Consider the following 70,976-nt stretch of genomic DNA (forward strand, 5'->3'; position numbering starts at 1 on the left):
ACCTCAGCCGGCCATGCTGTTACAGATGTGTTTCATGGAGACGGGGAAGGGGGGAAAGTAAATGTGTGTGTGTGTGTGTGGAAGTATGTGAGTGTGTGTGTACGTGGGTGTGTGTATGTGTGTTTCCCAAGGCCTCCTGGTGCTGAGCCCAGAGGGACTGAGCTGAGGGATATGGTGGGGATGGGCAAGGGCTCCTGCCACTACTTACTGCTTCTGGAAGGCTCCAGGATCACCTGAGAGACCCCCAAACCTGAAAGCCTCTGCTTTCCTACCCGAGCAAGCAGAGGAGGGGGGTGGACCATTGTATTCATTTGGCAAACGGAGAAACTGTCGGAAGGTGTATGGGCCGACATCCTGGTCTCTTTTCCACACCCAGCACTCCTGATGCTCCTCCAGCCCCATCCTCCACTGCCTGGGCACCGCGGGTTGGCTGCCTGTCCCAGCCATGTGGCTGCCTTGCTCTGTGCCCCGGAGCAAGGCACTCAGGCTCTCTGTCCTTAGTGACGGCCAACAGCTGACTAGGCACCGAGCACGTTATCCTCCTGACAGCTCTCTGCGGAGGGGATCTGAGAGCTGAGCATCCCCATTGTACAGATGAAGCAACTGAGGCCCCAAGAGTTTAAGTAACTAAACTTTTACACACGTCTCTTGTTGTCTCCTTAAGATAAAATCATGGATGTGGAAAGGCTGAGCTGAAGGGCACTCAAAATGAAGGCTTCTAATTCATCTTACCAGTGACCCTCCATAAGTGTGGTACCAATCTGTGCTCCTACCAACCAATCTGCCTCTTTGTTTGAAAATCTCATTTCCACCATTCTGGGGGGCTGACCTGCACTTCCAAAGTCAACCCCTTCACCAATTCTGCCAGAGGTCTCAGGGGTCCCAAGAGACATCCAGGTGCTCAGCTAAGGTGTCCCAAGCTCCCCAGGTGGCAGACAGGTTACCCCCCCCCTTGCATGCACACACAAACACACACACGGAAGGTGTACCTCAGCTTCTGGACACAAGCACGTATGGGATAAACGACTTCTATTGAGTCTGTTCAACAGGCTATGGGCTGGGGCTCCTCACAGAGCCCTTCCAACCCAGTGAAGAAAGTCAGACTCAAATAACAATAAGCAGGTCCTGACATAGACAACAAACATCCTTGAGATGGGAATGGGGGGGCGCCCTCTGAGGGATGGGATGGGCAGGGTTTGGATCAAGCCAGAGGAGGTTCTCCAGGCAGGAGGGGGCCTGGAGTTCCATCAGTTCTACTTTACAAAATAACTCCTCAAGTCGGAAAACTAAGCAGGATGCTGCCTAGTTCCCAGAGAGCCTTTTGAGCTGGAGCAGCTCTGCAAAAACATTTTCCAAATTCATTAGCCCTGCAGAAGTCCAGTTTTGCTTGCAAAATTTCCCCTGGCCCTACCAACACTCTGTACAATTGTTCCCCTTTTCATTCCATCCATCCCCCAGGATCTCTCCAACCTCTTCCCACATCACCTGGCAAAAGGAAAGTTCAAACATTTGCTGTCCACAGCAAAGAACTTGAACTTGGGTTTGGACGTGGTGTGAGAGGTAACAAGCAGGGAACCACCCTGGGTTAACAGATGTCCTTGCCCCTCACCCTCCACTGCCCGCCACCTGACCTTCATTAGCCAGCTTCTGTTTTCTCTTAGACCCCATACCTGGGACCGTTTTTCACATCTACAGCCAGGACGTGCTCTGCCTGGCTCTGTACCCCACCTACATCCCAGCCCCCAGACCAAACACAGAGCCAACAGCTGCCCAAAGCAGCTGTCTTGATTTACAGTTGAGCATAAGCGCTGCAAATTCTATTTCCCCAGAAACACATGAAAAACTTGGCTCTTTCACTTGCTGACACAAATCTTCTTTCTTCTATTATTCTTCCCTCCCCAGTGTCCTCCCTCACCTCCCACCTCTGCCCCAGTCACCAGCACATAAATGAAAAGCTGCAGTTGCAGAGGCAGGGAGACTAGACAAACGGACTCATCTTGAAAATCAGCTTCCTTCTGAGTCTGCATGTCTCCGGGAACACACATCTGTTATCACACGTCAAGGGCAGGAGGGGGCCTTCGCTGGCCTGGCTTGTTTGTTAGGCACCCGGAGGGACCGCACGCTTCAGGGTTCAGCAGAGTTGGAGAATCCGTAGTCCCTGCACCCATCCCGAGGGGCTGGAGCCATGCAGTGGAGTTCCTTCAACCAGCCTGCCCACGGAACCCTCACCCGTCTCCCCACTCCCTCCCGACCCCTTCTCCCGAAACCCCACCATGTCCCATGTCCCAATCAGATGTATTTGGTCACTCCAAACAGGAAAGTCCTCTTGACTGCCCATCCCCTGCCATACACACACACACACACACACACACACACACACGTCTCACCATCAAGCACAGCACAGAAAGGTCAGCACTACAAGGCCTCAGAGCACAGCCACAGGCCTGCAGCCCCCTTCCAAGTCCTCTGCAAAAGTGCTTCCCCTCTAACCAAGTTGTCTGGATGTTGGAGTTTGTTAGGCTGGGTGGGGGGCGTGTTTCATAATTTAATGTGGCTGTTGAGTCTGAGGACAAGGGTCACAGGCTGACTTGGGGGGTATAGAAACCTGATTAGGACTTTTCACACATCACAGGAGGAACCCATCACCTTGACCAGGGCCTTCTCAGTTGGCAGCTCACAGGTCTGTGATCTATGACAGCATCAACACTGCCCAGAGGCTGGGGGAAGAGTTGGGCAGCGTTGAATTTGATAAGAATCTAAAGTGCCCCCCACCCCAACCCAGCATCCCCTTCAGGTCCACAGGGGAGATGAGCGATCCAATTAAAGAGTCCTGAGAGTTTGAGGATGGTGGAAATAAGACCCTGGCTTTCTCAGGCTCACTTTTCTTCCTGAGAGCCCTAAGCATTTTCACAAAGACAGTCGTGTCTGTCCTAAAGAGTTCTGTGAAGGTAGAAACGGACAGGAATTGCATCATGGAGTTGTACAACAAAGTTGAGGCCCAGAGAGGTTAAGTCACTTGTCCAAGGTCACACAGCATGATATAAAGAAAAAAAACTGAAGTTGGCAGTTTCTTAAAAGTTAAACAGACATTTAACATACAACCCTGCCATCCTACCCCTGGATACTTACCCAAGAAAAATGAAAGCATATGTCCACGTAAAGACTTGTACCCAAATATTTATAGTAGCTTTATTCATAACAGCTCCAAACTGGAAACAACTCACACGTCCATCCACAGGTAAATGGATAAACAAAGTGTGGTAAATCCCTACAATGGAATATTACTCAGCAATAAGAAGCAAGAAACTACTAGAACATGAACAACGTAGATAAATCTCAAAAAGACATTATACTAAGTGAAAAAAATCAGACTCGAAAAGAAAAAAAGTACATACTACAGATTTCATTTATACAAAATTCTAAGAATGCAAACTAATCATAGTAATAGAAAGAAAGTCAGTGGTAACCTGGCGAATGGGAGGGATGGATTACCAAGGGAACCTTCAGAGGTGATGGATATGATCAGTATCTTGATTGTGGCGATGGTTTAACAGATGCGTTCATATGTTAGAAGTCAAACTGTACGCTTTAAATACGTGCGGCTCACTCCATGTCAATTATACCGCAAAAAAGCTGTAAAACAATTTACTGGCAAAAGGAGAAGGGGAGACAAAGCAAAGAGGAAGTACAAGTAGAAAAATAAAAAATGCTAGAAATGAAATCAGGGTGCAGAATGTAAGGCATGCTGCCTGCTAGAGGCCCAACTCAAATTTATTTCTAAGTGAAGGCAAGGAGGGGGGAAAATGATTTTAACACAATAAAATAGTGTCCAGGAAGCTGGGAATAAAAATGTTTGGGTGAAGCCCAGTAGGTTCCCAATCCTGAGCGCTTCTCTGGGGCCTCGTCACCTACCCTCCCTGTCGATAAGATTCCTAAACCCTAAATTCCTGTTGGTACAGGTAGAAACAGAGGTGAGCTGGTGAGTGTTTAACAACCGGCTCCTGGGGTGGGGCCATCCTGGTTGCAGTGTTCGCCGATTTCTGGAGTATAAATACTCTCACCACAGCCAACGTCAAACTACTAATGTGAAGTCTTTGGGCACAGGCTTGGGAAGAGATGCACAGTAGCATCGTATAGTGTTTCCACCACAGATGCAACAGCTGTCAGTAACCTCAAGACCATAGATAATAACAAAATATAGGGAAATAATTAGGAAGTGGTGAGTTTTGAATACTTCTTGTCCTTGTTTTTAATATAATTGTAAGCTTATATAATGTAATTTATAACGATGGCTGGCTCATAAAATCCCTGCTGATTTAAGGAGTGGATCTCGGTCTGGTACCAGCACACCACTGGGCAGAAGATGGAGGATGCCACTGAAGACAAAGTGTCCACGTGACCCAAGGCCCCATGATTGGATGTGGGACCAGAGCTGGGTAGCAGGAGAGGGTGACGGAATCCACCTATCAGACACGGATGTAGGTGGCAATACAGGTTGTGCTAAGGCAGGGGTCCCTAACGAGGAGCTAGTCAGCTACTCCCTGGAGGCCTCGGAGGGATTGAGCGCCTCTGAATATTAAGTGAGGGGGCTTCTGGCTGTGCACACACTTCAGAAAGGCCCTCATGCCCTGAGTGTCTGACCACAGACTCACAGAATCCAGGGCCAGATGCCCAGTGGGTCCCTAATGCACGTATGGCATCTTTGGTAGCTCTTTGCTTGAAGACTTCTGCCATTGGGGAACTCATGACCTCCCATCATTCATTCACAGAAGATTGCCTGAGTGCCCTCTCTGTGCCAGGTGCTATAGAAGGTGCTGACCACACAGCCCTGAACAGGACATTGGTGATTCCCGATAAGGTGAAACTTAAAGTCTGCTCCAACGACTCATTACAAAATGACACTGGCGGCTTTGGAGTCTGACCACCCTGGCCCCTCTCTCAGCCCTGCATCATCCTAGCTATGTGACCTTGGGAAATTGTTCGCCCCCTGAGACTCGGATTCCTCACCCAAAAAATAAGAGCCCCCTGTAATATCATGTGTAAAGTTGTCTGATGCATAGCCTGGCTCACAGCATGTATTCATGTGGGCTTTGTCCTCCAGAGCCACACAGAGAAGGTCTGAATCCTTCTGCACATGAGATTTGTCCAAAAAGGTGGAATGAGCCCCAATAATAATAATAATAATAATAATAATAATAATAATAATAACTGACACAGATTGAATTCTGTGCCTCAGGGACTATTCTGAGGCTCTCGGTGTATTAATTCATTTAATCCTTCCAACAACCATGGAAGATGGGCACTTCCATCATGCAAATGAAAAAATGGAGGCCCAGAGAGGTTTAGTTACTTCTCAAAGTCACACAGCTAGTAAGTCATGGCATAGGACCTGAACAGGGGAAACATCCTCAAGCTGGACATCCCCACCCCCTGAGGTGGTTTCAGGTATCACACCACCCTGTTTTCCCCCGCTAGTTCCCGTAGACTCAGACCCAGACTCACTGCTACACACAATGTCCCAGCACCCAGGGCAGAAGGAGCAGGGCTGGTGGACCCTCCTCATTGTTGCGCTCACCCTATCAGTGGTTTCCAACCCCTGGGTCCCAGAACCTGCCTCCCCCCCACTCTCTGCCCACTTGGACTCTCACTGGTCCAAGGTAAAACATGTTCTAGGACAGTCACTAACTGTTCTTTCTTGGAAAATACTGTTCTTTAACATGAGACTATGTCACTTCCCTTTTTTAAAATGTCCTTCCTTTTATGATATGATAATGGTGGTCTATTTTTGGCCACAGTTTTAACATCCTCAACTGGCAAAATAAGAAGTTTGTCACCCCAAGTGGTCCCAAGATTGAGAGAGATGGCCCTTACCAATCCACAAGGCCCGAAGTCTGGGGGGCCTGGCTGCTTCCCTTCAGCCAGATCCCCACCCCCGCACATCCCCCGTGTCCTGACGCTCCGCCGCTCTCCCGGACCCCCCGCCCAGGCACCACGCTTGCCTCTCCCTTGTCTACCTGGGGGTGGCCCCCCGACGAATTCCAGAGGGAAGCACCCATACCACCACTGCCTGACCCACTTGCAAAATGATCTGGTGGCTTCGCCCACTCAGCAGTGGGCACTGGGGGCAGAGGTGACAGGTTGGCCGTGAGGGGCCCCTGTAGGTGGGAGCAGATGTAACACGTCACCCTTAGAGGGGACAGGAGAGATGGTCCTGAGAGCTTAGCCTGAGAACAGCCATCCCCAGCCTACAGGGCAGGGGGCAGGAGGAGGGGACAAAGGGAGCACTGCTGCCGGACCTCAGGTGCCGGCGGGCGTGGGGGAGCAACTCTGGGATCTGCAGGAACTGTGGGTAAAATCCACAGAGGGCCCCTCTGTCCCCCATCCCCAGCGGAGGGCTCTGACCAAGCTCCCTCCTCCCTCTCACACCCTCAGCACACACGCACACATACTCACACACCTTATCACACAGCTCGCGTGCACAAACATAGAGTCACTCTCTTTCATACACTCACACTCACTAAAGCACACTCACACTCTCACCTCCACACCTTCTCACACACCCTCATACACACACCCTCATACACTCACACCCTCTCACACAGCCCCACACAGCCTCGTACCCTCACACACACTCACACCCTCTCACACACTCACACTCTCTCACACACTCACACCCTCTCACACACTCACACCCTCTCACACGCGCTCACACGCCCCCTCCCGCGGGTGGTCCCTGGGACCCGTCTTTGAGCCATAGCGCCGAGGACCCCCAGGCGCGGGGCCTGCACCCAGCCCCGCACGGCCCCCCTCCCCACCCCGATCTAATTTGGATTAGGGAACCAGCCTTCCTGTTCCTCAGACACAGACCCTGCTTGTGATACAGAACCTAAGGAGGATTTGCTCTCTGTAATCATTGTGGCATCTGGTCTGGTGGGGGAACAAAGGGAAGTGCGCAGGGAACAGAGCAGCGCCTGCCAGGCCTCCACTGCCGTCCAGCGCAGCTCTCGAGCTGCTGGGCCCATGAGCAGCACAGGCCAAAGTGGCTCCTCTGGCGTGTGACAGATGCGAGGCCACCGGGGGAAGTGCCAAGGCCTCAGTTTCTTTTGGTCTTCAGGTCACAGCAACTCAAAAGGAGTGCCGGCATCCATGAGGTGTTTTAAACTCATGACTAGTTAGGACTCCTGAGAAACACCACCATCCCAGCCTCTGTTCTGTCTGCTGTCCCGGGGGGCCGGGGGTTTGCCTCTCATGGTTGCAGCCCGGTACCTTGCCCAGGAACCAAGTGAAGAACTAAGTCACCACAGAATTAGCTACCTCATCCCACTGGATCCTGGCTGCAGCCCCAAGGGTACCCATTTTGCAGATGAACAAACTGAGTCTCAGTGAAGTCAGATTACTTGTCCAGTGATCAGCCTCTGAGTGGTAGGAGCCCAAAGTGGAACCCAGGCCAGTCACCCCCCGCAAGCCTGAGCTTCTAAACATCATGTCCATGAATGAAATAGTAGACACTCTGGTGGGATGAAGTTTTTTTTTTTTTCGGTACGTGGGCCTCTCACTGTTGTGGCCTCTCCCGTTGCGGAGCACAGGCTCCGGACGTGCAGGCTCAGCGGCCATGGCTCACGGGCCCAGCCGCTCCGCGGCATGTGGGATCTTCCCGGACCGGGGCACAAACCTGTGTCCCCTGCATTGGCAGGCGGACTCTCAACCACTGCGCCACCAGGGAAGCCCGGGATGAAGTTTTTAAAGTTCCCTGGGTGATCCTGATGAACAGCTGGGTTTGGAAACATCCATCCCGGGTGCAAATGCTCCCATCCAAACTCCCAGTGGATGCTGGACTTTCCCACAAACATCGTGGCCCCTTTCTGCTTCCTGATAAAATAGCATGCTGTATGGAGAGCTTACTCTCCGCCAGGAACTGCTCCGGGGACTTTACATGAAGGGACTCGTTGAATTCTCCCTTCCAGTCTTTCCAGTCCTGTGATATAGGAATTATTATCCCCATTAGACCTATGAGGAAACAGGCACAGAGCCATTAGGAGGCACAGCCAGGAAGAGGCAGGGATTGCAAGCCAGGCAGGGCAGCTCCACCTCCACCTGGGGCGGTGACACTTAGCGCTGCCCCCTGGCACTTGGCTGGGCTGCCCGGCCCGAGGCAGCAGCACTGTCGAGCACTGTGATTCTTATCTTGACAAGTGGCCTTTTCACAATTGCTATTTCCCCTCCACAGCCCAAAGCGGAAATGAGAAGGGGAGAAAAAGAAAGAGGGCGACAGCAGGGCCTGATGGATGTGCCGGGTTGGATCACACCTTGAAACCAAAACTCCATTCCCTTTGTCTACACCAACAATGTGTGCGAGGGCCGGCAGGAAGCACAAGCGGTCCACCCCACCCCGCAGGGGAGCTTGGCATACCTCCGGGCCATGTGGGCACCCCCTGCCCGGCAGGAGCGGGAGACACAGGAGGGGCAGGGGTACGCAGGGTCCGGATGGTGAAATCACGGAGTTGGGGAGCAGGCAGCATGACAACCCTGGGGAACCAGCACTGGGGAGGCCCCAGAGCACCCAGGACAGGCTGGAGAGAAGCCTTTCAGATCATCACGCCCTCCCCCCCTAAACAGCTCTGGAGTCACTATCAGGACAAAGGTTTCCTAGGTGGCCTCAAGTCTCCTGAGAAGCCGGATCAACACACCTCCAAGGATACAAGACTCGGGGACCTGGCCCTGCCCTGGTCAGTCTGCAATTGAAGTTCGTCTGTGGTTCCTCTGACACAGGGGGGCCTGTCTAGGGCTACAGAGGTGGGATCCAGTCTTCGAGGGGCTTCCAGGAATGAGACACACACACTCAACGTGACACCAGGCAGGTGGTCTCACCACTATGCCGGGCAGGTGTGTGTTGGGTGAGTTGGTGATGAGAACATCAATAAAAAGCTGACATTTATCAACCACGGACTATGGGCCAGACACGTGGGGGTTATCTCTTGTAATCCTCCCAACAACCCTACAACGAAGGCATTCTGTAAAAACCCCTATTTTACAGATGAAAAACTGAGGCCCAGAGAGGTTAAGTAATATATCCAAGTTCAACACCCGCCCTGAAGGTCTCGATCTGGTAAGGACAGTAAGAGCTGGTAAGGACAGAGAGAGGATTTGAACCTCGAAGGGGGGCTCCAGAAAAGGAATACAAGCAACGATGGGAATTCAGAGGACTGGAGATGGGGACCACTCAGGGGACACTGGGGGCGTTCGCACAGAGCAGGAGCAATCTGGGTGGGTGAGAGGAGGTAATGCCCTGCCCCTGCCTGTGAGCTGCCCATCGGGAACCCTAGGCGTCCACCTCTGTGTTGATACATTCAGCCCCAGGTTGTCCTAAATGGGCAAAGCCAGCCCCAGGCGGAGCAGAGGCAGCCCAGGGAGTAAAGCAGCAGGGAAAGGGCCCACGGTGAGCAGTGAGGAGCCACCTGCCCCTGTGGGGAGAGGCAGGCCAGGGAGTCAGGCTGAGATTGAATCCTGGCTCAACCCCCTGACGGGAGGTGCCGAGTGCCTCCGTAAATGTCAGCTGGGCCCAGTAACGAATCACGCCGACAAAGCATCACTCCTTTGGAGCCACCAACGTGGGCACCTTTTGCTGCCTTGGGCAGGTGAGTCAGCATCCTCCCTCCAATGCTTCCACTGGTCACCTCTGGCTCCCGGTAACTCAGCCGTAAATCCTCACCCCGTACCACGGAGATGTCCGTCTGCCCCTGGGAAACCCTGCTGAATTTACGAGCTCACAAGTCCAGATTCACTGGCGAGGGAAAAAGGGATCGTGTTGCCCATGGGGGACCTGGTGCTCAGAAGCCATAAACCACGCTGGTGACAGCGGCCTGACGGGTTGAGGGCCCTCCCGGGTCATTTGCGCTCGGCTTAATGGCCATGATGATGAGGCAGACGCTGTTCGAGAACTCCACGCGGGCCACTACTGAAGCTTTAAATCAGTCACAGGAGGTTAAGGGAGCAGCTGTCTCTTTTCATCTTATTTTTGGGGTGCCTGATTGCAGCCCTTTTTCCTTTTTCTCTTGTTCCTTCTCGCTTGTCCTACCTTGACCCACGAGATGGCCAGAGAATTTCGAACACACACGTCGAATTCTAACTTGGGGGCACAGGGGAGCCACTGCATTTCCCAATCTTTTTTATTGTCTTTGGAACAATAGTCTGCTGTGTTCCAAAGCATACAGACTCATCTTGCATGGGGCAGCAGAAGGAATGAGGGCAATGGGGGGTGCGGCGGAGGCAGGAGGGCGTCCAAGGCAGCAGCAGAGAGCAGCCTGTGGGGCAATGCAGATCTGGGGGCAACCTCCGGGAAGTCGGGTCCTCTGTGTCTCCACCGGCCCTGCCAGCCACAGTGTGGTCGGGGCTGCCTCCCCTCGACACCTTTCTCCCTGGACCCAAATGCCAGCCCATTAAATGGCCATTGAAGGGAGGAGCTAGCGCTAGTCTTCTTGCCTTGTGCTGGGGCAAAGAATATCCAGGTCTTATCCAGGGAGTAATCTCAAATTACCAAAAGCCAGTGCTTTTATTTGATCTAAGACTCCGTGTGTGTGTGTGTGTGTGTGTGTGTGTGTGTGTGTGTGAGAGAGAGAGAGAGAGAGAGAGAGAGAGGGAATTAAAGGCAAAAGGGGGTATTATATGAACTATCCATTGGCACAAGGAAAGAAAGAGCTAGCATCTCTGGCTGGCTGCGAACGCCCTTTAATTAAGCAATAAATTTGGAACCAGGGAAATGAGCATCAGTAAAGAAACACTCTGTTTAATTACCCATTCATCTGTTTGGCTCCACCAGGGCACCTGTGCCAAGACATGCCAGCCGATGGTCACTCAGAACAGAGGCTGCCCAAGTACACATTCCAATTTGGTTGCAGCTCATGCCATGTTGAGAGAGAGAGAGAAACAGAGGCCCAGAAGCCAAGAGAGACAGAGGCGGGAGACAATGACGGCACAGAGCAACAGCTACAATTCTATCAAAGGGCTCTGGTGACACTGTAAACCACCAGACACAACCAGAGTGGTTTGTCACCAGAGCCCCAGTGGAATTGACTCAGAAGGCATTGTTGCAGATTTTTCCAACATGAGGCCAAAAGAAAGAGGCTGTGTGTGTGTGAAATACTGTTCTCCGTCATCTCCAGCCCTGCATTGCTGTTGAGGAGCAAACCCCAAGGTTTTGATCCCAAGTTCAATTCCAAGTCATCGCCGTTGAGTGGCTGAATGACACCCTGTCTGCTCTTACACCTCTGATTCAGAGTCCAGTGGGGAGTGAGGCAGGATCCCGGGGGGGCAGCTGGACACCAGTAGCCAAAGGCTTCAGGACTCTATTTCTGTGTCCCTGGGGGACCTTGGAGCTCTGGGCCTGACTCCAGAGCTGAGGCTCCTGGGTCAGCTCCACGGAAGCCAATCACAGGACCCCCCAAAAGCCAGGATGCTGGGAAGAGCTGGGGAGGGGTTGGGGAAGAAGATGATCAATGTGAACTCTATCCCAGCTGCTCACTGTGTGACAGGCCTCTGGGAGTCTGGGGTTTGGGTTCTGGAGCATTTCTAGAATCCAAGAGAAGAGCAAAGTGAAGAGGATTTCAGGCACCAGAAAGGGTCCTTCGTGTTACTACGGTGCCCCAGGGGTGAATGAAGAGGTACCTCCCACCTGCATTAAGGATCCCAAACCTGTCACTTGTTTCCAGAACTTTCTCTCCATGTGGAAGAATTTCTGGAGAAATATGTATTATGGAGGAATATGTATTTCTCTCTGTGTAGGGGGATGTGCTTAGGGGATGGACCAAATCTTTCCTGCTTTGGCCTCTGATCCCTACAATCTGCTCCCACTCACAGCTCTTACTCACCAGACAGCCTCGTGACGTGTGAAGAATAAGTGAATCTGAAACCGCAGGGGAGATGGCCTTCCAAAGACTCGACTTTAAAAATTAAGGCGAGGAGGAAAACATTTGGCAAAGGACATTTCAGGTGTGGCCAAATTCAGGGCTTTGAAAAAATATCTTGCGATGTTTCACTAAACCCAGAGCAAAGCGGTCGGGGCCCGGCTCTGGTCATTATAAGTTATTTGTAGCTTGTTTCTTTCCAAAGCAATTTTCTTTTATCTGCAAGCTAAGCTCTTTTGACCCAGCCTGATTTCTGCAGCTGTTGTGCCCAACTCCTGCCTTCACCGGCTGACAGGCGTTCGGAGACAGCTCTGCCAAGCGGCAGGAACGTGAGGGCCCCAGCTCCAGTCCGAGACCCCAGAAAGACCCTGGCCAGCTCTCTGCACGCCAGGAAGCATCCAGAACACTGCCACGGGGCCGGCATGCATGTGGGACACAGCAGATCAGAGTTCTCCCAGGCGGGGCCCAGCCAGGCGAAGCCATGCCCATTAGAAGGTCAGTACCATGTGGGACCCGAACTGACAGGCAGGGACTCCGGACAGACGGCAGGAGCGCAGGGAGAGGGAAAGATGGAGCCTGGGCCTCTGAGGCGAGCTTCAGCACACAGGCCAAGTTGAGAAGACTTGTGGCTGGTGGTTGGGTCCTTAACCACACCACCCACTCATGGGGCTGCAAACACACTAAGTGAGCTCCTGCGTGGGAAGTTTCCTCTACAGGGAATAGATCTTTAGGCCTCTTCTTATAGCCTCTCCACCTTTTTTAAGTTTTGTGATCTTCCTACCCCCATCAGTCCATTCTCTGTGAAAACTGTATCAGTGTGTGCTGCTCTCCCATGCCTCACTCCATCCGCATGGACCTGCCCAGCCAGCAGACAACCTCTGCGACTCCCAGGTCCCTCAAGGTCATCAGCTTCCATGTCCACCTCTCACCCATACAGGCTGGAGGTCACTTGTTGGGAACAAGTCCTCTGGAGCCTTCCAAGAGGTCAGTTTCAAGGTAACTAAATCCCCTGGGAACATGTCCTCTGAGCTGCCTCACCTCCAGGTGATGTGATCCTAAAGACCATGTCACCGACCTGTGTCCTCCAATAGTGTGGCCGGACTGGGAAGGAAGCCGGAGGGTGTTAGGTCATGAAAGTGTCCAATTACCCGTACCTGATGCTGTATAAGCCATGACCCTACTCCGCCTTCAGTACCTCCTGAAAAAAATAAGGATGGAGGAGATCGAGACCTTCAGGGCGGGTGTTTCTCCAAAGGCACCCACACTTATTAATTCTGATCTGTACACCTGTCAACACTTCCCAAGATAACAAACTAAACACCAAAGAATAAAAGAGCAATGTGCTCCCTGGCACATCTATTTCCAGATGCCCTTGTAGGATTCTCTGCTCACCAAAAGGAACTCTGCCAGCTGCCAAAGCCAGTCTGAGGCTGGAGATGGGGAGCCATTCCCAGGCCGAGGTAATTTGTTCTTCCACAGGCCGACACTGGAAGTCAAGACCTAGAACAGGGTCTCACAAATTATCCTGGCCCACGGAGCTTGGTTTTGTCTGATTCTCTTCCTGTTGCCCAACGGTGGCAAGTTGCAGGTGCATCTGTTCTGAATACCGGCCTCTTGCCTTTGACGCCCCTGGCTAGTGTCTCTGAGATGTTTGGTCAGAGCCACCAATGAGACCGACACGCCTCACACACGGCTCTGCTAAAGACCTCCATTTAACTTAATGGACTAAACAGGGAACCATTTCTATATGATTAATTAATTAGAGTCTTACTAAGAAGGTAATAATATAACAATTTAAATAAGACTGCAAGGCCTAGCTGCCAGATCATAAAAAGAACACCAAGAATAGCACAATTAGAAAGACATTCAAGACAGAGGGAACACGAAACAGTGGACCCAGCTCTAAGGCCGCCCTTAGTTCATGGGGTTTCAAGTCCAGGGTCCACCTATTTGACCTAAAAGTTACCTGCCTTCTCTGAGCGTTTCCTCTCTCAATAAATGGAAGGGTTGAGGTATATTTGTCAGTGCTGTTGTGGAAATCCAGTAGATGCCATGCATGAAAACTGTCCAGAAAATAGGCTTAAAATGCATGGAAACATTGCTCAAGAAATTCCAGCCTAATAGCTTGTACTGAGAATGGAAATAAATGGAAAGAGGTCTGACGAACATGGTCCATTCTGTTTTATCAGCAAACATCTTATTTTTCACTGTGCTTTTAACCTGCTTGCCCACTCCAAGTCCTTTGAAAGTAAGTGAATGAAAAGTCCCCATAAGAATCATTTTAGCTGATTATAAATGAATAAATAGTTATTTGCAGATGAGTCAAAATGATTCTAGTTAGTAGATTTGCTGGCTGGTATTTGGATTTGGGGGCATTTGTAGCATCTCAGTGTCCCTGCAACCCTCACGCAGCCCCCTCCTCTCCGCCATACTGCTCCTCCTTTCTTCTCCTCACCCCTCACACTTTTGCCCATATTACTACTCAAGGTCTCCCACCTTGGGTCCCTCATCTGTCCTGCGTCTGGTGACCCAATCCCGCAAGGCCTTGCTAGATAACTCTATCTAAACCTAAACCTTTTTCTGTAAAGGACCAGACAGTAACTATTTCAGTCTTTGCAGGCCATACAGTCTCTGTCACAACTCCTCAACTCTGCCTCTGCAGTGTGAAAGCAGCCATAGACAAGATGCCAGTGAGTGTGGCCGTGTTCCAATAAAACTTTATTTGCAAAAACAACTGATGGGCCTGATTTGGCCCAAGAATCTAAATAGTTCTTTGGTGTTATGGGATTATAATGGTTAATATATTGGATCTAGAGGTTCACTTCCTCACTTCCTTCTGTGGCTTTTTATACTTTAACCCTAAGTCACGATTAATGGGGGACATTTTAGACACTGGGAAAAGTCCAGTATAAAAGATATTAAGAATGGGTGCCTCTTAGTGTCTCTCAATCACAATACTTGTGGCTAAAGCCCACCAGACTTTGTCGCCTGTAATGCTGGCATTTTCAGATCACAGAAAGACCTAAGCTTAACTAGATCAATGGCTCTTAAGCTTGAGAGCATAACAGAATCACCCAGAGGGCTTTTTATAAATTTATTTATTTATTTCTTTTTGGCTGCGTTGGGTCTTCATTGCTGAGCGTGGGCTTTCTCTAGTTGTGGCGAGCGGGGGCTACTCTTCACTGCGGTGTGTGGGTTTCTCATGATGGTGGCTTCTCTTGTTGCAGAGCACGGGCTCTAGGCACGTGGGCTTCAGTACTTGTGACACGTGGGCTCAGTAGTTGTGGTTCTCGGACTCTAGAACGCAGGCTCAGTAGTTGTGGCGCACGGGCTTAGTTGCTCTGAGGCATGTGGGGTCTTCCCGGACCAGAGCTTGAACCCATGTCCCCTGCATTGGCAGGGGGATTCTTAACCACTGCGCCACCAGCGAAGTCCCTGGAGGACTTTTAAAAACACAATTACTGGGCCCCATTCCAAGACTTTCTGATACAATAGGTCTGGGGTGGAACCAAAAGATTCACCTTTCTAACTAATTCCCAGGCAATGCTGATGCTGCTGGTCCAGGTACCATGGTTTGAGAACTGCTGGGTTACATGTTAAAAACCTAGAGGTATACTGCCACCTAGTGGATGGTTCTTAGTGGTACCCTACACCAACTATTCTTTGATTTTTAAAGTGTACTAAAAATTACACATCTTTTGCCATGGAGAAGAATCAAATTCATAAAGCCAATTTGTCATTTGTGTACTTGGGATTCCATAACCATATTCCAAGCTTCTTTAAAGAAATGAGATGTCACTTTATTTACGATAACATGGCAGCAATTTTAAATCAACTTAAACTAAAAACAGATTATTTTCCACAGGGGGAAAAACACTTAAAATATCTAAATAGAATAAAACCACTGCTGGCTCTGTTCTCTGGCCACTCTCCCATTGTCCAGATGCACATACCTCTTCTGAAAGGCAAAATCCACACCCCAGCCCTCCAACCCCCTATCGATGAATGAACCACTTCGACCTGGTGTAATTGATGAAATTCAGCAGGAGATTAGCTAAAACGAACCTGTTTCAGACCCTGGACTTTGTGATCTTTGCACACACAGAACAGTAGCAATGGTAAAGGACCCTGTTAATGGGTAACTGTGGAAATGTTTGCATTCCAACATACTGACAATGCAATGACCCACTCCCACCTATTCATCCCCGTTAGTTTCATCTAACTCCACCTGGCACAAAATGAAGGGGCGCTACAGTTGCCAATAGCAGATGACTTGGGATACCATGCTTGGCGGGCTGCTGGATCATTGTCATTGTGAAGAAACACATTAGGGCCGTGCTACAAAGGATGGCCTGGTACCAAGAGCACGGAAATGACAGGGACCGGAACGATTTTTCATGCCAACAGTTTATATTTGATCTCCAGATGCAATGCAGCTGACAGCTAATTAGTTTGACTTAGATCTACACAGATCTTCCCCTTTTTTCCCACACATGCTGTGGGCATGCTAGTGTGAAAATGTGTCTGCCTGGGGTTGCGCTTTGATTGAGAATTCTCTGGAATGAACACACTTGGAACCCCTGAGAAGTCTGGAGCCCCAGCACGTGGACCATCTGGTGAAGACAGTCTTTTTCTCTCCTGCTTGGCCCAAGAGCAGGTAATGCATTGGCAGTCTTTATTCCAGTGGCCGATTCCAGACTAACAAATCTGGAGTAAATCATGCAGCTTCGTTTTTTTCGTGTATGAGGCCACCATTAACTGCAAACCTCAGTGGTCGAGAGCTACTGGATGTGAATTCTGTGGCTACTAATGAAAAAGCAATCGCGGTGCATTAGCTGGTGAGCTGTTTGGGAGGAATGAGAAAGACGTGCAAACCTACAGTTCCAGGGACAGCAAGAGCAGCAAGACCCTCCCCTCCCCTGGCCCCAGAGTATCAGAGCTACATTTATGCAGACCTACTGTGCGCTGAGCATTGTTAGAAGCACTTGTAGTCTTTACAACAGGGGCTATTGTTATCCTCATCTTACAGTTGAGCAATCTGAGACATGAAATTGATTGCCCCAGACCAAGCAGCTGGTATGTGGAGAAGCTAGGTTTTGATCCCCGAAGTCCTTCTCCAGAGGCCATGCTCTCAACAACTACACCTTACGACTTCATGAGCCCGGCTTGGTCTAAGCCATCCACGGCAATCCAAGCCCTATTGACTGGTCTAGGGAAAGGCAGGTGTGGCCTTCCCTCCCCAGAAGTAGGATTATATCTCACCCACTACCATGATCTCATAGTGGACTGAGTGGGTCCCACTGTCCCCTGACTTTGGGCTTGGCCATGTGACTTGCTTCAGCCAATGGGATGTTGTACCATGTGATCCAAGCTGGGGCTTGAAATGTGCTTGGGCCATTGGTGTACCCCCTTGTCCTCATGGGCCTCAGAAGGAGATTCATGGAGCCAACCCAGACTGGAGTGAAGCCCAGAGCCAGGCCCAGATGAACCCAGACTTAATCATCAAACCCTGGCCACCCCACTGGTTGCATACATCATGCACTGATACAGCTCACCATCATGTTCTAGTCCATGATACTCTGGGAAATGTTTCTAGAATAAATTGAGCCTCCAGAGGAGAAATATTTTTGGACCTTACCCCTCTCTTCCTCCCTGGGCACTGGTAAGAGGACATTGTACCTAGTGCTAGGCACCATCTGGTGACCACAGGAAACAAACACAAACACAAAAAGCCAATACGCTAAGGATGCCAAAGTAGAAAAAAGGACTGATCCTAGGTCCTTGGCGATCTTTCAAGCCACTGAACAATTGCCTACCTACACATTATTTTTTAATTTATTTATTTTATTTATTTATTATTTTTGGCTGCATTGGGTCTTCATTGCTGTGCGTAGGCTTTCTCTAGTTGCGGCGAGTGGGGGCTACTCTTCGTTGTGGTGCGCGGGCTTCTCATTGCAGTGGCTTCTCTTGTGGCGGAGCATGGGCTCTAGACGCATGGGCTTCAATAGTTGTGACTCGCGGCCTTCAGTAGTTGTGGCTTGCAGGCTGTAGAGAGCAGGCTCAGTAGCTGTGGCACACGGGCTTAGTTGCTCCGCGGCATGTGGGATCTTCCCGGACCAGGGGTCAAACCCGTGTCCCCTGCACTGGCAGGCGGATTCTTAACCACTGCGCCACCAGGGAAGCCCTACCTCCACATTTTTTGAGACAAACAATCTTCTCTTTGTTCAAGCCAGCATTAGTTGAGATTTCTATTATTTACAGCCAAAGCCTTTCTTAACTGCTATTGACTCTCTTAAGCATGGCAAAGAAGAACTTTTACAAAAGCTATATGTTCACATCTCCCTCTTTTTTCTTTAAGTTGGTCAAACCTCTCCAAAATAGCAGGAGGGAAGTCACAAATTCTTGCTAATATCAGTCAATTGATAACTGCCGCCACTCTTCCTGGAGTGATCAGTTTAGAGTTGTCCATGTGAGAAGCAGCTTAACTAAAATCAACCCTTAAATTTTGTTTGTTGATGTAGTCAAACTTCTAGAACACTTCCTAACATATAACAGGTGCTCAGTAGAGCTTGTTAAATGAAATTTTTAATTGAGGTGTTGATATTTCTCTGGATGGGCCATCACACGTGTCTCTTGGGAATCTGCTTTGTCTTCTCAAGAAGCCTCCTGGAAATCACACCAAAGTGAATTTTGTGAAGGCTGCACACTAAACAGACCTTCCAAACTCAATGGAAATCTTCTCATGATATGATTACAAATAGAAATCATAACAGTTTATTGAAATACAATTCTCATACCATAAAATTCACTTTTTTAAAGTGCACAGTTCAGTGGGTTTTAGCATATTCACAGGATTGTGCAACCATCAACCATAATATAATTTTAGAACATTTTCATCATCCCAAAGGAAACCTCATAACCATCAACAGTCATTCACCATCACTCCCTCCCCCATCCACCCAGCCCCTGGCAACCACTAACCTACTTTCTGGCTTTATGGATTTTCCTATTCTGGACATTTAATATAAATGGAGCCATACAATATATGTGGCCTTTAGAGTCTGACTTGTGTCACTTAGCAAATATTTTCAAGATTCATCCATGTTGTAGCAGGTATCAGTACTTTATTCCTTTTTATTGCTGAATAATATTCCATTATATGGATATACCACATTTTCTTTATCCATTCATCATTTGATTGCTTCTACTTTTAGGCTATTATGAAGGATGCTGCTACAAACATTTGCTTACAAGTTTTTGTGTGGCAATATGTCTTCTTTTCTCTTAGGCACATACCCAGGGCTAGAATTTTTGGGTCAAGCTCTATGTTAACCTTTTCAGGAACTTCCAGACTGTTTCCCAAAGCAGCTGCCCCATTTTATATTCCTGCCAGTGGTTTATGGAGAATTTCAATTTCTCCACATCCTCACCAACACTTGTTATTATCTGTTTTTCTGATTATAGCTAGCAGGTGTGAAGTGTATCTCCTTGTAGTTTTACTTTGCATTTCTCTGACGGTTAATGGTTTTGAGCATCTTTTTTGTGTGTTTATTGGCCATTTGTACAACCTCTTTAGAAAAATGTACAGACATAAATTTGATCTTATTTATATAGTCTAATTTTGCTGAAAACTTTTGTGAGGCTGCATTATGAAACCAAAATTCTTTTCTCCCTAATAATATACAAAATATTATGAAAACCTGGTTAACTCACATGTCACTGATTTAGAATGGCTGTATCCACAACAAAGGAAAAGATCATTATTTTCTCAGCCAATAAAATCCCATCTCTTAGCACGTCTGGCAAAAAAAAAAAAAAAAAAAAAAAAAAAATCAGTCTAGTAGAGCAAAAGTGTGATCAGAATTAGTGAAATGTTTAAATGTTAAATGGCTTTTAGAATTCCCTTTTCTTCTTTTAATTACATGTAGTAACAGAAACTACTGTGTACTTTAAAATTATAATGTCCCACTTTTTAATTTATCTACTAATAAGTTTTTTCTAAGTTGCTATATGTCAAGCATTATACCAGATTTATTCCAGCTGCTGGTTCATTTAAACTTCACAAGAACACTATGAGGTGGGTAGCACGTATTAGTTAGCTATGCTGCGTAACAAATCATCCCAAAACTTAGCAGCTTAAAACAACAGCCATAACTAATTAGCTCTCATAGTTTTTGTGGCTAAGACATGGGCAGGATGGCTTGACTCTGCTACATAACATCTGGTGCCTCAGTGGGAAGACCCGAAGGCTGGGGACTGAAATAGCAAATATCACTCAAACATCTGGCAGTTGATGCTGCCTGTTGATTGAGACCTTCACACAGCCTATGCATGTTCTTCTTGATGTGGTGGCTGGATTCCTGAGAGAGAACCAGATGGAAGCCATATTGCCTCTGTGACCGAGCCTCAGAAGTCATTCAGCGTCACTTCCATCACAATTACAAAGGTCCACGCAAGTTCAAGTAGAGGAAACACAGTCCCTTCCAATTATGGATCACAGTATGCACTGTGATGGTTACTTTTATGTGTCGACTTGACTGGGCCACAGGGTGCCCAGATTGAACATTCTTTATGAGTGTGTCTGTGAGGGTGTTTCCAGATGAGATTCGCATTTGAAGCAGTGGACTCAGTAAAGCAGACCACCCTCCCCAGTGTGGGTGGGCATCATGAAATCTACTGGGAGCCTGAATAGAACAAAAAGTGGAGGAAGGGAGGATCCATCCTCTTCCCACCGGCCTGTTGAGCTGGGACATCAGTCTTCTCCTGCCCTTGGACTGGAACTTACCCCTTTGGCTCCCCTGGTTCCCAGGCCTTCAGACTCAGACTGAATTGCACCACTGGCTTTCCTGGGTCTCCAGCTTGCAGATGGCAGATCATGGGACTTCTCAGTCTCCAAAATCATGTGAGCCAGTTTCTTATAATAAATCTATCTACATAGAGAGATTTATATAGAGATTGTATATATACACGTGTACATAAAACTACGTATACATGCGTATGTGTGTGTATTGGTTCTGTTTCTCTAATACACATGCCCCAACAAAATTCATATGTTGAAGTCCTAATCCCCATACCTCAGACTGTGACCTTATTTGGAAATGGGGTCATTAGAGAGCTAATCAAGTTAAAATGAGCTCATTCAGTTGGGTCCTAATTCAGTATGAGTGGTATACTTATAAAATGGGGAAATTTGAAGACAGTTAACACACACCCAGAACACCACATGAAGATGAAGGCAGAAATCAGGGTGATGCTTCTACATGTCAAGAAATGCCAAAGATTGCCAGAAAACCACTCAGAGCTAGTGAAGAGGCATGGAGGAGATTCTCCTTCACAGACCTCAGGAGGAACCAGCCTGTTCTTGGTCTCAGACACCCAGCCTCCAGAACTGTGAGGCAATAAGGGTCAGTGGTTCAAGCCAGCCAATTTGTGGTACTATCAGCCCGTATCCTCACATGCGGAATCCACAGATATGGAGGGCCAATCCTGGAACTTGAGCAATCCCCTGCAGGTACCGAGGGATGACTGTACTTTATCACAGCAGCCCTAGGAAACTAATCCACCACCTCTTGATGGAGAATCATCAACATCATATTGTAGGAAGAGCTTGCAGAAAGGGGTAGTTAGGGGTGTGGCCATCTTTGGAAATTCCAACCTGCCACAGCCCATCCCCTGGCCAACAAAAATTCACCTCCCTCCCATACGCAAAATGCACTAGTCCCCTCCTGCAAACCACCAAGTCTCATCCCATTACAGCACCAGCTTAAAGTCCAGGATCTTATCATATAAATCAGGTCCAGATGGAGTTGAGACTTCTGGAGTTCAGTCAAGGAGCACAGCTCCTCTGGATCTGAAGTGTCATCAATTAAATAAACCAGTTATCTACCCACCCCTACGGGCCACAGGCAATGGGGGAACAGGTCATTAACATCTTCTCCTTTTCGTCATCCTCATTCTTTGAAGAGCCTGAAACTATCAACTCTAAAACTCCATCAAATGTCTCTCTCAAATTGTATTCTTCCCTCATTTCCTCCCTCCTTATAGAACTAGATGATCTCAGAGTTGGAAAGGGATTTAAAGCTTAAGCTGGCCCTGCACACAACCTGGACAAATCTCACTCTAGACATGATGTTGGGCTAAGAAAGTCGGACTCTGAAAACTAGATACTATATGATTCCACTTATGGGAAGCTCAAAACTGGCGAACTGATCTGAGGTGATAAAGGTCAGAATAATGGTTACCTCTGGGGGATGGTTTGATGGTGAGAGGTCATGAGGTATCCCTCTAGGCTTGACCTGGTTGTAAATATGTAAAAATTCATCTTAAGATTGTGCGTTTATGTAAGTTATACCTAGTTTTTTAACAAGAGGTTTAAATTAGTTCTGTGGTTCCCATACTTAAGGATTTCATAAACTGATCAAACTCCATACTTCCTTCCCCACCTCCCAATTAGAAGAAATAATTTTCTAAAATGACTATGGATTAATGTGATAACTAGGAAACAGCCGAATGCTTTCTTCTTGGGTTTAAAAAAGTACAACTGACTTTGAAACTATGCTTCTCAAACCCCACAAGGGAGAGCTAAACAGTTGCCATGATCACTCCAAAGGGCTCTTTAATTGTCCCTGCTTTCCTTCCCCACCCCTTTCTGCTTTCAGGCTCTGTCCCTGTGCACATGGGCCTCTAAGCAACAGGTGAGAGACAGACCCCTCCTTATTTGAGGGCTTCTATTACATTAATAAGAATGAGAAATGCCAAAGCAGGACTTTGTAAAAATTGTGGTATATTTTAGGTGTTTTACTTTTACATACATGTGGTGACCGATATCCTATGTATGGAAGACTCCATACATTGTAGAGTATACCTCTGAGATTGTGGGGTATTTTCTGCATCTTTCCCCAAGGAGTCATTTCTAGCCAAAGAAACACACACCTGCCCCTCCCAACACACACCACACATACACCACACACCACACACCACACACTGGCATGTACACACACAGGTTTCAGCCAGGTGAGATGTTGTCAGTATCTCCCAGTTTCTCGTGGTCCCTCCAGCCTGTTGAGCTCCCAACAGCCTGCAGGTTTCCAAACAAAAATCCGACAACCTCATCTGCAGGGACAAGACTGGATCCAAAGCTAAACTATTCATTCAAAAAGTGAACATTTTTATAGATAAGGATTGTTTGTTTGTTTTGGCTTTAATGATTTGACCATAAGTGCCGGTCCTATCGTAGCAAAAAATCCAGGAGGGACCTCTGATTCTCAGATCCCTGGGTTCTGCAAGTAGTTGTTGTTTGTCAGAAACTGGACTCTGGGGACTTCCCTGGTGGTCCAGTGGTTAAGAATCCACCTTCCAATGTAGGGGACGCAGGTTCAATCCCTGGCCGGGGAACTGAGATCCTATATGCGGCAGGGCAATTAAGCCCATGACGTGCCGCAACTAAGACCCGATACAGCCAAATAAAATAAATAAATAAATAAATATTAAAAAAAGAAAGAAACTGGACTTTGAGTCTAACTGCCTTGGATTGGAGAAGCAACCCAAGGAGAGCTCAAGGTTAAATCTGCATTAGCAGTGAGCTTCTGAAGAGAGCTTGCCAACAGAGCAAGGAGCAGTGCTGCAGCAGGAGAGGGTAGGAAGGAGCACTGTCAGAGGGGCATACCCATCCAGGACTGCTGCAGCAGGGCCACAGGACCACTGTTTGCTCCTTCTCTCTTTGAATAAGCAATGGCTAATGGGGACTCAGCAGCAGTCAGGTTGGGGTCAAAGAGGGGTTGCTCACATTGCCTCTGTCTCCAGCCACACCCCCTACATCCCCCCCAAATAGGCCTCGCTTCCTTTTTTAGGCACTCAATTTCATCAGTCCCACGGATGGGTTAGGAAGGACTGACATAAATCATCTCCATTCTGCTGGCACAGCATTTTCCAAAGGGCAAGATGTGTCTCGCAGGTGGGCACCCCTGAGACAGGCAGACCCTTTTCAAATCTTTCTCAACCTTGTGACTATGTCAAGGAAAAGGCTTGGTGCTAATATGCCTTTCATAATGCCTCTCATGTTTGCTCATACTTGAACAAAGAGAGACCAGACTTCAGACCCAGAGCCTTCCATGGGCAGCAGTGTCTGCTTGGTAAATCCAAATTACACATACAGGGTCCCACATCTTACTGATGCCCTGTTCACTTTTTAATTCTTTTACTTTCTATGTTGCCTTTTGGAAGGTTTCTGTTGCTGTGTCTCCAAGTTTACTACTTTCTTTCATGATGTCTAATCTGCAATTAAGCCCATACAGTATACTTTTCATCTCAGACATGTACTTTTCATGTTGAGAAGTTCGATGTAGGTCTTTTTTTATATCTTCCTGTCTCTTCTTAACTTCTTGAACATGTGGAGTACACCTATAGTAACTGTTTGACTTGTCCTTTTTTTTTTTTTTTTTTTTTTGGTGGCCATACTGCGCAGCTTGTGGGATCTTAGTTCCCCAACCAGGGATTTAACGCAGGCCCTCGGCATTGAGAGTGCAGAGTCCTAACCGCTTGACTGCCAGGGAATTCCCTGATTTTTCTCTTAATTCAAACATCTATGTCAGTTCTTGGTAAGTTTAGCTTGATTTTTCTTCTCATTATGAGTCCTACTTTCCTGTTTCTCTGTTAGATGCTGGACATCGTGAACTTGATGTTTTTGGGTACTGGATATTTCTGTCTTTTTTTTACAATGATTCTTAATCTTTGTTTTAGGCTGTAGTTAAATTATTCAGAAAGTTTCTTTCAGGTCTTAACTTTTAAGATTTTTAGGCAAACACTTTTAAGCAGTGTTTAGTCTAGGACTAATTATTCTCCACTACTGAGGCAAAACCTCACTATACTACTCCATGAATTACGAAGTTTTCCAGCTCAGCTGGTGGAAAACACTATTCCTGGCCACACGTGAGGGCCAGGTGCTAGTCTCCCCTCAGCCTCGAGTCGTTTCCTCACACATGTATTCTGCCTGATACTTGAAGAGACCTCTGCGGACTTTCAGAGTTCTGTGTGCAGCTCCCACCTCTCCAACACTCCGTACTGTAAGATCTTGCCACTGTGGTGTCCCCAGACTTTCAGCTCTATCTCCTCAACGAAGGGCGCCCCTGGGCTCTGCCTGGGTTCTTCCGCCATGCGCCACAGGCTGGAAGTTCGCTAAAGACAGTAAGCTGAGGTGATCATAGGGCTACACCTGTTTGTTTCCTCTCTTAGGAACCATTGGCCTTCCTTGATTTCCATTACCTTGAAAACTACTGTTTTTTAACATTTCAAGTGGCAAGGTAAATCCACCCCGTCACTCCATCTTGGCTGGAAGTTAAGTCTTGACTCTTTTTTTTTTTTCTGAAGTATAGTTGATTTACAATGTTGTGCCAGTCTCTGCTGTACAGCAAAGTGACTCAGTTATACTCCTGTTAATTCTTTCATTAGATTTTATAATTTTCTTCACGTAGGTCCTATGACTTCTCATTAGTCTCAGTAGATTCTCCTATGACTTCTCATTAAATTTGTGTCTCAGCAGATTCTTATTTTTATTGCTATTGTAACTATTTCCTCCCATCTCCATTTCTATGTATTTATTTCTACAGTGGAGAAAAAACTATTCATTTTTGTATATGTAACATTTGTCCTGAAATTGAAATATGCATTGGTCATAAGTTTATTCAGCAGTGAGGAACAGGAAGATGAGAGGCAGGCATCCAGTGCCGGTGCAGCTGCTCAGCAATGCCAAAAGGAATGCAAGCTCTTCTCCACTCTCCTCAGCACATTGACTTTATCCTCATGCTTGTTACTTCATGGCACAGACGGCTGCTAAAACTCCAGGCCTCACGTATGTGATCCAAGCTGGAAGGAAGGGGGAGGGAGTGGCAACTCCCTTACCAGGAAAGCAAAAGATTTCTCAGAATAATTAGATTGTGTCTTATTAGCCAGAACTATAACATTTGACCACCTGTAACAGCAAGTTGGTCTGGGGAAACAAATGTTTAGCTGGAAATTCTACCACAAATTCACCCAAAAAATCAGGGTTTGGATGGTTATGAAGAAAAGAGAATTGATATTGGACAGGTAACTAACATGTCTACAAGCCACTCTTGCATTGTTAGAATAAACCCTGCTGTCTCATAGTGAATTATTCTTTTAAATACCTTGCCAGATTCTATTTGACAATGTTTCTTGACGTGATTTTGTTTAAGGCTATTGCAATACTCAGGACTAAAGACCTGAACTAAAGTTGTGGAAATGGGAAAAGAAACATATCTATTTTCAGAGGCAGCATCAAAGCCCTATGATCAGACCCGATTAACTGCACACAGATTAAATGCTAGAAGAAACAAAATAAGAGCAGAAACAGAAAGTACTACATGAATTTTAAAAGGGAACAATTACGAGTGGTATTAAATGTTCATTAAACACAAAAGCTGAAATATTTGTGAAATTTTCTCTGAATTTCAGATTTTGCTTAATTTGGAATGTCCTGATTAGGTACTTAGTATTGTTACCATCACATAGAAAAAAATTATACCAATCTCTCACTCCTGACTTTTATTAAACTATTATTGCGATAATAGTACTGTGGCCTTTTTTAAGTTTTTATCTTTCAGATACATACTGAAATATTTATAGACAAAATTATATATTTAGTATTTGCTTCAAAATAACACAGGAGTTATACAGGGAAAAGTGGATAGAAATAAAGACAGAACAAAGATTGGCATTAAGTTGATAATTATTGAAGATGGGCATTGGGTATATGGGACTCATTGTACTATTCTGTCTTCTTTTGAATATGTTTGGAATTTCCTATAATAGAAAAATTTTTAATGTTTGTGGAATGGAAGCATGTATGTGTATATTTGTGTATATATAAATGTACAAATACAAATATTTGTTTTAAATGATAAATTGTTTAGTAGGGATTCTATTCCACAAGACATTTCCTTTTTTAAAAGGGAACTGTGCATAGTCAGTATTCATGGGAGGACAGTTCTGCTACTTCCTGAACTTGGTCCCAAGCAGCCCGGGTAGAGCCTATACCTACCCTCCAGCAGCCACTGCTCCCTTCCTCATCACCGTCCTTAGCTTCGGAGTCTACAACCCCAAATAGTTCCTGAGTCCAGCTCTAGATTTTGTCAAATTCATAAAAACATTCAAAGTAACAATGACTGCATTTACGTATGCTGCCAGCATTCTTAAAGCCAAAATGCTTCAAAGATTCAACAGTCATACACATTTAAAATACATAGAAAAATAATAGAATTTATACAAAGTAGATTTTTACAAAACAAGTACATTACAAGAAATACATCTTATATCCAAGCACAAAAATGTGGAAATATACATGGAAGTAGAAGTTTAAGAAAAAACATTTATTTTTAAATGCTGAGTGGGAAGGCATAGACCGAGTTCTGGTTTACTGGTGTAACTCTGAAGAGAACTTCAATTTGCTAGTAGAAATTTTCACTCCATTCTCAAGCTTCTAAACAGTTCCTGAAGGGATTAGACAGCTGTTCCTCTTTCCAAATTCTGTTTAATTTCAGCTGTATATTTCCCATAGAATCTTTCTGCCTTCTTGTTGAATTTGGCATTCCTTTCATTAATGTAGTCAATATCTGCATCATCATTATAGGGACGTCTCCGACTATATTTGTCTCGTTTTTCAATTCTGGGAGAAGAAAATAATTTATAAAATTCAAAACTGCCTTCTTTATTGATCTTAATAAAACATGGCCAAATAGAATAGAATCAGTACACTTAAGACTAGCACTTTGGGAAGGGGCGGGAGGAAGGCCAGTTTCATCAAGATGAAGTTGAAACTGCCAATTAACAGCACAACCCTGGGTATGAACCATGAAATTTAGTAAATACAAACTCATCTTTAGAATGTTTCTAGAAGAGCAATGCTACACTGCTAGGAACTGGACACATGAAGTATCACTTAACAGAAAATAATTACAACAGTAATTATATTAATAATAACCACAGCTAATATGAACAGAGTACACAGTATATACTAGACACTATTCTTAATACTTAAGTGTATTAGCTCCTATAATATAAATTCATTTTGCTCTGCCTGATCAGCATCAGGAAACACATTCCTATCAGTATTAAGAAACACAAATATACAAAGATAGATTTACTGGAACATTTGTACTTCTTCAAATCAAAGAGTGGAATGGTTGTTAAAGTAAAAACAAGAATAATTTCTTAAAGAATAATTTTCTTTATAATTTTCAATTATAACAACTCAATTCCATCAATACTTTGTTTCTTCATTCCAAATCATAGGGACTCAACCCATCCTTACTGTCTGTCCCCAAAACCACTAGAGATGCTAGCTCAGAAATTAGGAAGTATAATATCTGTCTTCTCAATTCATTCTAAGCATATTATGTCCATTTTGTCATTAAACGTTTAAAATTTCAGGCTGCTACACGGAGTACTCACTGTTTTTCCAGGTCTACGACCATCCTATCAATTTCCTCTGTGGAAGGCACATGTGTCCCATGAAGAAGACTGTTGGATGTTGGGTAAAACTCTTCCTCACTGGAAAGATGGCAACAGGGACTTGGAGTAACACTGCAAGTGCTCCACATTTTCAAACTAAACTACCATTCACGATGAGAGATAAAATACATACATATCTTTATACTATGGGATCCTACCTTACCTTTTTAAAAAAAACAACACAGAATTAGAAGGGACAGAAGTAAGAAATCACTTACGCCAACACCTTCATTCTACAGATGAAAGAGCCCAGGGCCAGAGGTTAAAGGACTTGCTTCTAGGCTCAGGATATTTCTCTTTCCACTACAGCAGGCCAACAAACTGCAGCATGTTTCTATAAACAGTTTTACTGGGACACAGTCCATTTGTCTATATCTCCTCTACAGGCTGCTGCTGCTTTCACATCACAAGGACAGAGTGGAGTAGCTATGACAGAGAACACATAGCCCACAAAGCCTAAAATATTTACTATCTGGTCCTTTACAGCAGAAGTTCACCCATCCTGGCACTAAAGCATTCTGCGTCCCAAAATATCTGAATAACTATGATAATCTGGGTATTAAACTCTCAACACCCTGTCATAGTATGCCCAGCTAGAAAGATAACCAGGTGGTTAGCTTAACTGCTGTGGATGAGCAGCAAATAGTGTCATCACGACCAGAAACTATTCTTAATCAGCTGTGGATAACCCATACCCAAGCACTGCAGTCTGTTTGTATTTATGTATGTACGTTTATATACATGCACAAGTACATCATCACTTCAGAAGGGCTTCCCTGGTGGCGCAGTGGTTAAGAATCCGCCTGCCAAGGCGGGGACATGGGTTTGAGCCCTGGTCCGGGAAGATCCCACATGCCGTGGAGCAACTAAGCCTGTGTGCCATAACTACTGAGCCTGTGCTCTAGAGCCCACAAGCCACAACTACTGAGCCCACGTGCTGCAACTACTGAAGCCTGCGCGCCTGGAGCCCATGCCCCGCAACAAGAGAAGCCACCGCAATGAGAAGCCTGCACACCACAACAAGGTGTAGCCCCCGCTCGCCGCAACTAGAGAAAGCCTGCGCACAGCAACGAAGACCCAACGCAGCCAAAAATAATAAAATAAATAAATAAATTTATAAATAAATAAAGTGTAATGTTTAAAAAAAAAATCGCTTCAGGATGAAAAAGGACTGGCATTATTCCTGTCAACTTACTGCTTTTCTCTCAGTCTCTCATATGTTTCCATGTCCGGTTTGATCTGTTTGGTCAGCCGATGGTACTGGCGAAGCTGGGCAGCAGCATAATCTAAAAATAAAATGAGAATCGGAAATGATATATTTCCTTGTTTGGTCATTACTATTCAGAGAAAAGTCAAAATTATTGTTAGCAATACACGCACTGATCTAAGCAGAGCCTCTGTCCTGAAGATGCTGATAATACAGGCTTTAATTTTGGCACAATGAGTAAAGGGATCCAGCTGCCTCAAGCACAGCCTTTTTTACTTCTACCCTATGAGATATGTCTGTATTTTTCTTGGGAGTAAGCCTCTTGGAGAATATTCCATGAAGGGGTATATCCTTTCTTAAAACCAGAAACACTGAAGGCAACGCTTACCTCACAGGCTCATTCAATAAAGTAAAGGTGAGTTTTACCTGAAAATCCCAGGTCGGGATTTTTCCTCCTCTTTTTCCTCTCCCATCTTTCTGCATCTTCTGCACTGATCTCTAGCAACTTCACTTTCTCGTAGTCTTCCCCTCTTGCTGCACATTCCTGAAAAAGAAAGGAAAAAAGCTAATGCCTGCCCAAATGATTCAAGCAATTATTTGACCTATTTTAAATAAAGATATCAAGCAATACATTAAAAATAATGATTAATATTTGAAGGAAATTTGATAATCTACTATGGTATATAAGAAGTGAGTACATCAATCTAAAAAATAATACTTATTCAACATTTATCAGGTGTCAGACCCTTTTTTAAATGTTTTACATGCATTGACTCATTTAATTCATAATTAACTCAAATAATTATTACAGGTCCCATTTTACAGATGAGAAAACGTAGGCACAGAGAGGTTAAATTACTCACCCAAAGCTTGGTAGCTGGTAAAAAGCATTTTTTACTGCCTTAATACTCTAGAAAGATTGAATAAACCACTTATGAAAATAGCGGAGTAGTTCCTAACCTTTTTCTTTTCTTCTTCTTGTAGTTCCCATTCCAAACGAGCTTTTTTGGCTTCCCAATTTGCAGGTAACTTAAGTCTTTTATCTTCTTCAACAACTTCCTGGTGATTTAATTTACGAGCTTCATTCTAAAACCATAAACGCAAAAAGGCTATCGGCTGAAACATGAAAATAAATCCAAACAAATATTTCCCTCTTTGAGGAAGGTCAAGACACGTTAACAAGGGGACTCCATTTTACCCTAAAAGCAAGAGAACCATCAGAGGATTTTAAGCAAGGAAACGGCCTAATTAGGGCTGCATTTGTATACAGTCAAGAAATGTGTTGAGCTGCACTAGTTTGCTGTGCCAAAGGCCTGGGCGTTAATGTCTCACATTATGAGAAAGATATTCTACTTTCAATTCTCTTTTAATCCTGACTGATGCAAAGAAGAAGCCTCAATTTGGGGCTGGGGGCTTTAATACCTATCATAATATCTCTAACCTTTCCCAAGTCCCCCCTCCTCTTTAGATATTTTAGCAGTTTACATCATGTCAAATGAAAGGCATTTTCCATTTAAATTACTGTATGTAGAGTCTGTTTTAAAATAACTGCATAAAACAAAATGAGTATACCATCTTAGGGACAACTTAAGTTAGATGTTTCTTGGGTTACAGGCTGGTGGCCGTTAGTCCAGGAAGACATGTCTCTTAATCCAACCTCATGTTCTTTACACAGTCCCTCCAAGTAAATATGTAAGTGTGCTGAATTCTTTATTAAATTTTTCTGGGTAAAGAGAAAAACCCAGAACATTCGTCTCAACAACCATCCCTCACATACTCTTGGCTCTGACAATGCCCTCCAGTTGAAGACACCAAGAACACATGTGTAGTCAAACAAAGTTGTGTGTATTGCATTGAAGGAAACAGCAAACCATGGGGAACTGGAGGCATTTCAGTGAGAGGGTGTTAGGAGGAGCCCCTTACAGGATTTGAGTTTGTATCAGGTGACTGGAGGGAAAGGTTCAAGGAAGCATGGTTGTGCCCTGGATTAGGCACTGTCAGAAAGCCAGGGCATTCTATGACTGGGTATCTTCAGTTTTTATACAGGAAGCAGAACTAATGGAGTGAGGCTAGTGCTGTATTTGTCACTGGTGTTAGCAGAAGTGGGTGCTGTGTGGTCATTTCTGTGGTTTGAACAGTTTTGTTTTCGTCACACTGTGACAGTCAGAGTGATGTTGGAGTTTTGTGAAACCATGGCCAAGCTACCAGTCAGGCCCCTTTGAGGTGAAACAGTCAAGAGCTGCTTTTTTGTTTCTCAGCTCCAACTGCAGCCAGTTGTTTGCTGGACTCTTATCCTTGACGTGAATTCTCTTCCTCTGCATTTGTTCCCTCTGCTTAGATATTTCTTCCTCAAACTTCTTTATTTTTCTGGTAACATCTTACTCATCTTTATAGCAGTACTTTAGGTGTCACCTCTTATACGAGGCACTCCCTGGGGGCCCCTAAACTATACCAATCTCTCCTTCACTGCACTCCCAAGGCACTTTGTTCCTCACTCAAGCATGGCATTTATCACAATATAATTTCTAGCTAGAACGTCTCCTCTACTTAAGAGCAGAGGACTTATCTTACTCATCTAGTTCCCCACCTACTAGCTGAACCACTGACCCTATAGACTTCCCGAGATTTGCTGATTATTTTTGAATGAAGAGGCAACCAGCTTTCTTACTGGACAAATTTCTTCCAGTCTCTAGCTCCACATATTTCCCTAGGTAAAATGAAGAGTTTACTAGAATCATACAGGACGGAGGCGGTTAGTAACAGAGACCCCCAAACTAGCCCAACTAAGTTAAAACAGATGGGGGTGAAAGAAAGCTTGGTGAAAGCATGTCCCTTTCCAAAAGTGACTACAATGTCTTGCCAGGTTGAGAAGCATCGGGACTAAACTTTCATCAAGCTCTGCGAGTCTGTCACACGCGCTGGTGCGGCTTCCTCGTCGCTCCACAAACGCGCACGGGCCTGCCACGTGACAGGTCTCAGCTGGACTCTGGGGCGACTCACCCGCTTCAGGTGCAGCTCCCGGAATTTGCGCAGTCTCTGTTCGCGCTTCTGGGCGGCCAGCTCCTCGGCCGCCGCAGGGGGCTGCTGTTCCTCCGCGCCGTCTACCGGCACCTGTGGCGGAGGACAGGCTGGAGTTGGGGCCGGTTAGGCTTCTCCCCGGAGAGCCCAGGCGGATTACCCGCGAGTCCCAACAGCCCAGGCCGGGCCCTCACCGCCGACCCAGGCCCCAAAGTATCTGCGCCTTCCTGGCCCGGCACACAAGCACCTCCTCCACCTCTCGCCCTTGCCGTCCCTCAGAGCCCTCCCCGACTAAAACCCCTGGAAAGAGCCAGCAGCACTCACCTTCTCTGCTACAGTCGCAGCCGCCATCACAACCTTTCCTCGCCCACTTCCGGCAACAACCCAGAGCACTTCCGCCGGCCTTCGGACTGCAGCGTCAATACAGATTAATAACCTACTATAAGCCCCGCCCCTTCCTGTCAGCCTCAGGAATTTAGGACCAATCCCTGCCCCTCTTGGCAGTGAGACGTTTTCTATTGGGCAGGGCCTTGCGCAGCCGCAAAAGGCCGCAGAGGCGGGGGCCGGAAGGGTGGAGGCTGAGAGAGGAGCGCTGGGGGTTTCGGTAGAGGGTCGCTAGGTAGGAATGGTGGAGCTGGGAGCCTTGTGGAAAGTCACCTCAACTGTGTGCTGCACCCTTGAGCGAAAAGTGCTTTCCATTCAGCGCTTAACCTGTGTCACCTCCTCCGAGGCAGGTCTCCCCTGACTACGTGGTGTCGCGTAGGCCCTTAGTACTGTCATATGTTACCATTTTCTTTCTCTTTAATATATGTAAGGTGTTTTTCTAGTCTGTTCGTTTTCTTTTTCCCCAACGACGTTGTAAACTGCAGAGAGCAGGACTCGTCCCATCCTGTTCGTTCTTCCGTGCTCAGCGGTGAAACTGCGCCAGAATTAATAATAGTGCTACAGTTATTAATATAATTCAGTTAAGGTGCTGGATACAAGAGAAATACATGAAAATATTTTTTTTCTTCACTAAAACCATTAATTAGATGTGGAAATGAAAAAGTAATCCCCCAAATGAAAAGATACCTGGGTATAAGATTTAAACGGTAATGTGAAGAAAAATACGAAATAAAGTACAAAGAAATTAAATTTCAGTACGTGATGATTTTCTGGTTGGAAGACAATAGAAAAATGTAATATCACAAATGAGTATCTCGAATGAGTATAAATGTAATATTATTCCATCAATCTCAGTGGGTTGTTTTTGTTTTTTTGGAACTGTAAAATATTGTGACAAAAATCTAAAAGTTCAGTGAAACACTATCGGTGAGCCTGTGAAGTGTTACCAGCCAGGGTTCTTGGACTCTTTAATCAATAGAAATTGATGAGGCCAGATGAGGAATTCAAGCAAGGTTTGAATTGGGACTCTTGCTGCAGCAGGAGGGAGTGAAAACAAGTAACAGTTGCCCTTGTTAGCTCCCTGAGGGAGTGGTAGAGAAGGGGCACGCTAGCTGGTCCTTTTAAATGGTAGGGGCGGATCCATAGGTTGGGCCAGAGGGTTGGCTTAGGTGGTCTCCCCACCTGTTTGGTGGTGCTGTGTTCAGGGATCATGCTGCAGTAGACTGCTTTTGTTCCTGACATCTCAGAAGTGGCAGTTGGGTTTTGGGCCTTTTTGTATTGTGTGGTTCGTAATTTGCCCCAGCTGCTCATGTACCCAGTTATTTTTAGTCCCTTATTGTTTCCTTGTGGTCCCAGGTCCCAGCCTGTCTCAGTAGGACTGAAAATTGGTACAACCCTTAGGGAGAGCAATTTGGCAATATCTATAAAAATTACAGAGGCATCTAATCTTTGACCCAGCTATCTGGGAATTTATCCTACAGGTACAATTGCACAGGCATAAACTGACTTATGTACAAGGTTGTTCATTTCAGTTTTTTGTAAAAGCAAAAAATTGGAAACAACTCAAACGTCTGTCAATAGAAGACTGGTTAAATACATTATGGTACATTCGGGGGAAGCTGTAAAAAGGAATGGGGCAGGGAATTCTCTGGCGGTCTAGTGGTTAGGACACTGTGCTTCCAATGCAGGGGGCATGGGTTCAATCCCTGGTCGGGGTTCTAAGATCCCACAAGCCACGCGGCACAGCCCAAATAAATAAATAAATAAGGAATGGGGCAGCTCTCTGTATACTAATTTGGAAAGTTCTCCAAAGTATACTAAATGAAAAATGCAAGGTACAGAACTGTATATAGTTATAGTATGCTATATTTAAGAGGCAATGGGCAGGGTTAGGATTACTAAGAACATATTTTTGCTTTGCAAGAAGCTAATATAAGTGACAATCTGGGGGATTTACTATATATATACATATATATGTCGAATCATATTAATATATTTCCAATTCCAAAATTAAAAATTTTTTACAGAAACAGCCAAGAGTAGTTTTGGAAAAAAAAAATGAGAAGGAACTTATCTTACTAGGAATTAAAACTTAATAAGAGACTTCAGTAAAAACATTGGCACAGAAAATGACACATAATCGGAACAGAATAAGGTCATGGGTTCAGTCCCCATATGGGCCACCAAAAAAAAAAAAAGGAACAGAATAGAAAGTTCACAAGTGGATTTAGTGGGAAAGTGATGCTTTCTAGAATAGAAGAGAATAAATGGTCAGGATATCTATTCCCTGACTGGATTATGGGTTGGCTGCATTTCTTTAGTCACATCTTCTGTCTGAAGACTTTCTCCTATCCTATCCTTCCTTCTTCTTATTAGGATTAGGGGTAGCAATGGCTCCCTCTTGTTGCTAGCCCTGGAATGCTTCACTCTTTTGTTGGTTTCTCTTAACCCAGTCTACAATTCTGTAAACAGTCCCTTTATTAAACTCTCCTTAATTACTTGGTTTGAGTATGTAGGGCTTTGACGGATAAAATATTTTTACAAATCGTGTAATTCTCGTTAAGTGATCATACTGAAAATAACTGACATTTCTGTATTCCTAAAGAATAAAAATACGTGTTAACGACTGCTCTGTCAAATCATAATGTAGAAAAAATATAAGCTTATGACTGCTAGATTTGCTGCTTTCATAGTTGTTAAGAAACTTGTCTCATTTAAATTAACTGCACTAAACAGTCAGTTCCACGCTTATTTAATTATTTATGTAGGCGCCACAAAGAAGAAAGTATGAAAAGCTGTAACAGGGGAAACTGACCCTTAAGGTGGTGAAGGTTAGGGCCCCCTGAAGAAAAACATTTAAAGACATCTTAGGAGGAGGACACACCTAATCCCAACTGGTATATTGGTCATTTGCCATGGGCCAGGCACAAGTCACAAATATTTCACAAATATTGTCGAATTTGTCCTCAAACTACTCTGTAACATGGGTATTGTATTATTATTTATTTTTCATAGATGATGAACCAAAGAATAGACGAGTTAAATAGAGAATGGTTATACAGTTCATTACTGAATGAATGGACAGATATACGAAGAATGGTGTCCTATGCAGAATTCTGCGAAGAAAGTCAAAATCTCACATTAATCCAAGAAATCTTTCTGCATCTCGGAGATGCTTGAGGAAGAGATCCCGAGTACCCTCAGTCAATTTGTTCCTTCCTTTCTTCAAACAGTTCGGGGCACAGGGAATCCGCTGTGAACAAGACAGAAATATATCCTGTTCTCTTGGAGCTTCCGTTGTACCGGGCGTTGTACCGCCACGCAAAGATTAAGATAGGATGCTGTGATGGTGACTGTAGGCCTACTTTGGTCACTTGATGGGCACAATCTGTGCTCTGGGTTGCTGTCTCACACTTTTGGTGGCGTTTTCTTCCTTTTACCCCTGTTCCTCAGACGATTCCGCTGCGCTGCCCTCGTGTCTCCACTCAGTGCGCCTGGGCCCAAGCCTGGCCCAATCGGATACAGCCCAAGGGATTGGTTCCTCAGCTGGGGAAGCAGAAAGGGGCGGGGCTTTGTCCCGAAACCTGTGGCTGCTGGCTGACGGAAGTGAGCTGAAGACTCGGAAAAGTTGTCGCAGGAAGTCTGGGGAAAAAGCGCTACCGGGTGATGGCGGCAAAGGCTAAGGCAGAGGACGTGGGTGGGGCTGGTCTTGCCCAACGGTTGGGAGTGTAGGCTAGACGACGGCGGCTAGACGAAGAGGTAGTGCCAGGGAGGCAGAGACGGGGGCGCAGACACTGTGGGGTCGGGGTCGGCGGTGAGGGCGCCCGACCTGCCGGGAACCGCGGGGAATCACCCGGGCCGTCCGGGAAGAAGCCGAACCGGCCCCGCCTCCAGCCTGTCCTCCGCCGCAGGTGCCGGTGGACGGCGCAGAGGAGCAGCAGCCCCCTGCGGCGGCCGAGGAGCTGGCCGCCCAGAAGCGCGAACAGAGACTGCGCAAATTCCGGGAGCTGCACCTGAAGCGGGTGAGTCGCCCCAGAGTCCAGCTGAGACCTGTCACGTGGCCAGGCCCGTGCGCGTTTGTGGAGCGACGAGGAAGCCGCACCAGCGCGTGTGACAGACCTGCAGAGCTAGATGAAAGTTCGGTCCCGGTGGTTCTCAACCTGGAATCACACTGAAGTCACTTTGAGACCTTTTAAAAGCTAGACGTGCTTAGGCCTCACTTCCAGAGTGTCTGATTTGATCAGTTTCTAAACACAGACATTGGTATTTTTTTAAGCATCCTCTCCCTGCACCCTCCTCTCAGCTCAAGTGATTCTGTCAAACCTTTCTTTTCATGGAGGGGGATACCGTGGACCAGAAATGGAAAGTAACTTGTCTGTTGTCAACGCAGCAAGTTGGCGTCATTCAGCCAAAAACAGCCCCTCACCTAATGGCCTCTAGTGTGCTATAGCCAACTATCAACAGATGGTGTGGATACAGTGGTAAATATGGTAAGGCTTCTGCCCAGTTATGGAGGCAGATCCGTAACAAATAATTACTTCACGACTTGGTAAATGGTATGTTAGAGGGAGGAACAAAGTGCCTCAGAAGTGCAGAGAAGAAAGAAGACTGACAACTAGAGACTAAGGTGACAACTACGCTGCTTGAAAAATGGGTAGGATATTATTAGACAAGTAAAGGAGTTGGGGGAAGTGGTATAGAGCAGTAGGAACAAGAGCAAAGGAAAAGTCCTCATTAGGATAGGAGGTCAGCAGGCAGCTGGAGACAAGAGGTATGTGTGAGGATGGTAGTTATCTCTATTTGCGCAGAAAAACGCAATCTAAAAACTAGTGGGACATACTTAATTCACTTGAAATACTGTAAAAAAAAAAAAAAATAGGAGGCCGGATGATGTGTGAAGAAGCAATGATATAATTCAAACATCCCCCTTTTGCAGTTTTTAATGAGTCACTGGATCACAGTCAGTGGCTGTGAACATCACAAAAAGGATAAAATCAGAGATTATGTGTCTCCTGATAGAAGTATGTAGCACCAGTTTCATATAAGTAGACTTGCTAAAAATAAATCTAACCTGAATTGGGGACTTCCCTGGTGGTCCAGCGGTAAAGAATATGCCTTAAAATGCAGGAGACATGGGTTCAATCCCTGGTCGGGGAACTAAGATCCCACATGCCACAGGGCAACTAAGCCCACACGCCGCAACTACTGAACTCGCGCACCTCAACTAGAGCCCGTGTGCCGCAAACTACAGAGCCCACGCGCTCTGGAACCCACATGCCACTAGAGAAGAGAAAACCCACACGCCACAACTAGAGAAGAGAAAACCCACACGCCACAACTAGAGAGAAGCCCGCACACCATAACGAAAGATCCTGCATGCCTCAACGAAGATCCCGCGTGCCGCAACTAAGACCCGACACAGCCAAAAATAAAATTAAATAAATAAATATAAATAAATCTTTTAAAAAAATTAACCTGAATTGGATGAAGCCACTAGATCTATTGACCAATTTACAGGAAATACAGTGGTCAAAAAATATGTTATAGGACATTATAGGGAGGCAACTAGCAGATGCCACTTTGGGAAACAATAGGACAGTCAACACAGTCATTTTCACACTCCTCAAAAAAGCAATGGATAAAAAAGATGGAAAAGGAAACTATACATTAAATAAACCTTAAGAGGTGTACATACATATTGACTAATCGCAACATGTGGGACTTGTCTGAATTCCAATTCAAACAGATTGTAAAAATAATAATGAACACTTATGAGACCATCAGGAAAATGTGAACACTGACAAGATATTTGATAATAAGGAATTATTTGGGGAGTGTGCTGATGGTATTGTGGTTAAAGAGATATTACAATATTATAGGTAGAAAAGAAAACCAGCTAGAAATCAGGAAATTTGGGTTCTTGGCCTAACTCTGCCACTAACTCTGTCACCTAAAACTTTCTGAACTTCATAGATAATAGGAAAATTAGATTGTAGTCCTTCTCATACCACCTTCATGGTTTATACTGTAAGTGTGACCACCTGTCCACTTGCTCAGTGTTTTTATTTTTTTAATAAATATTTATTTTATTTTTGGCTGCATTGGGTGATCGTTGCTGCACGTGGGCTTTCTCTAGTGGTGAGCGGGGGCTACTCTTTGTTGCGGCGTGCAGGCTTCTCATTGCAGTGGCTTCTGTTGTTGTGGAGCATGGGCTCTAGCCACGTGGACTTCAGTAGTTGTGCACGCAGGCTCAGTAGATGTGGCTTGCAGGCTCTAGAGTGCAGGCTTCAGTAGTTGTGGCACGCAGGCTCAGTAACTGTGGCTTGAAGGCTCTAGAGCGCAGGCTCAGTAGTGGTGGCACACGGGCTTTGTTGCTCCGAGGCATGTGGGATCTTCCCGGACCAGGGCTCGATCCGTGTCTCCTGCATTGGCGGGCAGATTCTTAACCACTGCGCTACCAGGGAATGTCCCCTCTGTTTGTTTTTAAAGGGAGACTAAATGAGGCGTTAAGATAGGTGTTTTTAGACGTGTTAAAACTGAAACTTTGTCTTTAACCCAATCTGAATTTAAAAAGGAATGAGAAATGGAATCACTTTCTCAGTATGTGACTGTCATTAAGTAGTATCTAAAATCATCTCAAGTACCTCTGTACAGTGGAACTCATACTTTGGGAAATGCTGTTTCAATCCAATCCTAAGTGACTTGCTTACATCACACAGCTAGGGAGTAGTCAAATCAGTGTATTTCTCAGGCCTTCTTGCTCCCAAACTATTGCTCTTTCCATCTTTACCGCATGGTTCCTTGAAGGCAGTAAAATAATACTTAAAGGTATAGATATTGGTGTTTACCTCTCTTCCCCCTACATGAAATCTCTTCAGTACAAACACACTCTCACACAAACTTCTCCAGTGGCTCCCTTCCTTTCAGGATAAAATCCATAAGTCCATTTTGGATGGCCTACCATACAAGATAGGTAACATTTATTTGGATTTGTTTCCATACCTCTACTGACAAACTTTGTGTCCTGGTGGTAGAATGAAGCTCGAAAATTAAATCACCAGGAAGTTGTGGAGGAAGATAAAAGACTTAAATTACCTGCAAATTGGGAAGCTAAGAAAGCTCATTTGGAATGGGAATTGCAGGAAAAAGAAAAGAAAAAGTAAGTACACTCCTGCCACCTTCATAAGCTGTGGATTCAAATATTATATTGTGTTTTGTTCAGGCAGTATATTGCATGGTAGTTAAGCATTAAGCATTCCAGCTCTGGTTTCCTCATCTGTACCTTAGAGAGTTTTGAGAATAAAATATGGAAGACATTTACAACACTGCCTGGCACATAGTTGCAGCCACATAATGGATATTAGGGTAAAAGGTTAAGCTACAGTAACAAAAGCTCCAACAATAAGAAAAGATAAAGCTCATAAGCCTCTCCTGTATCAGTTCCCAGTTGAGCAGCCCAAGTCACCTGGCCTGATGCAGCTGCAAGGGACGTTGAGAAATGGGCGGCCATGAGCCCAGAAAGGAGGCAAGCAAGGATTTTGACGGACATCTAATGTGTCCCCCACAGCTATTTTTGGTGTCAGTTTTATAGATGTATTCTTACAGATATAGCAGATTCCACAATTTTCTTTGTAAACTGGCCATTTTACTGTCTTGATGGCAGTCTTTAGGCCTTTGATTTGAAAGGAATTAAGGAATTGTATAAGACAATAAAGCTAATGTTTTTTCCCCTCGTTTTAGGAATGTACAGCAAGAGCGGAAGACTATAAGAAAGTGAAGTTGCTCGAGATCAGTGCAGAAGATGCAGAAAAATGGGAGAGGAAAAAGAGGAGGAAAAACCCCAATCTGGGATTTTCAGGTAAAAATGGCTTTTACTTTATTGAATGGGCCTATTAATGGCCCATTTAACAAGTCGAATAATGCCCCACCCAACATCTAAAATAGTATGGGTTCTCATTTTTTCAGATTATGCTGCTGCCCAATTACACCAGTATCATAGGTTGACAAAGCAGATCAGACCTGACATGGAAACATATGAGAGACTGAGAGAAAAGCAGTAGGTCGATGTGATTTAAAAGCATACATTATGTATGTTACTGAAAGGCCTTGAATTTAAGAGTGCTGATTCTGGAGCTTCGCTTCCTGGCCTTGGGTCCCAGCTCCACCACTTAGTAGCTGTGTCACACTATTTTTCTGTTTCCTCATCTGTAAATAGGGAATAACAACAGTGCCCACCTCACAGGGTTATTATCAAGATTAAATAAATTCATACAATGCCCTCAATCAGTGCTTGGCACATGGAAAGCACTGTATATGTATTGGCTATTATTTGTTATCATTGATTATTACTGTTGCTATTACCCTTATCCACAGGTAAGGGACACAGTGATACTTTCTTTCGTCATGCACAGTAAACAATGGTAAACTACACTCCTTACCTAATTATGTAAGACAGGTACTGTGCTAAAGATCAAGACTGTTTTAATAATGATAGTGTAGATAGTGGAGAGGCCTGTAAATTGTGCCCTCAATTGAGCATGTTACTCAAGCTCTCCTACTGTATGAACTTCGTTAATTCCATTAACCTGTGGTCCTCAGCTAACTCATTTGGGCTTTGGAGGTTTTTTATTTTTTGGCCACACAGCATGCAGGATCTTAGTTCCCAGATCAGGGATCGAACCCACGCCCCCTGCAGTGGAAGCATGGAGTTTTAACCACTGGACTGCCAGGGAAGTCCCAGGAGCAGATATTTCTTAAATATATATATTTTTGGTCTGAATTCTATTTCTTTGAAATCAAGTATCTCAAAGTTTTCCACTTTTGACCACTAAACATTGTCCAGTTCTGAAGGTATAGGATCTTTTTTTGTGTTACTCACCACTTCACTCTTTTTCAGTGGAGAGGAGTTCTACCCAACATCTAACAGTCTTCTTCACGGAACACACGTGCCTTCCACAGAGGAAACTGATAGGATGGTCGTAGACTTGGAAAAGCAGTAAGTACTACAAATGCAGCCTAAAGTTTTAGTAGTTATTCATGCTTAGTAACAAAATTAACTATATGGTCTTGAAGTGTAGCAACTGGATTGAAGTTAAGGAACATTTGAATTATTAGTTTGAAGAGTGGTCCCATTCACCACCACTTTTTTATGTGTGTGGTTTTAACATTTTTATTGGAGTATAAGTGCTTTACAATGTTGTGTTAGTTTCTGCTGTATAAAAAAGTGAATCAGCTATATGTATACATATATCCCATATCCCCTCCCTCTTGCGTCTCCCTCCCACCCTCGCTCTCCCACCCCTCTAGGTGGTCACAAAGCATCAAGCTGATCTCCCTGTGCTATGCAGCTGCTTCCCACTAGCTATTTTACATTTGGTAGTGTATGTATTTCAATGCTACTCTCTCACTTCGTCCCAGCTTACCCTCCCCCCACCCCACCCTCCTCCTCAAGTCCATTCTCTACGTCTGTGTCTTTATTCCTGTCCTGCCCCTAGGTTCATCAGAACCATTTTTTTTTAGATTCCATGTGTTAGCATACGGTATTTTTTCTGACTGACTTCACTCTGTATGACAAACACTAGGTCCATCCACCTCAAATAACTCAAATTTCGTTTCATTTTATGGCTGAGTAGAATTCCATTTATATGTGCCACATCTTTATCCATTCATCTGTCGATGGACACTTACGTTGCTTATATGTGTTTTGAATGGGGTAACTACTAGGCAGAATCTACAGAGTACGTATAAAAATTCTCTCAACGTAATATGTGACCACTCATATTTCAGCGTGAACCTGGGTAATTTCCCAAACTTCAGACCAGATCATCTGATACTGTTAAGATTAAATTCAAGAAGAATGCTCATTGAACATATATCCTTGTAGGATGCTTTCTAAAGATATTGCTTTCAGGCTTAACTATTAAGAACAAAAAGGAGGGACTTCCCTGGTGGCACAGTGGTTAAGAATCCACCTGCCAACGTAGGGGACATGGGTTCGATCCCTGGTCCGAGAATATCCCACATGCCGCAGAGCAACTAAGCCCGCGAGCCACAACTACAGAAGCCCGCGGTCCTAGAGCCCATGCTCTGCAACAAGAGAAGCCACCGCAATGAGAAGCCCGTGCACCACAATGAAGAGTAGACCCTGCTCACTGCAACCAGAGAAAAGGCTGCGCACAGCAACGAGGCCCCAACACAAAAATAAATAAATTAAAAAAAAAAAAAAGGAATGCCGCTTTGAATTCTGTATATTTGTTTCCGTTACAGAATTGAAAAACGAGACAAATACAGCTGGAGACGTCCTTATAATGATGCAGATATTGACTACATTAATGAAAGGAATGCCAAATTCAACAAGGCAGGAAGATTCTATGAGAAATATACAGCTGAAATTAAACAAAACTTGGAAAGAAGAACAGCTGTCTAATCTCCTTCAGGAACTGTTCTGCCAAATTGTACCAGTAAATCAGGACTCTTTTAAAATTTGTAAAGACATGTTCTACAGATCTGTGTATTTTCATACTTATATATTTATTATTCATTTGTTTTAGAAAAATGTCTTGTATTTCTGTGTTTGAAGTGTGTGCTTAATGTGTGCACTCTGCTAGGCTTAAAATCCTTAGATACAAACACAAGTCATCATCATGCTGAAATCTGTCATACATTTGACTTGACCTGGAGTTGAACTTGGGAGCTTCAGAGGTGAGTTGCTAAATTGGCACTAATTCTTCTTATAAGCTATGGTAGGTAGTGAAAGGCAGGCAGTGGTCACTGGAAATTCAACCTAATCCCTCCCTGCTCCAAGAGGTCACAATTAGCAGGTGCTTGCCTGTCCCATGTTGTATCCCATGGCCCAGGTGCATTTATGGGGCAAGCATAGAGGGTGGGAGACTGATTCTCCAGTAGCATTTTACAAATATGCCATCCTTCAAAAAGCAAATATCCCTTGGAAGAAGGTAAGTTAAAACACTTGGTGAAAATATTAAAATACACATAATACAATCTTTTTTTTTAAAGGCTAACTGAAATTCTAACCTTATTTCAACTGTAACTAAAAAATTGGGACATGCGATTTTAGTAGTAATTATGGGAAACAGAGGATAGAAAACCTGAAGTCAGGAGTATCCCATGAAAGTGAAGATTGTGCTATGTTACGTGAATAAAAACATGCCTAGGCTTGAGATCAGTGTAAGCTGGGCACACTTAATTGATCAACGAGTAGGAAGCTCCGATTTAGCTAATGACGGGTTTATAAAGATGGTAATATAAATGCTAATAATAAAGGTATATTCAGTGTACTGTGAATAGGGGAATTTTAACATTGTGGTACAGTCATACAACTACAGAATGAGACAGATCTAACATGAAAAGATGCTCTTACCTATATAAAGAGGTTTGTACAGGCATAAAAATAAAATCCAGGATGTGCACCATACTATTTACAGTGATTGCTCCTGGGAATGGGAACAGATGTGGTAATTTTACTTATTTTTTAAAATAATTTGACACAAATACACACCCATGCTGCCCAATCTTATCAAGAGTAATAACATGCCAGTAGTTTTTTCTTCTCCTGTATTTTCAAAGAAACATTTAATAATACCTTTCTACTAAGGGAAAAGGACGGGAGGGAAAAATTAATAGGTCTTCAAAGACATCATACTGACTTGGGCTTAAAGGACAAATAGGATTTCCCCAGAGGAGAAAAGTGCTCCCAACAGCCAACCAAAAAAACAGCTGTCAGTATGATCTGAAGACTACTCTGAAGGTGACTAGGTGGATGGTAAAAGCCACTAATTCAAACAGGCAATACTGTAATTAGCTCAGTATGGGAAAGGTTCATTTTGAAGAGCTGAGGCAAGCTTTGGAAACTAGAGTTCAGAAATTGATACTCTTCAGTTAGTAGATGGTAGTTAAAGACAGAGTGGAGGAAATTAGCAAAAGAGCTTGTAGAGGGAGTAGGCTAAGGATAGAATCCTAACAGTGGGCAAAGGACAAAAAGCCACTGTAGATAATGGAAGAGGTCAAAGAAAAGAAGACAAATGCATGGAAATCTCTGCCTGAATGACAGAAAAATTTGAGAAAGGACTCCATGAAGAAATAGTGAAAAGTGAGCCCGCATAAGAACAAGTTTTATTTTGCTAGGTAAGTTTAATAAGTGCTTCAGCAAAGAAAACCAAAGGACAGCATGCTGTGGTTGGTTCAGTAATCATGGCTTCTCTAGAAAAAAAGCAAAGCATTACACACCTGAACCTACAATCTAGGGCTGTGCTTTCCAAAATGGTAGCCACCCACCATATGTCACTAGTGATCATCTGAAATGTGACTAGGGCAAATTGAGGTGTGCTTTAAGTGTAACATACACACTGAATCACAACACCTACCCAAAAAAAGTAAAATACCACTTTTCAACATATGTTTAAATATTTTAACATCTACTGGGGTAAAAAACGAATTCACCTTTTTACTTTTCATTGAAGCTCTCCTTTCTATTGGACAGCACTAAATCTAGTCTCTTGGTACAATTTCTCACTGTCAGCGCCTGTTTGCTATATTGTCCACAGGTTATGTAATGACGTGGTATCACACCTGGGCAACTGCATCCCACTTATGTAATGACAGGCAGTCTGGGAATATGCACAACGAGTTACCTTCTGTGTTACAAAGCCTAGGAGAGACTAAGCACAGTTGTCCTGGCCACACACAAACGACAAGGTCAGGTTAGACAAGGACTGACAGGACTTCATGGGGTGATTATGAAAAAAAAATGGAGAAAGTGTACATTCTTTTCAGGATACTGGGTAGTAAAAAGAAAATGAACTAATAAAGGGAAAATAGGCAAGTCTCAAGGCTGAAGGAAAAGACCACTGTAGAAGTGAAATCTCAGAAGTGGCACATATCCATAGCAACTAGCCAAACCTCTTACATAAGGTCATAATCAAAGCAGGTGCTTTTCTGTTACCAGCTAAGTGAAGGTGAAAATGATCCTAGCATTATGTCATCAATTCATTGCAAAAGTCTCCCTTACAAGGAAATCCTTGAGTTCTATAGCTTTACTATAGGAATAGAAATTATATGTCCAGGAATGTATATATCCAAGTCTAAATTTGTACATTTAAATTTTTCATAGGGTCAAATTTAAGAGCAGCTCTTATCCAATACAATGTTCTACCATAGAAGTATTCTATTATCTGCACTTTCCAGTAAGTGGTTACTTAAAATTCAGTTCCTCAGTCATACTAGCCAACTTCTCAAGTGGTCAATAGCCACAGTGGCTGGTGGCTGTCTTCATGGGAAATGCAGGTAAAATACTGGACAGCACAGCTTTAGTTAATACAGTATTACATTGCACTTGAGGATTCTTCACCATCTTTTTAAAGTCAACTTCTACTTAAAAATTTAGGACTTAAGCCTGCTCATCTATTATCTAATTTCTGGGTGTTTGTCTTTTCCCAGGTTTTTTGTCTTGCCTCTAATATTCTCCTCATCCTATTCTCTAACTTGTTATCCCTGCCTATTGGAAGTCTATTTCATTATTTCCCAAACTAAAGAGTCTGTTCAAAATTAGGGCAAGATTCCAAGGAGTAGAAAAGAAAAACATTCAAGCAATCAATAGTACCCACCCCCATCACTAAAATAAAACCTCATGCATGTTTTTGATCTACTAGGATTTTTATTTTTTGCTTAGGTTCTAGCAAGACATGTTTTGTTGCTAAAGCCTAGCACATAGGCAAAATAAATTCATTAAGCTGGCATTTTATGTTTAATCCAAACATTTGATTAAGTCAAATTAACACTTGGAGAGACCATCTAAAACTGGCTTAAATCCTCCTAGTTTTGGTATCCACTAGAATGTATTAACAGGCAAAACCACAAAAATCCATAATCAGCTAACGTTTAAACCAACTGCCCAGACCTTTCAGGTAAGTGTAACATTCATCTCTAAATTTTTATGTGCTTAGTTAAGGTCTTTCCCAGCTACAGTAAGAAGCAATGAAGAATTTCAAATCGATAAATACTTTTTAAAACATAATAAGAAAAAAATGCAACGAAACCTCTGATTTTATAACCCAGTGAGGCATTGTTTCAACCCCTCTCTGGCTGAGTTTCCTGCCATGAAGCTCAATTCTTCCAGGATAACACTATGCCAGTATTCTTTTAAGTCTTAGGCCAGACTTCCCAAATTTTAATGAGTATCTACATCAACCGGGAGTACTTTACAAATCAGCTTCTAATTCAGTTCTGGGGTAGCTTTCAGATTCAACATTTCTCACAAACTCTCAGGTAAGATCACAGAGCCCTATGCTGTCAGTCCATGGATTTGGATCTGGGATTAGCAAGGCTTTAAACAAGAGATACCACCTCATTCTTCTTCATTAAATAAAAACCCATTATGTAAAATATATACAATAAAGTGAAACTAAAATAAAAACAAATTTATTAATAAAATATATACAACACAAACAGTTCAATTACTGTTTGTCTTAAAAATTTCACTTCTACATAACCAATCCATATTATATAAAACATTTACAAGTATATATACAAGAATGCCACCTGCGCGTAACCTCTGGTCCGTTTGTGCTATCTCCTATCTGCAAGAGAAATCTAAAATGTTAATATTTAAATATTAAGTATTTACATCTTTCTGTGTTGTCATCTGTAATTGCAACAATTATCACTAAATGGTTCAAAGGAATGGAATAATGCTGGAAACAAACTTGCAAAAAAAAAATGCATTTCAGGCAACCTTAGCTATTGATGTTCTTTTCGACAGGTATCCACAGTCCATATGGACTTTTCTTCTTATCTATTTTTGGGGATCCTGAAGAGGTCTCTTCAGCAGTAGCTTTAGCTGATTTCTGAAGCAATGGCTTTGCTACAGAATTCTGTAAGAGAACAAGTTCTTAAGTCAGCTTCCCAAACAAATATTATTATACATATTTAAAATACTCGCTTTTTACAAAATACATTAAATAATTCCATTTAAGACTAGAACTTAAAAAAGACACCAACCAAATAAATGCAAAGTCACGGACTGCACTTGCAACTTGATTCAATCAAATCAGACATATGCAAGGCATATGTCACTACTGCAGTAGTGAAGTATTAGAAATAGTTTTGAAATTTTGTTTATTAAGCCCTTAGCTCATTTTAAAATATTCTGACTACAGGATATTCTGAGACTTGTTTTTTGAATATTTTAAGTTAAAAAGGAAAACAGGAATAATTAAAAGGAGGACAAAATATTGAGACTGAGAATGTAGATATTAAAGTAGGAGCCCATTATATTGGTCACTTGTAAGAACCATACAAAAAAAATTTTTTTAGTTCTATTTATTTAGCGGCTTAGTAGGCCTCGAATTATCAGCATAAAAACAATGAGCCAACAAAAATAAAAACCCACATAACAGAAATATGTTTAAGGCCAGTTTTTGAGTGGTCAATGCTTAGATATACTTACATTAGAGCTAAAAGCTATGCTTTTTTGCTGGGAAGACTTCTCGTTGGGATTTTCTATTTCATCTTCTATTAACTTATCCGACAGCTAGACAGGTAAGAGAAAGTAAATTTTAAAAAACCACACCCTTGTAGGTATAAAAAGCAGCCCAACTGTATTACAAATTCACTTGTAGAGACACAAATCAAGTTGGATGTAACCAAATTGTTAACATCCTAAAATAAATAACATAGTACTCTGTTGAGTTTTCCCCATAACAAAACCGATTCAATGATAGGCTTAAGACACTCTTCCCCATAAAGGAGTATTGTATCCCCCTAATGCAAATTCAAGTAACTTTGAAAGTCAAGTCATACCAGAAAACACCTAGTTTCAAAGAACTAAGGCATTTGCCCATCCAGTTGGGAACCTAACCGTCTGAAAAAGCGACTGAACTAAGATCTTTTTTGTCCACCACTAATACTTTAGGCAAACCCACATCTGGATCTGAATGACAGGAGATAACCCATCTTTCCTATGTTAACTGAGTGTTATCAATTCCTAACTACCTTAAACCTTTAAGCTATGAATTTTATGCTGCACATTTCTGGAGAATTGTAATAAACTTATCTGCAAGTGAAGCAGGCCTCTTCTTCTGTAATCTCTCAAAACATCTGGAATATATTGCATATATTATGAAAGGGACATCTATATCAGATGCCCCACCATTACAAAGTACACTTTTGTTTAGTTTAGTACCTGTCCCAAATTCTAGCATGCATAGGGATCTACCAACAAAAAACTAAGTTTTCAGTGTGTCAACATAAACTTCAAATTAGTTAAACCTCTGATGCTTTTGCGCATGTATCAATTACCAACAGATTTTCTTCATCAATGTCTGGAGACCACATTCATGATTTCTATAAGACAGAAATAAAGCAGATAAACTATACTGTATGTTGAGTACGGAATTTGTGGGAACATAATGCTGCAAATGAGCGCTACAGATAAATACTCCGTAAAAAACTAGCTAGAAAAACTTGGTAACTACATAGAAATCACCAAGGTACCAGCTACAATTATGAAAGTAATTAGTACTGTGTCAACTGAAAATAAAGTTCATTAGTCTCCCATTTTCACGGGGGGAGACTATCTAGTATTGTCAGATCTGTTATTTTAAATTATATTTAGCTAGCCTTTCCAGGAAGCAGTCTAAGGCAAATCAAATAAAAATGGCTAATCAGATCTTTCTGGTAGTAGTTTCCTGAAGATTTTGTTTGGATAAATCTAAAACACTTACCTCAGACTTTGCACCATTATTCAGTACAGCTGTTCCACGGTTGGTTTCTTTAGATACAGAAACAGTTCTGAGACTGGCTGGCAAGTCAAAGTTGGCTGTTCCTAATGCTTTTGCGGCATTGGCTTTTGCTATTTCTAACAGCTCCATTCGATCTACAAAAGAAACACAAAGTGTTCATTTATCCTGTAGCATTTCTCCAGAAAACTCAAAAATCATAAACTGTGTTTGTGCTTTTTTTTTTTTTTTTTTTTGGCTGTACACAGGCCTCTCACTGCTGTGGCCTCTCCCGTGGCGGAGCACAGGCTTCGGACGCGCAGGCCCAACGGCCATGGCTCACGGGCCCAGCCGCTCCGCGGCATGTGGGATCCTCCCGAACCGGGGCACGAACCCGCGTCCCCTGCATCGGCAGGCGGACTCCCAACCACTGCACCACCAGAGAAACCCTATGTTTGTGCTTTTAAACTAGTAGTATCTAGACATTTACACGGTGCTTCCACATGTAAGATATATTTCTATTGATGGAAAAAGAACTCTACTTATTTTGCTGAGAAAAACAAGCATCCCTAAATGATCAACAAGTAAAAGCACACGGTGGGTAGATAACTAACTCCCTGACAATTTCAAGGCTCCACCCAGAACCGCCCTCCACCAAGCCATTTAACATGCACAGCGTTACCCCCAAGGGGAAAGCATGCCGTCCATTATAAAACTGGGCACCCACTACAGTGTAGTTTTAACTATTAACCTACTGGAGTCCTTCCTCTTTCCCCTAACGCCTCTCTCGACGACCGACGACTTACCCTTCTCACTCAGACGAAATGGGGTTGGGCTGCGCGACCTGGTCCGGGATCGCCCCCTCCAGCCTCTGCGCTCCTCCGGGTAGACGGTGCGGCCGAAACCGTAGTACGGGCGGTCCCGCGCGAAAGCGTAGGTCCTCCGGTAAGGCGAGCGGCCTCGGGAGCGGGGGCGGCTGAGGGACCGGTAGGACCTCCTGGAGGAGCCGTGGTGCCTCGCCCGGTACCGGCGGCTGCGGGGGCGCGAGCGGCTCCGCGAGTACGAGCGGCTCCGCGAGTACGAGCGCGAGTAGCGCCGATACCTCCTCCGGTGGCGCCTTCGGGAGCGAGACCTCGACCTGCTCCTCCGCCGGGGCGGGCTGCGGCTGCGGCTCCGCGACCACGACCGAGTCGAGACGATGGATCGGGACGGAGAGCTCGGGGGAGAGCGGCTCCCGGACGCCGAGGACAGCCGGCTGGACGGGCCCGACCGCGACGACGAGGGGGAGGCCTTGTGCGGCGAGCCCGGCCACAGGTCGTTCACGTAGCTGGACATCTCGGACGGCAGCTTCCGAGCTTCCTTTGCTTTGACGACCCCTGCCCGAAAACTCAGTTCCTAAAAACAAACGAGGAAACAAAATACAAGTGAAGTCCCGAGGTGAGCCGCGCGGGCAGCCTCGGGCCGAAAAAGAAACGGGCCTCCCGGCCTACGGAACTCCGGGCTGTGGCGCCGTCTGCTGCCGGCCTTCCCGCCCCGCCACCGTCCCCGTCCACAATCCGCGGGGCCCACAGGGCCCGGCTACGCTCGCCTTGAGGTAACCGACCGCAGGGCCACCCCGTCACCAGAAAACCCACCACAGGCCGTCGACGCCTCACTCAAGGAGAGAAAGGCCCAGCGGACGCCTTCCTTCTCCAGTTAAGGACGGAGAGAGGCTTTTCGCTGCTTCTCCTGAACGGCGGACTCACAACCTCTACCTCCGACGTCCAACGTCCAAAAGCGAACTGAACGGGGTCGCGGCAGACGTGTCGAAAATACCAGAAGCTGGCGCCCCGCGCCTGCGCAGAGACGTTGCGTGGTGGGCGCGGCTCCCCTCTCGTCCAACCGCCGCTCCCCTCCTCTCTCCACCCCGAGCCCCACCCTTCGCCTCACCCAATGGCCTCCAGGATGCGCATGCGCGCCCTAGCACGGAAGGTGGGCAGGGGGAGCCGCAGCTCCATCCGGGTAGCAGCAACCTGTGGCTCTTTGGTGTTCTTGGCTGAAACCGGGTGAAAACGAGGCAGCCTCGCGCCGGCTACACCGGACTCTGGGACTGTGTGCCTGGCCGATGTTAACTGGGTCGTTTCCTCCCTTTCGGGCTGTGCCTCCCTGGACCCTTCTTGGCCACTTCCTCCTGACCCATGTCCGGCCGGCGGGCCGCCTTCCCCTGGACGTCACAGGATGCCTGTCAATGCATTATCTTAGAAAACGGTTTTCACTCCCGTGTTTTGGCTAGGAAAAGTCAGAAAGGTGGAGACAGAATGCAGAGGGCACTCATAGCTGACCTTTAAGTTAGTCTAAAGGTTCAGAATGACGTCTGAGATGTCTATTCTGAGGACAGTGTTCTTGGTGCTAAGGATTAGACAATGGTGACTCTTTTATTTCCAGGGATTTATAAGTAGGATACATTTTAGACATATTTATTGTTGTTAATAAAGCATGACAATTGCCTTGAAATAATTTTTCATCGAATGAACTAACCACTTATGTAAAGAGCATTAGTCCTATGAGCTGCTTTTGCAAGTCAATGCTGCTTTGCAGGCATTTTTACAAAAGCTACTTTCTTGGGAGGTAGATAGGAAATCACTTATCCTGGATTATATAGGGTGGGCCTAATCTAATCACCTGAGAGATTAAAAGCGCGAGAAGACTTCCACATTTTATTGCTGCTTCTGAAATGTGGGGTCTCCACAAGGACCCCTGAGAGATGTCTAGGAGCTAAGGATGGCTCCCAGCTGGCAGCACCAAGGAAACAGAGATCTCAATCCAATGACCTCAGAAGTGAATTCCTCCAACACCTGAAGGAGCAGTGCTGGGGATTCTCCCCTAGGTTTACGAAAAGAATGCACTCTCTGCCCTGCTGACACCTTGACTTTACCTCAGTGAGACGTGTCACCTACAGAACTGTAAGATAATAAGTTGGGATTGATTTAAGTCACTAAGTCTGTTGCTCTTTGTTACTGAAGCAATAGAAAACTAATACATTCACCAAAATTTTGTAGCTTTTTTCCATACACATCTTGTACTTGTCTTGCTAGGTGTATTCTAAAATATTTTGATGGTACTTGTGGCTTGCAAATAGTATCCTTCTGAGGCAGAAGATAGATGAGCCCCAGGCTGAACAGTTTCTCCCCTGTGGACAGAAACTCCATAATAGCAGAAACTCCATAAAAGCAGGTTAATGGAGGAGGCTGGGCCCTGCCCAGAAAAGAGATAAAAGACCACGTATTCCTCATTCTTGAAGTCAGGGAGACTTCACCGACTACACATGCACAGAAAGGTTCCTTGGAGTTCAAAAAGGGAGGGGGCGCCACCTCATAGTAAGTGATGCCAACTACACATAGGCCTCCTCACTAGAATCCATCTTGGCTAACAGAGGCCCACGCACACAGGGGAGGATGGTGAGAGGTACCAAATACGGACTCAGAACCAGGCAAAGCAAGATGATTGGTCAAAGGAAACCCGGAGGAAATGTCCCATAAAAGTGATTCAAACTGCCAGGAGGGCAAGACTCTCTCTCTGAGCCCGCCCGTGTGTCTATCCGCACCTACTGTAGTCTTTTTCCTCCTAATAAACAGTTTACTTGCTTCACTACTTTCCGTCTCCATGTGGAACTTCATTTCTACACAGCTGACGGGCCAGGGCCTTGTTCCGGGTCACTGGTCCCTTGTGGTCTAGTGGTTAGGATTCAGTGCTCTCATTGCCGCTGCCCAACCTCAATCTCAGGCCGGACACCAAAATCCTGCTGCAAGCCACTGCAGGCCAAGGCCACCCGAGATCACGTTTTATTAAAGGTTCACTTTGTTGTATGTGTTTTGAAAGGTACACAACATCTAGTTGGGTGAATAACACCTACCTGAGTGTTTACACCCAGTATGAAAGATTTTGTCATTCGATAGGCAAATTCAACCCATTGCCATTTATTGGAGTAACTGCAATATTGATCTTATCTTTTCCATTGGTGCCTATTATTTATTTTATAATACTTTGCTTTTTTCACTTCTTCCCATTTTATTCTGCCAGCCTAATCAAGTATCTCTTTCTTCCTCCCTCCTACTGTTCATTTAGAGGTTCTACAATGCTTCATCATACAATTAATGCTTTAAGGGTTATCTTTTTAGCACATATTGAAACATATGTTTTGAAACATATTTTAACCGGTTCCTCCTCCCCCATATCTCCTTCCATAAATATTTATAGAATGTTTACTGTATTAGATGGTGTAGGATAGGTTAAGAAAAATTTAGTAGTCCTTTCCCCTACCAAAATTAAATTCTTTCATTAATTTTAATAACAGCTAATTTTGTGACAGGTGAGGAAATCCAAAGATATATAAAGTAAAAGTTAATAATCCAGTCCCTAGAAGTATGGAATCCTCTAAAAGAGGTCCCCATTCTTCTTCCCCATAACTTAGAAGTAACCAACGTTAACATTTTCAAACTCTTTCAAATATACAAGCATATGGTATTTTTTATGAATATGGGCTCGTTCTAAACAAACTGATTTGAAACTTGTTCTTATAATCAAGATCCTTTAAGACAAACCATTTAGATCTAATTTATTTCCAATCAGCTATCTAATATTCCATTGTCTAGAAATTAATCTTTTATCCCTTATTGCTTGTTCATGGACATTCATGTGGTATCCAGTTTTTCCACCACTAAAAACTATGCTTTGGAACCAAAGTCAGATTCCAAAAACATAAGAACAGTTGCAGAGTGGAGCTACTCCACTGGCTCTTAATACATGTTTCAAGGTCAACAGAGCCATGTCCGGGATACACCTTGGAGCAGCTGATTGCAATGAAGACTCCAGCACTACTGGAGGAGTTACTTCCAAAGTACCTGAGATAGTAGCTCAGGAAGTAAGCTTAGCTCTCTCAGACGACAGGATAAGATGAACATGCAACCACGGAGCTCATCTAGAGAGTAAGAGCTGCAAAGAGGAATTCTGACACAGAAGACATATTCATTGATCTTAGATCAGAGATGAGTTGAGATGAGACATCTCTGTTGTTAGAGCTGCTATAGAATCATTAGCTACAGTCAACCAGTGCAGCATTCAAGGCAGTTAACACAGAGATCAATAAACTCCAGCCTGATGTGACATTCCTGTCTTCCAAGATGTCCCAAGGAACTCCTGCCATTGATTCAAACATCACCCCATGTGGGCTCGCCACTCCACTGCCTGTGATTACTGAGCCTCACTATAACTAGGCTGTTATTCCTGCTGCTCCTCCAGATGAATGTTTCTTGGGTTGGTGGCTCTGGCATGGAAATACCAGGCTTGCAATGCTATTCAGGAGGCACCCCTCGATGTAGCAGCTTGACACAGCTCTTTCCTGCCATGAAGACTTATCACAGGAGGATGTTATCTACAGTATCACCATGGAAGCTGACCACCGTGTCCCCATTGCAGCCACCATCGAGAGGTGTTAGGAAGTCTCCTGTACCATGTCATTTGGCTTTTGGGTGTCTACTCAGAAGCCAGGAAAAGCAAGCAAACAGCACACAAATCCAGATGTGTACCTGTCAATAGCATTCCCAATAACCCACAAAAGTGGTGTCATTACAATATAAGGACTGATCGGTGCCTCTGCCTAACTAAGAATGTGACATTTGTGTCCATGCCTAATGGCCACCTGTATTGCTTGTTTGAGGATTGCTCTACTCTGCACAGCAATATAACTCTTCAGTGCACACCTTTGCTCAGTAGAGCGCTGCTCCTCAATCAGATGAGCTGTCTCAGCCACACCCACCTGAACATCAGAGGAACCATAACTAACTGTACGTCTGTGGGTTATAAGACCTGCACAAGGAATTTGACTTCAGTAAAGGCACAGTCAGAGGCAATGTAATAACGAGAATGTCGATGGGTCCAGCGTAGAAAACGGAGAAATACTGCACAAGGCTACACTATTGATTCTGTACGAGACTTCCTTTTCAAAGGATACATGTCATGCAATCTACTCTGTGTCCTGCTCCCTCAAGCTTCTCACAGCCTTTACTTGACCATACTCAATTTTTGCAACCTTGGCTCAACAACCAAATAATCACAGATGTTATCTCACGAGACTCAGCACTTGTCTTGCCCTATGTAAAGGTAAACTATTCTGTCCTCAATCTAACAACAGGTGAGCTTTACTTCAAGGTACAATGCAATGCAACTGTGATGTTTTACCAATGGAACAGGATCTCATACAGCAATCTGCCTCCCATAGGCAAAGGACCATACACATCAGCCAGTTTGGCCAATAAGACAAATGTGCTCCAGGTAGCCAGAACTAGCCATCGCCCCCATGTTCAACAACCATTTCATCAAACCCCATTAATGGATAAACTTTTACTGGGAGACTTCCATCAGGACCTTATAGCAAGCTTTCAGGTGCTGGATACTTTGTATTATGCGATTGGACCTAAATCTGATTTATCTGGAATGTTCTAAGCATCTCGTGATGAGTCCACCCACCTGAATATTTTTTAATAACTTACTGGGTTACCTGCATTTGCTTTCCTCAATCCACCAGTCTGGCTTGGAGATTTGACCTCTTGGGCAGCCTGGCTTGGTGGGATGTTATACATTATAATGCTTGCAACTTTACTAGGAGTCAGAGTCACACTTTAAGTACTGGTACTTTTATTGTTATATGATAAAGTCTCAAAAGTGGGATTTCTGGGTTAAAGTTTTTGTGTGATTTAATATATTGCCATATTGCTTTCCAAAAAGCAACAATGTCTTCTCTGAGAGAAAGCCTTTCTGATCCCCCAGACCAGCTAATTTTCCCCAGTATAGGTTATCCTATTTTCCTGTGCCTCATATTTTTAGCATTTATCACAACTGTAATAACGTTTTAATTCATTTTGTAATGTGTCATTTTCCTGCTAGAATATAAACTACATAAGGACGGGCTTGTTTTTATTGTACCCCAGTATTCCAGACAGTACATGGCATATGGAAGGCACTCAGTTGATGTTTACTAAATAAGTAAATGGCATAGACTCTCAAATAAATCTTGAAGAGCAGGCAGAGGGAAAGGAAGGAAATATTTTATTTTATTTTATTTATTTATTGGCCACACCACGCGGCTTGCAGGATCTTAGTTCCCCAACCAGGGATCGAACCCAGGCCCATGGCAGTAAAAGCGCCAAGTCCTAACACTGGACCACCAGGGAATTCTGGAAAGGAAGGGAATGTTTTAGACAGGAGCAAAGTTCTTAGCAAAATGATAGAAATAGAATTGCCCATTTTATAACTTGGGGACAGAAAACAAACCAGCTTGGCTAGAGCAACGAGTTTGTGGTGTGGAAGTTTGGAAGATCAAGCTGGAGATGTAGAATTGGGGCAGATTATGGGGAAACATGAATGTGAACATCTGCTTATCAAGCAGCAGGGTCCTAGTTTGTCAGAAATACTGAATCTACCTTTCAAAAGCTGACTGAATACACTGAGATGGTAAATAGCTTTACTTGATTGGAAGGAAGAAAACACTTGCAGGATTTGGGGAATAGGGTTCAAAAGGCTTTTAACCCTAACATATGCTCCCCTTAAACAGACACCTAGAACAGTCAGCTATACTATAAAAATGCATACTCTCACACCTTATTATGCACTATAGAATGCAACGATAAAATCCCGCCCATAATGAACACCTTTAGCTTCCTTTCTATAACTTTCAGAATCCTCTGTCATGAGGACAAATTCATTCACTAAAGGAATTTTTAACTATTCTTCCTTGACATTCTGTGAAAATGTTTTGATTAAAAGTACAGAAAACAACACGGCATCGTTGACATCAACAATAGCAGTTTCCATGGGTTACTGGGAATGAAAACCAGGCTGGAATAGACTCAAGAAAAAAAAAATAAGAAAAGAGGATGTCAAGATAGTAGGTTTGGGCAAATTAGAGGAGTTTTTTAATTGAGATATAATGTACATAGTAAAACATTCATCCTTTTAAAGTATACAACTCAGTGGTTTTTAGTATACTCACGAGGTTATGTAACCATAACCACTAATTCCAGAACTCTTTCATCCCCCCAAAAAGAAACTCCTTACCCATTGGCAACCTGCCTCATTCCCCTCAGTCCCTTGCAACCACTGATCTACTTTCTGTCTCTATAGATTTGCCTATTATGGACATTTCATATAAAAGGAATCCTACAACATGTGGTCTTGTGTGTGTGGCTTCTTTCACTTGGCATGTTTTAAGAGTTCAGCCTTGTTGTAGCATGCATCCATACTTCATCCCTTTTTATGGCTAAATTATATTCCACTGTATGTATATACCACACTTTGTTTATCCATTCACTGGTTGATGGACATTTGGGTTGTTTCTATTTTTTGGCTATTATGAATGATGCCGCTGTGAACATCCATGTACAAGTTTTTGTGTGAACAAATGTCTTCGGTTCTCTTAGTACATGCCTGGAGTGGAATTGCTGGGTCATTTGATAACACTATGTTTAACTTTTTGTGGGACTGTCAAACTGTTTTTCACAGTGACAGCACTATTTTACATTCCTACCAGGCATGTATGAGGGTTCTAATTTCTCTACATCCTTGCCAACATTTTTCCTTTAAAAAAATTATAATCATCATAGTGGATATAAATTTAGAGAGTTTTGCTGTAAAGAGAAGCAAAGAATTGGGCTGGTGGCTAAAGAGGGTGGTTCTATCAAGGTTTTTTTGTTTTTGTTTTTTATTTTAAGATGGGATATATTATAGCATGTTTGTATACTGATGGTAATAATCTAGTAGAGAGGGGAAAATGGGTTATGTAGGAGAGAGATTGTACAGTTGTGGAGCCATGTTCTTGAGTAGGAGAGAGGGTAGGTCCAGAGGACAAGTGGAAGAGTTGGCCTTAAATGGGAGCACAGACAGTTTACCCAATATGGTGGTGCTGTGGTCTGAATGTTGGTGCCCAAGTTCATATATTGAAATCTAATCCCCAAGGTGATTAAATTAGGAGGTGGGGCCCTTGGGGGGTGATTAGGTTATGAGGGTGGGGCTTCGTGATTGGGATTAGTGCCCTTATAAAAGGAACCCTGGAGAGATTCCTCATCTTTTCTACCATGTGAGGACACAGCAAGAAGTCAGCAGTCTGCAACCCATAAGAAGCCCTTTACCAGAACCTGACCATATTGGCACCCTGTTCTTGAACTTCCAGCTTTCAGAAATGTGAGAAATGAACTTTTGTTTAAGCCACCCGGTCTGTGGTACTTTGTTATAGCAGCCTGAATGGACTAAAACAGGTGGGAAGGCAGAGCAGGAATACAAATGAGGGTAAGATGATAGCTTAGTGCTGAGCACTTGTGGAAATCCCTTTGTGATTTTTACCCCAGTGACATGAGCAGCTGAGATTGAGGAGGGGCAGGAGATATTAAAGATCTGAAGAGAAAGAAGCAGGTCCAATGTAATCTTTTAGGATGAAATTGACTAGACAGAGTAGGACAGCTAGGCATCACTTGAAGTTAGTGATCATGAGTTCAAAAGACCAGTCAGTACTATTTTTTTCTCCAACATCTGATCTTCTCTTACCATAGAGGTTTTCAGTATTTAAATGAATAAAAAATAAAATGAGTTAATACTGAGTTTATGTTGCATGCACAAAGAGAAATGCTTTATGCCAGATTTTATTTAAATTAAAGACCACATAAGAGCAAAGAATAGCACATCCTGGTTTAATTTTTCTGATCAAGGTAATTAGATTAAAGAAGGATTTCATTTTAGTACATTTATTTCTCTTGAGGATGACATTGCTGAATAAAGAAGGATTTAAAACTGACAGCTAGTTTTGAATTTGTCCATCTACATGTTATTTTCAGAAAAGGAGGAAACTAGAAGTAAACAGTAGCTGTATGATCTGGTATTCTCTAGAAATTTCTTTCTAAAATTCTGAACTGTGCTTATCCATTTGTTAATTCATTCAACAAGCATTTTCTCCATATATCCTTTTTTACCAGTTACAGGGAAAACAAAACTCAATTAAACATGATTCCTAACTCGAAGTATATTGGTGAAAGTGGCAAGTCCTAACCACTGAACCGCCAGGGAATTCCCGAGGCAAATATACTTTTATTTGAACAAATTCTTTTAGAGAACTTGGTCCTATGTACCATCACGTAAAATTAGCACTGATAAATAGAAAATGTTATGAAATTTGTAAAATAAAAAGCTCAAACATTAATAAGTTTAACACACTATATATAAAGTCTTTCTGGCAGGGCTTCTACTTTAACAGTAAACATGCTCATAAGACCACTTTGTATATGTGTGCCACATCTTCTTTATCCATTCATCTGTCGATGGACACTTAGGTTGCTTCCATGTCCTGGCTATTGTAAATAGAGCTGCAATGAACATTGTGGTACATGACTCTTTTTGAATTATGGTTTTCTCAGGGTATATGCCCAGTAGTGGACATGGGGAGGGGGAAGGGTAAGCTGGGACGAAGTGAGAGAGTGGCATGGACTTATATATACTACCAAATGTAAAATAGCTGGGTAGTGGGAAGCAGCCGCATAGCACAGGGAGATCAGCTCGGTGCTTTGTGACCACCTAGAGGGGTGGATAGGGAGGGTGGGAGGGAGACGCAAGAGGGAGGAGATACGGGGATATATGTAAATGTATAGCTGATTCACTATGTTATAAAGCAGAAACTAACACACCATTGTAAAGCAATTATACTCCAATAAAGATGTTAAAAAAAAAGACCACTTTGTCACAACTACAGTCATGTGCTTCATGGAATTTTAGCTAGGACACACTATTAGAGTCTTAAGATTTTTATACTTCCCTTTTTGAAGTCCATTTGGTGTTTTTACAGAATTAACAATCTTGTGAACCTGGTAGTGCTTGTAATTCAGACTTCTATTGAGACCAAGGGCAGAACACACAGCTGGACACTGTGTGGCAGTGTTTACTCTTCCAAAAGCTAATGCCGCAGCTCTGTGCATTGATTGCAAATGCAACCCAGGGTTACGTTTGTCTTTTCTATTGCTGTTTGCCGCATTTTGTTTAGATAAATGGTCAAAATGAACGCCATTGCTTAAGAAAAGCATAAACACAATTTAGTCACTGAATATGGCTGTATGTAGGTTATTACTGTGGGGAATCTTGGTTTGGCCGAAGTATTATTTTTAATGAAAATTCTGACAGACCAAGATCATTTATGTTTCCATAACACTTAAAAAAATGAACAAGTTATCCAATTACCGAGGTTTAACTTGTATCAATGTAGTTGCACATAGAAAATTTGATTGTGAATTTATTTTTCCAGGACTTTTAAATTATGAACATTATTTGAATGAAAGAGAACCAATCTATTGATTATTTACAACGGAGATACAATTTTATTTCATAGATATCTTCCCATATAGTACATAAAACAATGAATCTGAAGCCACCCCCAAAACACGGGATGGGGTGTCTTCCTTGTCTTCCTTCCATTGTCCTTCACCTTCTAAGATGATACCACTCATAGTGACTGAAATCGGACTAGGTGGCTTAAAACCACAGAAATTTATTTGTTTACAGTTCTGGAGGCTGGAAGTCCAAGATCAAGGTGCTAGAGGGGTTGGTTTTTCGAGACCTCTTCCTAGCTTGCAGGTAGTGGCCTTCTCACTGTGTATTCACATGGCCTTTTCTCTGTGCACACCTGTCTCTTCCTCTTCTTATAAGGACACTAGTTCTATTAGATTAGGGCTCCGCTGTTATGACCTCATTTAACCTTAATGACTTCCTTAGAGGCTCTATCTCCAAATATAGTCATAATGGGGGTTAGGGCTACAGGGGGAGGGGTGGGGCACGGAGACACAATTCAGTCCATAACAGTGTTACTAACAAACATTATATAATTTTAATGTGTGATTATTGTCCTTGTACATAAACTTTCTCAGTATTCCTCTGCCTTTCAGATATGCTGCCATCACAAAGACTTTGCTTTGCCACATTGCCAATTTCATTCCAGTTAATTATAATACGGGTATCTCTATTGAGTGCTCAGTGTATTCAAGGAATTATCCCAGGTTCTGGAGATATATCCATTAATGAACCATCCCCCTGTAAGTAACTTGTAGTCTGACCAGATCTTTAGAAATTCAGAAAACTGCCACCTTCAAAGATATCTAGGAGTTCAGGAGTCCCAGATTGTGAACCACCTTATCTAACAACCAACTTCCTTGTAAAAAAAAAAAAAAGAAGTATTTTATTGACTAATTAATGTAACCAATATTTGTTAACTTTGAGCCTAAGGTACAGCAATAAACAAATTGTATTAAGTGCTTGGCCTCGTGAAACTTGTATTCTAATGGAAGAGACAGACAATAAACAAATTAAGATGTAGAATGCAATGTCAGGTAGTGATATTTTGAATTAAAAAAAAAAGCTAAGGAGAAAGAGGACAACTTGTGGGGGGCGGGCTGCAAGCTAAGGTGCGAGGGAATGCCTCTCTGAAGAGGTGACATCTGAGCAGAGACTAGAAAGAGTGGAGGAGTGAGCCTCTGGCTGTGCGGGGGAGGAACGTTCCAGGTAAAGGACAGGTGCAACGGTCCTAGGGCAGGAGTGCGGTGTGTTTCAGGGGCTACAAGGAAGCCAGTGTGACAGAGCAGAGTGAGCCGGGGGAAGAGTGATAAGTGATGAGAGCATGAAGGATCCTGTAGTGTATTTTAGTCTACAAGAAAAGAAGCCACTGAAGCATCTGGAGACCAGAAGAAATAGAAGCTGATTTATATTTTAAAGCCTCTCTGGCTGCTGTGTGGAGAAAAGATGGGGGGAGTGGAGGCCCAATATAGAGCAGAGAGACAACTGCAGTGATTAGAGTGAGAAATGATGCTGGCTTGCACTAAATTGATAGCATGGAGGTGTTGTGTGTGTGTGTGTGTGTGTGTGTCTGTGTGTGTTTTAAGGTAGGCCCAACAGGTATTGCTATCACGATTAGTAATTTTTTTCTCTTTTTGGTCGCGCCGTATGGCATGCAGGATCTTAGTTCCCCAACCAGGAATTGAACCTGTGCCCCCTGCAGTGGAAGCACGAATTCTTAACCACTGGACTGCGAGGGAAGTCCCTGATTAGTAATTTTTCTTTTTTTTTTTTTAATGATCACCACTCTTAGGTTCTTTTTTTTTTTTTTTGGCTGCGCTGGGTCTTCATTGCTGTGCGCAGTCTTTTCTCTAGATGCGGCGAGTGGGGCTACTCTTCGTTACGGTGCACGGGCTTCTCACTGAAGTGGCTTCTCTTGCTGTGGAGCACAGGCTCTAGGCATGCAGGCTTCAGTAGCTGTGGTAGTTGTGGTGCACAGGCTTAGCTGTCCCACGGCATATGGGATCTTTCCAGACCAGGGATGGAACCTGTGTCCCCTGCATTGGCAGATGGATTCTTAACCACTGGACCACCAGGAAAGTCCCCCTGATTAGTAATTTTTAATCATGAAATATTACATACAAAAAATAACCAACCCCTACAATATTCCTGACCAGTACTCCTCAAATCTGTGCATCAGAAACAAGGAAAGTCTGAGAAACTGTCACAGTTAAGAGGAGCCTCAGGAGACATAAATGTAATGTGCTGTCCTGGATGGGATCCTGGAACAGAAAAAAGACATTAGGTAAAAACTAAGGAAATCTGTAGTTTATAAACTATGGACTTCAGTAATAATAATGCATCAATATCGGTTCATTAATTATACCAAATGTACCACACTAATGAAAATGTTCATAGGGAAACCGTGTGGGGGGTGTAATATGAAAGCTTCTATACTATCTGTTTATTTTTTCTGTAAATCCAAGTTAAAAAGGAAAAAAAAAAAAAACCAACAATGTAACTTACATCCATGTATCCATGGAGATGGCTGGTGGTGACGGTTGCACGATGTGAATATACTTAATGCCACAAAACCATATACTTAAAAATGGTTAAAATGATAAATTGTATGTTACGTACATTTTATTGCAATAAAAAAAGATGTGTGACATTTTTGCTTCAGTTTTTTTTCTGTTCACAAGGTTTAGAATTAGACGATTTCCTCATAGTATTATAAGTGACAGGACTGATATTTGAACCCAGATCTGACTCAAAAGCCCATGCCTTATCCACCCTGCTTTATTGTCCCTCCGTTAGTGTCCGTGGGACCCCTTCTCCCCTTGCATTTCACATATATTCCAAGGTCTTACCTCCCCCAGAGAGCTCTTAAGATTACTAGCTCATATTCATTCATTCAACAAATATGAATTGAGCTTTTCCTAGGTACCAGGAACTATGCCAGTACCTTTTCCATACTCGTGTAATTCTCATCACAGCCCACAGTGAAAGAGGTAGTGCTGTAGACCTGAGAAAACTGCAGCTTGGAGAGGTTACATCACTTGTTCAGTATTATAGACCTAGTTGTATCCAAGCCAGGCATTAAACTCAGGTGTGTCTAGCTCTAAAGCCAAAGCTTTTAATGGCCTCCTTGTCAATGAACATTGGAGACAAGAGTATTGTTTTTATTATTTCTGGTATTGTGTTTACCATGAGGTTCATACCTCACACTGTTAGTAGCTTGAGTCGCCCTCATTCTCTAATTGTCTATACCTGTATTTTATGATAGATTCCTCTGGTTATTGATTGTTTTTTCTGTTTATGTCTTTTATCTCTCCCATAAGATCCTCCCTGTAATATCCAGTGCAAAGTCATCCTGTTCTCTCTGTAGGAATCCCATGCTTCCTTAACACCTCTTGCCTACATCTTTACAGAAGTACCTTCGGGGTCTCCGGATTGATAGTCTAATCCTACTTCAGTGTAACCTAGTAACTGGTTCCAAAGTATTCGTAAGGTCAGCTCAGATGATTTCCCTCTCCTCTGCAAAGGAACTTTAAGGGGAGTCCATTGCCTACTAACTCAAATTGGGCTTTCAAAAAACCCTTTATGAGCTGGTCTCAACTGACCTTTGAGGTCAAATTAATCTATCTCATTTTTCTTTTGACATGTCTACACTTCTCTAATTCTGTACTTTTTCCTAATACTCTTCCTTTTTCTAGAAAGCCTCCCTCATTTCTGTTAAGACCTGTCAAAAATAAAATCAGATCAAAGTAAAATGTTAAGAGTTTACTGCGCATACAAAAGAAGAGTTCGCAAACTGGTAGACTTCAGATAGAAAGTGGCAAGAAGCTCAGAGGCATGTCCCTACGGGATGGCTTATAACACGAGAATAGGAAGTTGTTCAACCTTTACAATGATTGATTATTACAATAGGGGTTTCCAGACAGTAGGAGATTGGTTAAAAGTGATTATCTTATACCATTTTAGGAAGACAATTTAAATTTCATTTATGATTATCAGAGGAATTTACAAGAAATAAATTGAATTTCATTTACATTCATGAAATAAGCTAGATTAAGTTTCCCTTTCATGGTCTAATTGGTTTTGTCTGCTCACGGGATTTTTTTTTTTTTTTAATATTTATTTGGCTGCTCTGGGTCTTAGTTGCGGCACCTGGGATCTTCGTGGCCGCATGTGGCATCTTTAGTTGCAGCATACGAAAACTTAGTTGTGGCATGTGGGCTCTAGTTCCCTGACCAGGGATCGAACCCCTGGCCCCCTGCATCAGGAGTGCAGTCTTAGCCACTGGACCACCAGAGAAGTCCCTGCTCGGGGGATTTTTAAGGCTGGTCTCCACTTTTGGTCATACTCTCAGCAAGTTCTTGTTCCTGTATATGTTCTAGTATAGGGTTACTCTTGGGTACCACTGTTGACGTTGGATTGGTTTTTTGTTTGTTTGTTTGTTGGACGCACCACGAGGCTTACAGGATCTCAGTTCCCCAACCAGGGATTGAACTCGGGTCCTGGCAGTGACAGAGCCAAGTCCTAACCACTGGACCGCCAGGGAATTCCTTTCTTTTTTTGGCGGGGGGGGGGGGGTGGGTTGTGTGCAGTCACTATTACTGACAGTTGTATAGTCATGGTAGACATGGGTGGTTGGATCACTGAGTTCTTCTAGTTGCCTAACCCTGATGGACATCATTTGATGCGTGAGTAGCTGCTGAAAGGTATTTAAATATCTTGAGAAGATGCAACACACTAGGGAAATTAATGTGATGACCATGAGAATAATAACCAAGGACTGAAAAATTCCCTAGGGCACAGATTCCCAGGAGCCAAGACTTAACTAAAGAAATCAATGGATGAACCATGTCACCTATTTGGCGAAAGATGAACATCTGACCTTTAAGATCTTTTAGATTTGGGGTAACAATTCCTGATTTATTAACATGGAAACATTTTTCACCAATGACAATACACGCACCTCCTTGTTGGGCAGTTAGGTGCCTAAGACTCTTCTATTTGTAAAACTTCTGAAGCAAGGCTGGAAACCTTGGTATCTAAGGCTTGGAGAGAATTAGCTGTGTCACTGAAGCTTTTTTTTTTTTTTTTTAAGTTTTAGGGATATATAAAACAGTCTTTTCTAATTTACAGGTGCCAATATGAAGAATTAATGCTCTGACAAAGGAAGGAATCCAGCATTGTGTGTAGAGGGTTTTGGTGCTTCATGGATTTCTCTTATGAATTGGTATCTTATGAATAAATGAATCAAGATTGGTGGTTTCATGTGCAGATATTTTTTTTTGTTTCTGATTGTTGGGAGTTAATAGCTCTAACCCACAATGACCATTCCAGTTTAGGGGAAGTTCCTGATACAGGGTGGTGTTGCATTGGAAATAAAGTCCCACTCCTCTTAGGGACAGAGTTAAATTTTGATGGTATTGGCTTGGGCAATTTGTGGATTGGTTACCTGAGGTTTCTTCAAGAACCATGAGTGGGCTTCCCTGGTGGCGCAGTGGTTGAGAGTCTGCCTGCCAATGCAGGGGACACGGGTTCGTGCCCCGGTCCGGGAGGATCCCACATGCCGCAGAGTGGCTGGGCCCGTGAGCCATGGCCACTGAGCCTGCGCATCGGGAGCCTGTGCTCCGCAACGGGAGAGGCCACAACAGTGAGAGGCCCGCGTGCCGCAAAAAAAACCACAAAAAAACAAAAACAAGAACCATGAGCAAGCAGTGCTTCGATTACTGAATTTAAATAGAAGGAAGAATTCGCCATGGGATTAGGGATTGGAGAACATCCAGTTAGGAAAATTTTATTGTGGTCATAGTATTGGTAATGAATATAGGTAGAGAATCTTTTAGGGTTTTGTTAAGAAAGTCTAATCCGAACAGTTTCATTACACTATTGAGGAGTGATAAGTCCCAAAGAGGGACAATCTATTTGATTACTGAAAATATGAAGTGGAAATTTTTCTTTTATTGGAGGATGAACAGGAAATATAATTGGGAAGAACTGGTTAGTTAGGCTTTAGGAATGTGTCCATAATCCATTGGGTTGATACCAAACTGTTTTGTTAGCAAGATATAACTGTAAGAATACATCAGGTTCTTCATCAATCTGGGTACATATCCAACATTCTACTTAATTAGTCACTGATGCTATTTTTTTTTGTACAGTCAATTAAGAGGTGTTTATACTTAACATTAGTAAAGGCTTAATAGAATTATTAATAATAAAAGCACGTTAATTTTGGCACCAGTGGTCTTGCTCCATTGACTTGGGAAAGTTGTCTACATCATGTGGTTGTCTGCTACTGGGGAAAATTTTTCCCTGGTATCCTTAATTTTAAGTCGGCTGTAGGTTGACAGGTCCAAGAGTCTGAGGGAGTTCTTTTTAGTTGAAAGATATGAACTCACGGTTCAACACTCTGTAATTTGACTACTATCTGAGAGGTTAAAAGAACCTGATGGGACTCCATCAAGGTTCAGGTGCAGCTTTGGGTTGATGTGTTTTCCCGAATACTGTCACTGGGTTCCAAAGTGTGGGGTAGAAAGTCCTCATCAGGTTGAGGGTCTCTAAAGGCCTCTTTGACCTCCTGGAAATAAGCTTCTAATATTGCACTAGAGCCTTACAGTACTTGGTCATATCAGAGTTCACAAGAGCTGGATGAGCAGGTGGGGTTCTATCATTAAGGGCATGGGTCACCCAGTAATGATTTCATCAGGCGTCAACTTATTTTTTTTTAACATCTTTATTGGAGTATAATTGCCTTACAATGGTGTGTTAGCTTCTGCTTTATAACAAAGTGAATCAGCTATACCTATACATATATCCCCATATCTCCTCCCTCTTGCGTCTTCCTCCCACCCTCCCTATCCACCCCTCTAGGTGGTCACAAAGCACCGAGCTGATCTCCCTGTGCTATGCGGCTGCTTCCCACTAGCTATCTGTATTACATTTGTTAGTATATATAAGTCCATCAGGCGTCAACTTATATTTTCCAAAAGGTGTTGATCTTATTGTCTTAAGAGTTAAAGGCAACGCTTTAGGCCGAGGTAATCCTATGGTCTCAGTTAATTTCGTCAATTTTAATTTTAGAATGCTATTGGTGCATTCAACCTTTCCTGAAGATTGAGGATGACAGGGACAGTGGTAGCGCCATTACGTTTGAATAACCTTGTCTAGTTGTTTTATAACTTGTCCAGTAAAGTGAATCTCTCTATCACTTGAAATTAAGTTTGGGGACTTCCCTGGTGGTGCAGTGGTTAAAAAGCTGCCTGCCAATGCAGGGGACAGGGGTTCGAGCCCTGGTCCGGGAAGATCCCATACTGCAGAGCAACTAAGCCCGGGAGCCACAACTACTGAGCCTGTGCTCTAGAGCCCACGTGCCACAACTACTGAAGCCCGCACGCCGAGAGCCCATGCTCCACAAGTGAAGCCCGCGCACTGCAACGAACAGTAGCCCCACTCACTGCAACTAGAGAAAGCCTGCACACAGCAACGACGACCCAATGCAGCGAAAAATAAATAAATAAAATTTTAAAAATAAATTAAGTTTGGGATTCCCTGAAGGGGAAAAACATTTTCTAATAATTTCTTTGCTACAGTGGTGGCATCAGCTTTCCAACATGGAAAAGCTTCTACCCATCTAGAAAACAGACATACTATTATTAAGTACATACTGATGGCCCATAGAAGGAGGCAAATGAATGAAGTGCAAATGTACATGTTCAAATGGTCCAGATGGTGAGGGAGCAGTTCTGGAGCCACTATAATGGACTTACCCAGGTTATGTGATTGGCAGGTTAGACATTAATTAGAGATGCTTCACACCATCTTAAAACAGTTACCCCACCAATACTTTTTCATAATTTGAATCATTTTGTCAATTCCATGGTGAATAGTCATAGAGCGCTCGCAAAAGTGGCAACTTGAGGGATTCAGGAAACACCAGGTGGCTACTCAGGGCGTCCCAGTCTTCTTTTTATATCAAATTTTCATCCTACTTAGTGCCACTTTTGTTTTCTAATATAGATACACTTGCTTGTCTGTTAAGTAAGTTATCATAAGTGATTAATTTGGATCAATTTTATGGAGTTAATTCGTTACAGAGTTTTGGTACATTTTGAATCTCCTGAGTTGCAACCTTAGCATAAAAGTCAGCTATAACATTTCCTTGATATTCACGGTCTGACTTCAACTTTTCTGACAGCAACTTGTGAAGGCTGTAATAGTGCAGAGGAGCTCAGCACTCTGAGGTCCATTTTTTATAGGCATGCCATTTGATGTTAGGAATTCCCTCTGTTTCTATAGTATACCAAAATCATGGACTACTCCAAAAGCATACTCTCTATTGGTCATACTTATTTATAGTTTTATCTTTGGCTAACTCACAGGCTTGAGTCAAGCCAACTAACTCTGCAGGTTGTGCTGAATTAAATTGGGGAAGAACTTTCCTTTCTAATCATTCATTTGGGGCAGTAACAACATAAGGGCCTGATACTTTCCTGCAGAATTTTTGGCATAGGAGCCATCAACATAGAGTATTAATTCTGGATTGGTTAGTGGGGTTTCCTGTAAATCTAATCTAGGAGTCAAACTTTGAGGAACCAATTCAACACAGTTATACGTCTCTCCTTTGTTGGGTAAAGGCAGGAGGGCAGCAGGGTTTAAAGAGTTATAGCAAAGAATGCATAGGTTTGAAGAACACAGGAAAGAGCAGAATCTCATAAGATGTTAGTCTCCTGACTGAGAAATGCTGTGAATGCTCAGTATTTAGCAAACTTTCTACAGCATGAGGAACCTGTAGGTATGAATCATTTCCCTGAAGAAGTTCCGAGGAAGACTCTACAATTTTTTGTTGCTGCAGCTACTGCTTTTAAACAATTTGGATATGCCCTGACTGCTGGGTCCAACTGCAGGCTGTAATAGGCTATAGGTCTATTTTTTCCTCTATGTTCTTGAGTGAGGACTCCTAAAGCCAGATTGTTCCATTCACGGATGAACAATACAAAGGGTCTAGTACATTTGGGGGGCAATGATGTGGGAGGATTTTGTAAAGCCCATTTGAGTTCAGTAAAGGTTTCCTTATGTTTTATTTCCCAAGGAAGAGATTCCTGAGTGCTATTTTTAGTTCATAGAGTGGGGAAGCCAATAAAGAAAACTACGAGACTCAGGACCTACAATATCCTGCAAGTCCGAGGAATCCTTACAGGTTTAGGAAAATTTTGAATGGTATTTATTTACTTTATTAATATTTACTTATTTATTGATTTGGTTGTGCCGGGTCTTAGTTACAGCAGGTGGGCTCCTTAGTTGTGGCATGCGACCTTTTAGTTGTGGCATGCAAACTCTTAGTTGTGGCATGCATGTGGGATCTAGTTCCCTGAGCAGGGATCGAACCTGGGTGCCCTATACTGGGACTGCAGAGTCTTAACCACTGCGCCACCAGGGAAGTCCCGAATGGTATTTATTCTTTCTAAAGACAGAAAGATTCCTTTTGCAGAGAAGTCATGACCTAGATAATGAGCCATCTCTTGTGGTAAATGAAGCTTATCTTGAGGCCTTACAGCCTTTATAAGCCAGTCGTTGTAACAGATATGTTGAATCGATTCCTACATATTAAATCATCTACATATTAAATCAAGGTAGCATTTCTGAGAAATTGCAGCAGAGTGTTTAAACCCTGATGTTAAATTTGTGAAAAGTGTGGGGGAGCCTCAGTAAATCCCTGATGCACTACTGTCCGATACGACTTGATTTCTCCAAGTAAAAGCAAATAAATATTGACTTACTTTGTCCACAGGGACGCTGAAGAAAGCAGAGCATAAGATCACAACTGTAAAGCATTTGGATTCAGTTGGTATATTTGCCAACAAA

At 43.7% G+C, this 70,976-nt stretch overlaps 3 protein-coding genes and 1 non-coding gene across 11 annotated transcripts; 1 reads left to right on the forward strand and 3 right to left on the reverse strand.

Moving 5' to 3' along the window:
- Positions 1-26,444: 26,444 nt before the first annotated feature.
- SYF2 (SYF2 pre-mRNA splicing factor) lies at positions 26,445-33,039 on the reverse strand. Its single transcript, XM_060016521.1, has 7 exons — positions 32,974-33,039; positions 32,632-32,742; positions 30,592-30,717; positions 30,058-30,175; positions 29,620-29,710; positions 28,365-28,463; positions 26,445-27,579 (listed from the first exon to the last, which is right to left on the reverse strand). Exons 1-7 carry the CDS (start codon positions 32,998-33,000, stop codon positions 27,414-27,416), a joined length of 738 nt encoding a protein of 245 aa, XP_059872504.1. The 5' UTR covers positions 33,001-33,039; the 3' UTR covers positions 26,445-27,413.
- A 3,628-nt stretch (positions 33,040-36,667) lies between these two features.
- Positions 36,668-43,605, forward strand: LOC132428531 (pre-mRNA-splicing factor SYF2-like). Of its 3 annotated transcripts, XM_069540837.1 has the most exons (6): positions 36,668-36,792; positions 36,945-37,055; positions 40,068-40,192; positions 40,774-40,891; positions 41,930-42,028; positions 43,300-43,605. In XM_069540837.1, the coding sequence occupies exons 4-6, from the start codon at positions 40,845-40,847 to the stop codon at positions 43,457-43,459; spliced, it is 306 nt and encodes a 101-aa protein (XP_069396938.1). In that variant the 5' UTR covers positions 36,668-36,792; positions 36,945-37,055; positions 40,068-40,192; positions 40,774-40,844; the 3' UTR covers positions 43,460-43,605. The 3 variants fall into 3 exon arrangements, with proteins under 3 accessions (XP_069396938.1, XP_059872515.2, XP_069396939.1); XM_060016532.2 differs by having other exon boundaries at positions 36,685-37,055; XM_069540838.1 differs by lacking the exons at positions 36,668-36,792; positions 36,945-37,055 and adding an exon at positions 37,081-37,523.
- A 3,842-nt stretch (positions 43,606-47,447) lies between these two features.
- RSRP1 (arginine and serine rich protein 1) lies at positions 47,448-51,580 on the reverse strand. Of its 6 annotated transcripts, none has more exons than XR_011246537.1 (6): positions 51,401-51,580; positions 50,573-51,161; positions 49,773-49,924; positions 49,348-49,392; positions 48,497-49,146; positions 47,856-47,921 (listed from the first exon to the last, which is right to left on the reverse strand). XR_011246537.1 is itself a non-coding variant. In XM_060016543.1 (5 exons), exons 2-5 carry the CDS (start codon positions 51,099-51,101, stop codon positions 47,784-47,786), a joined length of 903 nt encoding a protein of 300 aa, XP_059872526.1. In that variant the 5' UTR covers positions 51,102-51,161; positions 51,401-51,573; the 3' UTR covers positions 47,448-47,783. The 6 variants fall into 6 exon arrangements, 2 of the variants coding, with proteins under 2 accessions (XP_059872526.1, XP_059872558.1); XR_009520149.1 differs by having other exon boundaries at positions 47,897-47,921; positions 48,497-48,580; XM_060016543.1 differs by lacking the exon at positions 49,348-49,392 and having other exon boundaries at positions 47,448-47,921; positions 48,497-48,580; positions 51,401-51,573.
- Positions 51,581-56,902: 5,322 nt separating this feature from the next.
- TRNAK-UUU (transfer RNA lysine (anticodon UUU)) lies at positions 56,903-56,974 on the reverse strand. Its single transcript has one exon. It is a non-coding gene; the product is annotated as a tRNA-Lys (tRNA).
- Positions 56,975-70,976: the final 14,002 nt, after the last annotated feature.

The sequence above is a fragment of the Delphinus delphis genome, chromosome 1, assembly GCF_949987515.2.
Source record: "Delphinus delphis chromosome 1, mDelDel1.2, whole genome shotgun sequence".
Classification (NCBI taxonomy): Eukaryota; Metazoa; Chordata; class Mammalia; order Artiodactyla; family Delphinidae; genus Delphinus; species Delphinus delphis.

Excerpts from the sequence above, each read along its gene's own strand:
- SYF2 (XM_060016521.1), bottom strand. The coding sequence starts at position 33,000 with ATGGCGGCTGCGACTGTAGCAGAGAAG. Across the intron at positions 30,718-32,631 it reads GGGAGCTGCACCTGAAGCGG|AATGAAGCTCGTAAATTAAA; the intron begins GTGAGTCGCCCC and ends TTATGGTTTTAG. Across the intron at positions 30,176-30,591 it reads AAGAAGAAGAAAAGAAAAAG|GAATGTGCAGCAAGAGGGGA; the intron begins GTTAGGAACTAC and ends TTTCTTTTTCAG.
- LOC132428531 (XM_069540837.1), top strand. The coding sequence starts at position 40,845 with ATGGGAGAGGAAAAAGAGGAGGAAAAACCCCAATCTGGGATTTTCAG. Across the intron at positions 40,892-41,929 it reads CCCCAATCTGGGATTTTCAG|TGGAGAGGAGTTCTACCCAA; the intron begins GTAAAAATGGCT and ends ACTCTTTTTCAG. Across the intron at positions 42,029-43,299 it reads GTCGTAGACTTGGAAAAGCA|AATTGAAAAACGAGACAAAT; the intron begins GTAAGTACTACA and ends TTTCCGTTACAG.
- RSRP1 (XM_060016543.1), bottom strand. The coding sequence starts at position 51,101 with ATGTCCAGCTACGTGAACGACCTGTGGCCGGGCTCGCCGCACAAGGCC. Across the intron at positions 49,925-50,572 it reads ATTTCGTCTGAGTGAGAAGG|ATCGAATGGAGCTGTTAGAA; the intron begins GTAAGTCGTCGG and ends TTTCTTTTGTAG. Across the intron at positions 48,581-49,772 it reads ATAATGGTGCAAAGTCTGAG|CTGTCGGATAAGTTAATAGA; the intron begins GTAAGTGTTTTA and ends TTACCTGTCTAG.